General features: G+C 27.7%; 2 protein-coding genes across 3 annotated transcripts; one reads left to right on the forward strand and one right to left on the reverse strand.

Moving 5' to 3' along the window:
* Positions 1-1148: 1148 nt before the first annotated feature.
* On the reverse strand, positions 1149-5605 carry LOC122269505 (uncharacterized). Its single transcript, XM_071180892.1, has 4 exons — positions 5471-5605; positions 3817-4028; positions 2892-3037; positions 1149-1355 (listed from the first exon to the last, which is right to left on the reverse strand). The coding sequence occupies exons 1-4, from the start codon at positions 5512-5514 to the stop codon at positions 1254-1256; spliced, it is 504 nt and encodes a 167-aa protein (XP_071036993.1). The 5' UTR covers positions 5515-5605; the 3' UTR covers positions 1149-1253.
* A 4245-nt stretch (positions 5606-9850) lies between these two features.
* On the forward strand, positions 9851-60227 carry LOC107450823 (RRM_XMAS2 and SAC3_GANP domain-containing protein xmas). Of its 2 annotated transcripts, XM_043043217.2 has the most exons (29): positions 9851-10082; positions 10445-10564; positions 13603-13716; positions 19143-19232; positions 20695-20889; positions 21812-21904; positions 22363-22502; positions 23990-24208; positions 25603-25871; positions 27706-27931; positions 29751-29951; positions 33269-33401; positions 35039-36141; positions 38897-39015; positions 39356-39412; positions 40323-40502; positions 42686-42849; positions 44976-45217; positions 46132-46287; positions 47628-47852; positions 51073-51228; positions 51323-51449; positions 53314-53479; positions 53575-53674; positions 55916-56024; positions 56103-56237; positions 58351-58488; positions 58569-58733; positions 59330-60227. In XM_043043217.2, the coding sequence occupies exons 1-29, from the start codon at positions 10064-10066 to the stop codon at positions 59482-59484; spliced, it is 5316 nt and encodes a 1771-aa protein (XP_042899151.1). In that variant the 5' UTR covers positions 9851-10063; the 3' UTR covers positions 59485-60227. The 2 variants fall into 2 exon arrangements, with proteins under 2 accessions (XP_042899151.1, XP_042899155.1); XM_043043221.2 differs by lacking the exon at positions 58569-58733 and having other exon boundaries at positions 59330-60221.
* Positions 60228-72089: the final 11862 nt, after the last annotated feature.

A 72089-nucleotide genomic window follows, 5' to 3' on the forward strand; every position in this document is an offset into this window, starting at 1 on the left:
GTGAAATAAAACGCAAAGTATAAAGTAAAAAAGAGAAAAATATAACTTAAAGTATGGCGTAAATTATGAAAAATGTAAAGGCTGAAGTATAAAGCAAAGTAAACCTTAAAGTATGAAATAAAAGTTAAGTGTAAAAAAAGTAGAATATAAAGCAAAGCGTACAATTTAAAGCAGCTCTGTCAGCTTTTATTTCCGAGGAAGTATTTTCCAAGTAGTAATGAAGACTGATTGAAATGCAATTTCAAAAAAAGTTGACTTTTCCCAATTGCTATGACTCATTTCCGTTTCTATAACTGGCCCTTACAAATAAGATTAATTTATTTGAATTTAGTGGTGGACAAAATCGTATTAAATTAAATGTATAAATTCAAGATTTAAAAAGAAATTTATAAGATTCTAATAAAAAATATAAAAATGAAATACTAGGCACAATCCGTAACTGTTGGCAGCTATGTGCAGAGTATAAAGTAAATTGTAAAGTATAAAATAAAGTGTAGACTATAAAGAAAAAAAATTAATGTAAAGTTTAAAATAAAGTATAAAAGTAAAGCAAAATGTAAAGTAAATAAATAAATACTTTTTCTATCCGAAGAGAGAGAAAGAAATATTTGTTCAATTCAAAGAAAAATTGATATATTTGTTTAATTCAATCCAAGAAATTTTATTTTTCTCATTTCATCCCAGCAGAAAAAGAAATTTATGTCTTTTGTTCTCCTTGTGATTCTTGCTAAAAACGAGTAAAGAGCCAAAATTTATTATCTATAATGATAAAATGAAGTGTGTGCGTCTCATAACTCAAGAACCGTTTCTACTCACGTCTTGAAATTTGGACAGTGGGGGAAAGTGACAATTTTAGCCCCCGATCTTAAAAATTGTTCAAAAATTTCAATTAGATCGCCCGAGAAGGGAACTTGAAAAAATGAATTTTCTCATTGTCTTCGGACTCAAGATAAATATAAATTAAAGTGCAGCTGATTTGGTTTTTATCAAATATTTTAAAGATAACATCAGCGATGTTTGCTGACTTATAGCTTAAATTGATAATTGACATTCGAATAATAATTCGCATTGTTTTGAAATAATATATGACTAGCTTCAGCTAGATGCAATAACGATCAAAAGTTGACACAATGAAAATAAAAAGCAACTTAACGAAAACGATTAGTGTTTTTATTTTCAAATTCTTTTAAAACAATATTTAAATTTTCAGCACACGAGTAATTGTTGAAATATTTGTGCATTTATCAGCAGACTTAAGGATAAATTTCAAGAAATCGAGGGGAATCTTCTCTAGCGTAATTACTTTCGTGGATCATTTTCATAAGGGACTTTCTTCCATAATCTGCATTGTAAGTCTGCAAAATAAAGCTAAATTTTAATTTGTTTTAATTTTACTTGTTTTATGCATTTCTCATAAGCTTATTAAAGAATCCGACTCCTATTAAATACCACTGCTACATTGCAGTGCACTAATAAAACATTTTCTTGTACTTTCCAATTATCCTAAGATTTGTGGGCTTGCTGCATATTCTTGCATATCTAGAATTAGGTCTACTGGAAAAATTTCCCCGTGAAAGAAAACGCCTCATTGTATAAGAAGGCAAAAAGGTGCCTTTACATATAAAAAAATGGTACCTTTAAATGTATATATCAGATGTACCGCTTAGTTCTGTCGGATGCTTTCGTAACAAGTTCTGAACATGTATGCACATGCTCTTTTGCGCCATATATGCTATGTCTCTTTTAAGCATTACAATTGGGTGAATAGCCTACAATTTTCTTTTATAAAAGAAACTTTTGCATTACTGTAAAAGGAGACGTGTACTTTCGCGGGTAAGACTTTCCGGTAGACCTAATGTATATGATATATATCTAATATATATGAAATATATATTAGGCTTATCATATGTAAGCCTGCATGAATTGAGGCAAATTACAAATTAGAGAATGTGCTGTATTTTTGAAGTCTAAGTATTTATTATATTATGAAACATATTGTCCTAAATCTGGATGAAATGAGGTTTTTAAATATTCTAATTAATATAAAAGTATATTAGGTCATATCAACCAGTTTTAGAAAGAGGCAGGCAAATTAAAAAAATGGTGGAGTGTTTTCAGGTTAGCCTGGTGCCATGCAAGAAGACAGCGATATTTTGCAAGGATATACATTATTTCAATTAGCTTTCGAAATATGTCATTTTCAAAATTGAATGTAAAAACAAATTATTTCTTTTTAATAAATCAAGATTCTTAAGTAAAACTTATGGGATTTGATAAAAAATTTAAAGTCGTTACACTTTTCCAAAATGCAACAAATCGCAAAATTAGGTCTAAAGACAACATGAACTCTGAAAACAAGGCTGATGGCAGACCTTGCGAGTTTAAAATCAAAAAACATAGAATTTTATAAAAATTTAACGAACTTTAGGAGTTGATTTCTACATATACTTTGAACTAATTCTAAATGCTTACCAATAAAGCTTACTAATAATTTTTTAGAACGTATTTAACATTTTAATTATCTAATAGATCCGTTAAAGACAACTTAAGAGATAAAAAAACAAAAACGCAATATGACGTTTTGGGAGGATGGGTTTCCTTTTTGTATAAATGTGAGACAGTGATATGACCCAACATTGAAAAATTTTAATAAAAAAACTAGTTATAAATCTGTCAATAAATGTAAAGGAAAGTTACTGTTTTTAATTATTGCCTAATCACATCAAGATAATGCTAAATCGGGATTATATTTATTTAAATTTTGGGACATTACTTTATCTGAAAACAATGAGGTTTGATTCGTAAACTCATTGAGTGATGATACGTAACTTGAATTATGGAACGAAAAATCATTGAAAAAAAAAACACAATAAACACCTGTATTCACTCACCGTTTCGTACCTAGCCAAATTAGAAGATTCATCATGTTCACCATCTCTTGTAGAGTAATTAAAACGTAGCAATGGAGGTGGGATGTGATCACATTTTTCACATTTGCCACTGTTGTCTGTTTTGCTTTCTCTATGATCTTTTAAAACTGCAATTAAAATATATAATTCTTGCAAAGTCTTCTATGACCACTACTACTTATTAATAGTTCAAACGTTTTACTTATGGATTTCCGCTTATATTTTCCAAATACGTTTCTAAAATATTTTATACAGTATTTGTTTTTTTTACGCGAATAAAAACTGCCGACTCCAATCTCGCAATAGTAAATTTTATGGTGGTTAAGGAAATTTCTTTCCAGACAAATCTGTTGCTGAGCATCAATGCAGAGTTTCTATCGTCGACGAAAATCTCAAACAAAAATCTCGCTTAGCAGTTTTGTTAATTACCAATTAAATTATTATTACTATTCCATAATTTTGGTTTTTAATGATGAATTGTTATAATAAAAAGCAGTTTTGTCAAATTTTCTAGAAAGTCGCCGGAGGTCACAAATTTCCCTGATCGGTAGACACTCTGCAATGAGAGAAAATATGGTATTGACTGAAGAAATAAGAATTTTAAGAAGCTTATTTCACTTCCTAGCATTTGAAAGAATTCGATATTAAGTTTTATTCGATATTAAGATTATTTTACAATATTTTCCTCAAACATTTCAGGATTTTCCCTTGTGAGTTTAAAGTATATTCAAGTTTTTTTTTCACTCAGAAAAAGTGTCCCCTCCATGTAATTCAACAAAGGAACTATGTACTTAATAGAATTTTCTTTTGTTTTCTTTCTTTCTTTTATTAAAAACTGATATAAGTAAAATGAATTTAAAAATATTTTACATCTAATCTATTAAATTATAACGAAAGTGATGCTCACCATTTGAGCAACAAATATCTTCACAGCTTTCACTTTCAGAAAGATGAGCTCTAAGTTTCGGAGCTGAAGCATTAGAGCAACAAATGTCTGCATACCCACATTTAACATCTCGATTTAAAGGAATGCAAAGTTTAGGAGCGGGAACATTAAGGCAAAAAGCATGATCTGCCTCCAATAAGTTGTTATTGCATTCTTGATATTGTTTACAGCATCTAGGAAGTTAAAAATATTAAAATAAGTAAACATAAAACTATAATACTACGATAACCATTAATTATTATTTAATTTTTTTAAAATTTCAAACATTGATTTTGTACGTCAAAAAGCTACATAATAGAATTTTTTGGTAAGTAATCCTTACCATTTAATTACAGATATGTTTTCCCCAAAATGAATGTCTAGGCCATTATTCACAATAAAACAATACATACTGCAAGCATGCTTCTATTGTAGGACACAAAATCTTTGGTAGGTGATGGTACGTGGGTTTAAAAATAGTGATTAATTTAAAGCGTATATCTTTAAAAAGAGATTGAAATCAGCAACTCTTTAAATATATCTCTTTCAATTACTCTCTTTAATAACTCTCTAAATAATCTCAATATATCTCTTTAAATTTCTCTATCTTAATAAGAAAAATAAATACTAAAAAGAATTTCATTTTGAGGATACGTCATTCATATTGTAAAATATTGTGGCTGGAATGTATAGTTAATGTGTTAGGAATGTATAGTTAAATTGAGAAATAGTATATTTAAATAAATATTTGTTAAGCAATGGACAAAACAAGTTTTCTTTACATTGACGAGGCCAATAATCAAATATAAAAAACTTAATGAAACTAATCGGAAGAAAATTTATGCTCGAAGAAGATTAAGTTGGTATCTTTGTAAAATAACTGTTTTTTTAAAGTCGCTTCCAAGACTGTAATATAATTATGGCAAGAAGAATTTGCGTCAGCTCTTAAATGAATGTTAACGTGACTTGTGTCTCTAGTTATACATATATGTAAACTTTGTGGTATCAAGAATATTTCTTACGTTAAGAGCTAAATGTTTTAGCATTAATTTTGTTATTTTTAATAATTGGGAAAAAACTTCTTATTTCGGGAGAAATAATTGGTAAGATTTCCCTTTTAATCATCATTACTTTTTAATACGCTTGCATCGCAGGAGAATCTTTTCATTTATTGAAAAGCCGTTCTTTTTTCTTCTTTCAAAAAAATGACATTTTTACGTCGATCTTTACCTTCGATTGGTTTCCAGATGTTTTCATAAAAAAATATTTCTTTAACAAGTTGAAAGCGTGACTTTTGTATACTGCCCTAAATTCGGAGAGTACTTTTTCGTACTAAGCTCCAAACTTCTCATTAAGTCACTAAAATTCTTCACGCACTGTTTTTTTTATAAGTATAAGTTACTGTACAATGTATTAATCTAAATATTCGATACATTTTGCAAAATTAAAAGGGTACTAATCCGTTTCGGGGAGCCATAGAAAAATCGTCAAAATGACGCTGGTAATGCTTAAATAGTTGTGGTAATAGATACCTAATGTATCGTTATAGGTACTGCAACCATAGATATTTTATGGCCCCTAAAACTAATAAGTACAAAGAGTTTAAAGTCTCTGTTCAAAAATGAAGATGCATTACTTAGATGGTTGAGTGCAACATTTACACGAATCAGCTTTATGCATATCTGCCAATCTGGGAATTCATCAATAAAATTTTGGTCAATGGTTGAGTATATATATAACTATGATTCATCTAATTTTTCTTCATAAATAATAAATTCGTTACTTTAAACTTAAATAAAATAACGAACTTATTACTCACTTAACTCACCATGCTCGTAAGTTCAGGTTTCTAACGTCAGTGTTTGCGGGACGGGTCTCGAATGTGCAAAGCTCACTTGTTCTGACACCAAGTTTCTGCTACGGTATGGCAACAAGATTGCTACTGATCCAGTTAATTCCTTTTAACGGTTTTATTATTTGGCACTTTAAAGCTTATAAAATTAAATCACCAATTTCAAAATGTTTTTTTGTTGTTGCTAACATTGATATGGGTATCAGCTAACATGGGTTACTGTTTCATAAAGACAATTTATTTTTATTTGACTTTATTTATTTGAAGATAACTATCATTCATTTTTCAAAGTACGTTTAATTATTTTCTGACTTAGCAATTTCACTTATTGTTTTGATAATTTATATGATGAGGATAATTTAAAGTTTCAACTGTAGGAAACTGCAGCAATACAATGCAACAGAAGTATTATCTTTAAAATTTATAAATATCATTAGTAAATTCCACTGCAACAAGGTAATATAATAGAGATTTAAAAAAAAAAACAGATATCACAAAGTCTCTCAGAATTACTAATACAATTACATCAAAAAAAATATTTGTATTAAAAATAAATTTTTTTAATTGACCACAAGATTGTTTAATTTTATGTTATTTATGTATACTATAATAGGTTAAATAATACATTCTCAATTATTTATTAAGGAAGTTATGTTTATGCTTTATTATTTGATAAAATTTCTTACAAATTTCATTTTTGAGTTATAACAGAGTTGTTTAAAATTTTAATTAACAATTTCAATAATTTTAATAAGTTAGTTAATATTAGCGAAGAACAAAAATTGGGAATTAAAAATCAAATTCAATTTACCTCATAAGTCAATTTCTTGTTTTAAATATTACAAACATACACAAACTAATTAATAGTTTGATTTTAAGCAAATGTATGCTTACCTCTAAAAAATATATTTGTTTGAAGTATTCTTAATGTCCGATACGATATAACGTTCTATCTAAAGAAAGATAAATTAATAAAATTATAAAATTTAAATAAATACTATTGCAACTAAATTGCAAAACGAATGAGAGAAAAAAAGTAATATTTTTAGTTCAAACACTTCTTTAATTAAATAAAAATATATTCTTTTCAAATATTATAAAATATTTTTAAATTATTTTATTTTAAAAAAAGAATAAAATAAGAAATTTATACTAAATTAAAATTTGGCACTAAAAGAAAAGGATTAGATGTTTTGTTGAAGAACTTTAAAAAAAAGTAGTAATAAGTTTGTCGTTTGTCATTAGTCATTAAAGAAGAAGAAAGCGCTTTTATAATGTCTAACTAAGAGGAAATTTCGAAACAAAATGACCTGACCGAAAAAAAATGTTAAGAGTTTCATGTCCCCTATACGTTTAATACATATTACATTAAATTACGAGAGTGTAATAGAAGAAAAGAATATATTTTTTTATTACACAATTTGGAAATTACCCGTTATTTGATAAGTCGATCACCAGATGAAAAATATTCAGAATAATTCCTTTTTTAAATAATTATTTTACTATTTATACTATGATGAGCTTCTTACTTTTATACACAAAATGAAGAAAAAAAAAGAGAAGCGTTTTTAATAGCATTTTGCAAATTTTTAATAACCGATCTAATTTTCTCATTTCGAGTTGTTCTACGCCTGCAAGACAATTTTAAAAAAATAACATACAGTATTTTAATATTTTAAAAATATATGAGAGAAAGCTGAAGTCTTCATTTTCGCTCTTATATTGAATGCAAAAACGGTGCTATATTATGTATTTCTATCAATGATTTTTCTCTGCCACTCAAGCTTTTTTAATGAATAACAAATTAAGTAAAATATGCATCTTCATTGTTATAATTTTATTAGAAATTGTCATACTTATCGTAGTCATTTGTATTGGGCTCTTTATATATACTTTTTTGCGGGAATTTTATTTCATTGATTCAAAATACTTATATTCCGAAGCTTGCAAATTTTTACTGTTTTCTTTGTTAAAAAAATTATTGTTTTTCTAATATAGATTCCTTTTGTTTCAATTTTTAATGCGACACATCAATTTCTAAATTGTGCACAAACTCAAAGCAATATTTTCCCAACTATATAATGTTTGTGAAATTTTAAAATTTGATTGTTCTTTGTTAAATTAGTTCACTTTACTTTTGTTTTGTCTGAAATAAACATATTAGTATCTGATAAAAGTATATTTTGCAATTCATATTTCTAATTGATGGAGGTTTTGAATTCGCATAAACGCAATATTATTACAGTTATAGTTTTCTGATAATCTATAGTTTTTAAAAAAATCTGTTTTAATATAATTAAAATATAATCTTTTAGAGAACAGCTAAGATGATTACATATCTGAAATAATGCAATAATTTTATTTTTGTTAAGGACATATTGTTTTGGCTCGAAATGAAATGTAAAAGAAGTTTGATTTGGCACTAAATTTAAAAAAAACTGTTGAAAATTAAAGTGGACAATCATCATTAGTGAGTGGATACAACATAAAATAATGCAGTGTTTTAACCCCTGAATCTTTCCTTTACTTCCGTCTCTGTGACAGTGATGATCTGGAAAATTTGATCTCATCGTCATAAAGGAGCTTTGTCAAATCGTTGTCTAAATAATTATTGAAACAGTTTATTTTTCTAACAAATGCTTTGCATAATTTACGTTATAAAAAATGAACTACTCTATATTTTTTTCTACCAGGTTTTTTAATATTTTTCTAAGTGATGTAAAAGACAAGAAGAACATTTAAATAAAAATAAATAGTTTTAAAAAAAAAAGCTTCTTATTTCCATTACAAGAGAAATCTAAAAGTTTTCTAATTTTTTTAAATAGTTTTAAACTTCTTCAATTTGTGAAAATTGAAAATCTTTAAATTCTTAGGAAGAGGGGTGTGACCCCTCATGTGACCAAGTATTCCTGTCAATGTTTGATGCAAATTAATATGTTCTATATTTTGTGAATGGATGGTGTTTTCAATAGAAATGTAAACAATAACAATCTCGAGCTCGGGACCTACTCTAATTCCGGTTAAAAAGTTTGTAGCTGCTTACTACATGTTATTCTGATAGGCGATGCTTTCAAACTAATAATTTTGTTTTCAATAAAAGAAATAAATTAAATAATTTCAGAGCTCAAATCTGCCGTATTTCATAAGATTTTAATGTTATTATGTAATTCTGGGGAGTTTGGAGTGAAAATTTGTTTTAGTTATTTGTTATTAAAAAAGGTGACATGGTTGCTAGATTTTGAATAACTCGCTTTTTTGGCAATCTTGCTTTGGCCTCTTTCCATTTGTTTATTACTGTTTGTTTGTGTTGCAAGCTGTGCACCATCTTACGTTAGTGTTGTTAGCATTGTAAACATAAGTAATAAGTAATCAAATACATTGTTTGCAAGAATCTCAAAACACAATGATGCCAAATGCAGGCCCGGCTTATGCATGTCGCGGCCCCTAGGCAATGCTCGTCTCACCCCCCCCCCTACAGTCTTCTAACTTCGTCATATATTTTTTCGCTAACACAACACTTTATTCATAATTACGCTGTTTTTTACTACATAGGTATATTATCACATTATTCAATAAAAATATTGAATCAAACGAAAAGAATATGAGTAATTAATATATGCATTTAAAAAAAATCATACAATAAGCTTAAATATTAACTCTTCTAACTTTTTTTGTTACAAAATCGTTCAAGACATCCTGAAAGTTAACCTTTTCCATACATCATTTTCAATTGTTGTTGTTTTTAACGGTTTTGAGACATACTTGAACGAAACCAGTTTTTGATTAATTTCAATTTGGAAAAGTTTCGTTCACCAGTGGCGTTTGTAATCATTAGACTTCTATATATTTGCAAAGCTGTCATTACATTCGGGAAAGTTGTTGAATTTTTTTCTCTGTAACACAGGGCCCCTGAACGTGGCGGGGCCCCTAGGCAGTTGCCTACAGTGCCTAATGGATAAAACGGCCCTGGCCAAATGGCTTTAAAATACAATGGAAACAGTAACCCGGAAATTTAGGCAGTCCTGATCTTGCAGCGTTCCCTAGTGTAGAAAACACCATCCTATGGACAATGTTTTTTTTAAGTAAAACGCTACTATCTCTGTTAGCGACATCTAGGAATGAATAAACTGAATTTTTGAGCAAAGAGTAAACTTTTATTCAAGCAGAAATAGACAGGCGGATGCGTAAGATTTCATATATTCAAAATAAATAAATGAGAACGTTTTTCGTCGCAATTCTTCGTCTATTAAAGTGTTCTTGATTTTCTCATACTATTAAGTGTGGTATAATTATAGGTTTGTTAGTGAAGTAAAAATAATTTCAGGTTTAATAAAATATAAAAATTTTAACATCAAATTTCAAATAAGTTTTGTTATTATGGAGACTTCAAGTGCAGGTAAAATAAAACCAACTTTGAAGAACTAGTAATTCTTAATGTCACAACGAAATAAATTTTGTATTTTTTCTATTGTTTCTGGTGTAATAGTATTTAGTTTCAAGTCGTGTTTTTAATTTCTAACAATTTGCTTCAGTTCAAAACTTAAATTGAATTAATTTTGGAATCTTAGGTTGTAATTTTTATTTTTGTTACCAGAGTTTTTTTTTATGTGTTTATACCTATGGTATTTGTTCAGTGTTCGACAAACTGTGGCTCATAAGAACTGTGACAAACTGTGGCTCAAAATTTTATAGCAGAGTTTGCTGCTGTATAACTGGAGTATATTAATTTCGTACAATTAATACTTTCTCTTTATCTAGATGCTGAGGTAAAAGATACATTAATAGAATCTGCTGATTATAATGTTCTGTCTAGGCCTCCAGAGTTAGTTGAGTCACAAAAGTCATCCAGTAGTAAAAAGAAATTTGGTGAAGTATTTTGTAAGTTATATTTTTAGTCTAGATTATTAAAGGGATCCCAATAATATTTTTTTAGATTATTTGTTGAAGAGCATGTAAGTGTATGAGATAAACATACATGGTGTTTCATTGATTAACAATGTGGTAACTCCAGACTGCTTGATACTTGCAAGTGCAGTGCTTTCATATTTTTTTCTTTTCTCGCATTAAAAAATGATTAACGTGAGAAGTTCGCGCACTCTATTAATCAATTTTAATATGCGCGAATCACTCGAATTTTGGAAAAAATTTCGTCTTCCGCAAATTTGAATAAAATCCGCCATTTTGAAAAAGACATGAAAACAGCTACGACAAGTGTTGAGAAAAAAAAAGAGTCCTTTATAATAATTTGTTTAAAGTTAGCTCCATTTTTAGCTGTAAATGAATTACCGAACTCCCTCACCCACAATTTACAGCAATTTGTAAAAATTGAAGTCTGTGAAAACAATGCTGGAAGACCTAACAAGAAGTATGAACATGGAAATAGCTTCAACGAACTATACTATAACAGAAATAATTGAAAAGCCTATACTGGCAGATGTAGAGGATAGGAAAGTGTGTGCACAATGCTACAAATTTAGTTAGTGATTCCGAATAGTTCAGCATCTGTCATTTAGCACCCAAAACCGAATTAAAACAAAATATTGTAACAGATTTGACTGATGAGCATTTGAGCAACCTAATGAGAATAGCTGATGAAAAAGTAGATATAGAACATTTTCCATATGATGATGCAATAAAAATATTCAATGGTTTAGAAATTAGAAGATGTTAAAAATGTATTATAATTAAAGAAATATTTTTTTCCCAAGTCTATTCGTGTTTTTTTAATTTTTAGAAATCTCACTTAACTTTTTGAAATCTCACCCTGTTTTTGAGAATGAGCGAGAAATTCTCTCTCATTTTTTTTCTGTAATGAAAACACTGAATTGTATGGTTGAATTTCTGAAGAAATTTTTTTTTGAAACAAATTTTATCCGGCCGTTGATTAAATGTATTATGTTTCTTTGTTTTTTTCTCTAGGTGTTAATTTGTCATGTAAACTAACTAACTCAGTGGCGCGACAGCCCATTAAGAGGGCCAAGGCCGACTGTGCCCATCTCAGTTTTCTTGACCTTGGGCTCTGGGGTGCAGGAGCATATGTTCCGGTCAGGTGGTCAGCCGAACGCGGAGCCCCCAGTGTTAGTTCCCAAGCATGCTTGGTACTCATTTTATCGACCCACTGAAGGGATGAAAGGCTGAGTCGGCCTTGCCCGGCCCAAGGATCGAACCAAGGACCTGTGGCACGGCAGCGCGAAGCGCTACCACTCAGCCACCGGGCGTCTAATTTGTCATGTAATTAAGATGTATTAAGCTCTCTTTTCTTTATCTGTGTGTGTTGACAATTTACTCTATAAATTAATATGCAACATTATTTGTTCGCATATTATTTTTATTCAAATTGCTAAAATATTGTTTGCTTATGTAACTTAAATTTGGTCGAAAGGTACAACTATAAATAGTTTATTCTTTTCTTTTTTTCTCTTCTATATATTATATCTATGTATTTGTGTATTAAAAAAGCGATATTAAAAATATAAAGAGGGAAAATTGACTGTTTGACAAGTCAAAGTAATTTTTATTTAGTGGGATATTTTGTTTTTTTATAAGTTTTCTTTCATTTTTAAGTAGATCTCCAATTATGTTACTGCTTTTTAGGGATATAAATGCATTCTGAAAATTATCTTACGATAGTTGTTTTTTTGTTCAAAAAGTGTTTCAGAGATAGCATTCATCAAAAGCTAAGTTTTTCAATTTTATGTTTTTATTTTTGCTTTTAAGTATGTTATTTACATACACACATTTTCTTTGAACACATTTCTTTGGACTTGTTTAAATGCAACATAGCCACCAAGACAGCTTATTAAATAATGCTGATCAGTATTATCAAAAATAAAAGTTGATTCATAAAAATTATTAAGGAATGCTTTGTGAGGGTGCTAAATTATCTTTTTTGGAAAATGTCAACATTTTTTATGTTTTTATAAAACTTTCATAAAATTTCTGTTTTTTTTTTCCCATTCTTTTCCTACCTTCTACTGATATAACTTTGCATTTTTCCATTTCGAAAGATGTGTGCAACTAAAAATAAAGTAGCGAATTTTAAGTCTGATTTAGAATCATTTGATCAAGAACAAGCACACAGGGACAAATAAGCAATCTGAGGTAGAATCTATTCAATGGTTTGCATAACAACAGCTTCTTTACATCTTCGATCTGATCACTCATAATTTTTTGTTCCGTATTGCCGTATATCTTAACTGTTTGTGTGAGTCATGAAAAGACAAGAAATTGAGAAGACGAAAGAGACCATATATTGTTGCTCTTTGTTTCTGAGCAAAATGAATTTTTTTGAATAGTTTGAATAAAATAGGGTTTTGTCCCTTTCATAAGGACTGAAATTTGCAGAACAATCACAATATTTCTTTTTACTGTTATTTTCAATGAAATAATTTTCAAGAAATTCATGAAAAAATTATTATGAAATCAAAGTTGTGCTTTTAACAACAGATTTTTATAGTGTTTAATTTTTTTTTTCAAAATTAAGCTTCAAATTTTTTTTTAAAATTTCCTTGTTGTACCTGGTTTCTCTTTTAATAAGAGTTTAGAATGAAATAGTTAGGCAAAATACATACTTTTATGTAATTTGTAAGAATATCAAATTTTGCAGAATTACCTGCCATATTTAGAGTCTGAATTTCAGATATTTTGCTTTTATTTTCTTTTTAAAATAAAATTTAACAGCATTGTCAATAAATTTATCTTTATTATGTACCTTAAAAAACTGTAAAACACGAATTAAAGGGTCTAATAATTTTATTAATTTCCTTATATATATATATATATATATAAATNTTAGTTTACTTAAAATAAAGATTTATTTGCGTGATAAAGTCTTTCTTAAATAAAGCAAAAATTTAGAATATATATATACATATATATTTATTTATTTATTTATTTATTTGTTATAAATTTTTTAGGTGCTGAGGGAAACTTATCAGCAGAATACTATCCAATACAGAGATCTCAAATAATTGCTGCACCCCATTTTAGATCTTCGAGAACTAAAAGTAAAAGTGGCCATGAAAAAACTAGTGAGTAAAATGTTTTATTTATTTATTATTTTTTTTACTTCTATCTATTGGTTGGATATCAGATGAAGCTTGGCAAAATTTGCTAAGCTTCAATTTATCAGTTAGTAAACTAATTGACATTGGAGGACTTTTATTTTAATTACGTTTAGTTCTCACAAATAAGATAAAGTAGATAGAAAAATAATGTAAAAAAAATCAACTGAGATTATACACATGAAATCGTAAGTTTCTTTAAAAATTGCTGAACGGCTTCAAAATTGTGACTATTCTTCTTTTTAATACTTTAAAATAAGACTATTACCTTTATATAAAGAAAAGTGATAATATGTAAATGAAGACCATTGGTGTTCTCCCTAAGCAGTTTTAGAAGCAGTTTAACACTGTACAAACCATTATAAAGCCTGATTGCTCAACAACCTTAATCTAAACAAATATCACCAGGTATCATCTAACAAGATTATTTTAAAGGAAAGTTTTGCATTAATAGAATTTTTTTTAAAGCTGCAGCTGGCCAGGGTCTGACGTTGTTGACTTAAATCACTTGATTTAAATCATAATTTGAACACCAATTTTTTTTATTAAAAGAATCATTGATCACTGAAAATAAAAAGTTTTTTAAAAGACATCAATTTAAACAAGTTGAATTTTTTAAAAAAAATTTTTAAGTACGAATTTTTGTTGTTGTTGTATAATATAGTTAATAAATACATTTTTTAGAGTGTAATTTTTATTAAGTCTGATGTTGGTGAAATTTTACTAAGAATGGTGCTTATTTTTACTATTTTTAATAATACTTACTTTTTCTAAGTTTTTTTTTACCAAGAATGGAACATACATGTAATGAGTGGAATATACATGTAAATGATGTTACTCTGCGCTTTCCTTTCATTATTTAATTAAAAAAAGCTTTGATTTAAATAAACTTTTCTTTTTAAAATTCAACTAATTAAAATGTAACTGTTTTTTTTTTAAAATTATTTGTTTGAGTATAATTTTTTTTAAAATTTAATATAATTGTACGTTATATAAAAAGTAATTTTTTTTGAAGTCTTATTTCATAATAAAGATTTCTTACCAAGGAATAATAGAAGCGATAAACATGTAAATTATTATATTTTAAAATGGTCCAAAAATACAATACATATATATATTTATAAGATATAATATTTATAAGATAGAATAATCTCTCTATATGAGGAAATATCTTTTTCTTTCAGTCGAAAGATTTTTTAGCTTTATGAAACTTTTGTTAGAAATGCTTTTTTTAAATGATTTGTCTTTAGTATGCTTAATGTTTGTTTTGCAAGGTTTAGAAACAGTGTAGTTCAGGAATCGAGTTGCGTGATTACAAATAATTATATACAGGGTATCCGCGCACCTGGAGAGTCATGAAAAATCATGGAAAGTCATGAATTTCAGTATTGAACAAAATTTGTCATGAAATGTCATGATTTTTGCTATTTTTTAAAAAAAATCATGGAAAGTAATGAATTAAGGTCTCCCAGTGTTGCAAGTGCTGTGCCAATTGCGCCGATCCGTGCCAATTGTGGAAACCTGCGCCTACAGGATCCAAATTGAAGTAGTAGGCTTAAATTGCTCCGATCTGCGCCAAGAGGGATATTTTCCCCTGGGTATCGCCAAGTCACAATTTTGCGGCAACCCAGCTACTGCCATGTGGGGGGTTGCTCTGGATTCAGTGGGAAGGATTCTAGCACTCTCATGTGCAACTCTGCTTCATTTTGCAAGATATTCTCAATTTCAGATTTCATTTTTCACTCTCTGAAATGGAACCGAAACTGCCCGGGAATTTTTGGGGGACCAACTAAACATTGCCAAATTTTAATAGCAAAAGAAAATTTTATTTCTCTTGTTAATTTCATCGTTATTGAAGTGCCATCGTCTTCGTCAATGGCAAGCTAATGGCCTTCTTGTTCTATTCTATTTATAGAATAGTACCCATGATCTTGGAATTAACTTGGGGACCATTCACTAAGTACATGTTTTCATGTTGATCCTCAGAGCAGTCAAGAATCACAAAGCTTCAAAACCTCAAATTTCCATCTCCCTGTTATTCATTTAATTTAATAAAATTATAATTATTTGAGTTTCTTACACGTAAATTTTAATCTGAGGGACCATCCACTAATTGCATATTATTTTTAAAGATTTATTTTACTTTATTACTTTTTTTTTACTAATACTTTTTTTTACTTGTTGCATTTTATTATTGTGTTATTACTTTCAAAATTTTCAGTGCTCTTATTTTGTTTTAGGAAAAAACTTAATAATATTTAGAGGCAAGATTTTAAATAAATATGAAGAGAGGGGCTTTCAGAATTTTTAAAGCTGCAAAAAAATCTTATGTTTTTCAGATTTGTCATTCAAAAATACTTTAATTCATCTTTTAATGATTTGATTTAAAATAATTGATATAAAATTTTTTAATTATTACAGATTTGTTAAATATTATGAGTGTAGGGACAATATAGTAATTTACTTCTGACAAAAAATTTTTAGCTTCAATATTCATTGTATTTGCATTTAAAAATTTAGGGGCCATTCACTAATTAACATTTGTAATATAAATTTATTAAAGTTTGCTTAATTCTTTACATATTTTTATAAATTCGGTATATATATCAATATTAATCTTGTTAATATTATGTTGAATATTCTACTATAAATAACATTTATTTAAATTTTAAGAAAAATATACTTAATAACCTTTAATAGTTAAATTAATTCGAGTTTTAAATTACCTTTTACAGAATTAAATAAAGTAATTATTAAATTAAAAAATAGTATGAGCCACTCAATATGTTGTTACATATGGCTTTATTGGAAATATTAATCCATATACAATGTTCAACTTTAAGTGGACATAAACAAGGAGTAAAAAGGAACAAAATTACAATAACAAACAAAGAAAACAAATGGCAAACACATATTAATACAAAAAGAACACATAGAAAAAATTAAAGTAAGAAAAAGAATATATATATATACAATGAAGAATGAGGAGTAGACTTTACAGAGAGTTCATGTGATCTCTGGCATCCCAGTAAAGTTTACACAGATCACTCCGCACGAGCCACTCAATATTGAATTTATTTAAATTGCTTTTTCCGAAAGCTCATTTTTAAGAAATATTTCTGCTATATTGGATAAATTTTTAGGTCTTTTCCAAACTGAGATACCATTGATTTACTTGCTGTATGATGAAATGGTGTCTCTAGTTTAAGCATTGTTAGGGCATTTTTTGAAGAGTTCTGCTTTTCTTAGTTTGATAGGAAGGGACTTAAAATCTTTCGATGTAGAAAATGCAGAAATTTAGCAAAATTCAAATTTAATAGATGTTGGACTAGATACCACAAATGCGATGACATCCTTATCTTCTTCAGAAAAAAATTCTATGTCCTAATAATTCTATTCCTTTTATCTGAGGCTAAGTCGAGAATATTTAACAGCATTGGAAGATACCAAAAAGAAACTTAATTTGTTTATGCTAGGACCTTGAAAAAAGTGTAAAAAATAAGATATGTTATTAATGAACAAAAAACTCTTGTTATTAAATTCTTGTTTTATTTTTTTTTATTAAATATGCTCCAAATCTTTGTTTTGCTGCTCCAAAATTGCTTTTTCTCTGCTCCAAAACCATGTTTATGCAAAGTGTTCCTGTCCTTCCGNGACCTTCAAAAAAGTGTAAAAAATAAGATATGTTATTAATGAACAAAAAACTCTTGTTATTAAATTCTTGTTTTATTTTTTTTTATTAAATATGCTCCAAATCTTTGTTTTGCTGCTCCAAAATTGCTTTTTCTCTGCTCCAAAACCATGTTTTGCCACTTGCACCATTTCCAAAAAATCTAATTTTTAAAATGGAATCCCCCCCCTAATTTCATCCTGTTCCAAGTAATTGAATTCCTAACAAAATCACCACTCAGGCATATTTTATTACAATATAAAATTATTTTATCATGTTCTTTAAAAAATATGTTGTTCTTTCAAAAAAATGAAAGGAAAAACATCATTTCTAGAGGGAATTATCTTTTAAACTCTTCTGTGAAATAAGAATTTTTAATTTTTTTTATTACTGTACAGAACCCGTTATCCGGAAATCGGAAAACCAAAAAACCGGAGCGAAATTCGATAAATTTTCCCACCATTATGAAAAAAAAATTTTTTTTCCTTATAAAATTTTAGGATTTTTCGTTCTTTTTTGAAAGATGTTTACCTTACCATCATTTTGGAAATAATCATTAGTGTATTGCTCCATCGTTTTTTCTTTTTAAGATTATTTCCAAAAAAAAATTTTTTTTAGTTGTGTTTATCAATAAAGAAACGGCTTTTTGTAGCGATTCAGAAAACCGGAAAAATCAGTTATCCGGAATAGCGATGGTCCCGATCGTTCCGGATAATCGGTTCCCTACTGTATTTATTTTTTTAAAAATTTTATCAATTTAAAATTCTATTTGAAGCAAACCAGTCATTGGCGAATTTTTTTTATTCCGAAATGAGAACAGAAAAATTAGGAGTATTTCTTTCCTTTCAGATGAGCAAGAAAAGTTTCTTTATAATATAATTCTACAGAAAAAAAATTATTTGCTTTTTGTATTTTTTTCAGCTATTTTATTGTTTCAACTCTTTCTTTACTCTGTTTTTTAAATTTAAAATCTATAAATATGAAGATGCAGAGTTTAGCAGTTTTAGTTATACGTATAATTTCAATTAATGTTATTATAATGCTTTTTTAAATTTATTGTTGCGTTTTTGACCGAGAAAATAGTAACTTCGTTAAGTCATGAAAAAATCTTGGAATTAGTCATGGAAAATCATGAAAAGTCATGAATTTGAAAATCTAAAATGTAGCAGATACCCTGTATATATTATTGTAGTATGTTATAGTTACAGTTATAAAAGAGTATTAATATTTTATTATTCAAAAAAAAAAAAGAAAAAAGGTCATCAACAGTGTTTTATCTCTTCAATTGTTGAGCTATTGTCTTATCTCTTCAATTATTGAGAAAATTTCCTTGCAGCACACTATTTTCTTATTCGAGAAACCACTTTTTGGATGCAGGAAAGCTACCAGTTTAAAGTTTGGAACAAATGCTCATTGGGTTTATCGAGAAATATATTTTTCTTCTAATCTAAAACATCAAGCTAATTAAATTTTCCGGCTTTAACCAATTTTGAAAATATTTTTAGACGACGCTAGATTTGTTTTAAAAATAGTTTTGAGAATTATTTCTGAACATTAAAAAAAAAAAAATAAAAAATAGTACAAGACTTTTTGAAATTAAAATGGAATTGAGATTTTAATGAAACGTTCAGGAACAATATTTAAAAGACAAAATCTGTGCTGTTTTTCATCTTAGGTTGATGTTATATGATTGATTTATATAAATATAATTTTGGATTTGTAGCTTCTAGTGATGGCAAAAAGAAACCAGTTAGAAAATCTACTGAAAAGCTATCAAAGGAAAAGTTTCTTAGAAATAAACTTGTCAAAAAAGGTGAGTTTAGTTTTATTTTAATAAGAACTTTATTGTTTTCTTTCTGTAGGAGAGAAGGGTGTTATTATGTTAATAAAACTTTTTTTTAATGCAAAAAGCTTGCCATATATCTCAAAAAAAAAGGAAAAAAAAAGAAGCAAAAAATATCTTAGTATGAAATCTTGTTACCAATTTAAAAAAGTTTAGTGATTCTAGGTATCAGACACACTAGGAATAGAAATTTGAACTTAAAAAATTTGTTTCCGCTAACTATTACAAATACTAACTACAAATTATTAAATAAAAATTTTGTTTAACAAAAAATAATATTAATAATTCTAATTAATAATAAGAAAAAATAATATTGATAACTATTATTCTGTGTTACATCAAATATGCAACATTTTTATTAAAAATGTACCAAGAATTATACTATTTAATGTTTCAAGTATATTATCAACTATAGAACTTTGTTTTTATAAAATTTAGCATATATATATATATATATTGCTAAATGTATCAAATTATGGTGTGCAAAATGTAATTCATAATAATTTAATGTCTCATTTTTATAAATTTTTTTACCTGATATATTTATTTAAATATATGAACATTCAATTTGTTTGTAAGTGTCTTATTGATTTATAACTATGTCAGCTCCTAAAATTAACTATATAATTTTGGATAAACTGAAAATAATGTTTGTGACAGGTCTAAAATTCTGATCATTGTTACTATTTAAAAATAATAATAAAATTTTTTTGCCTAATATCTTTCTAAATGAAAGTTCTTTATGTAAAAAAGTTTTCAAACATTCCTATAATAATTGTTGCTCATTTGTACAAATGTTTACGCTGGGATGTACTAGTAGAAAATATTTGCCTTTAAATGTTTTAATGTCCAAAGTTTGCTAGAAATAATTATTTTACTGTATGTTAAGCTGATGAATAGTAAGAATTATTTATTTATTTATTTTTTCAAACTTTAATCCTCCTTTTATTTTCTACTGTCATATAGAAAAAAATAGCTTTCCTCTAAAAATGTTTGAAATATTTATATTTTAATGACCCAATGGCAGTATGTTTAACAATCCTCAGATTTAATGAAAACATTTGAACACACTGAAATAGTAATTTTGTATTTTCAACTTATAGTGTATTGAAATTTTTGATGGCATTCCTTTTATCTGTAATTCAATTTTTAATCGGTTCTTTAAATCAGAAATTAAATTTTTTGTGTAGTTGAACTGCTTTTCTAATGTTTATATTTCTTCTAAAGTGCAAATTTTTGCATTATTTTAAACATTTTTAACATATTTGTATACTTTCACTTAAATTAAAAGAATTATCTTTAATATTATTTTTAATTTGCTTCACTCTATATCTTATTGAAATTTTCTCTTTTCCTTCATTATTGTTACAACTTTTTTCTCTTTATTTTGAAAGTTTTTTGAGTGCTGTTATTTATTTGATTTTTTTTCCAGCATTAAATTCTCTAAAATCAAATACTGCAGATGATGTGGTATCAATGAAGGAATTAAAAGCTGAAAGGTCTAAAATGTTGAATGAGAACTTTGATTCATATTTAAAGAAGGCACAAAAATCTGTAAAAACATCTGGGTATTCATATTCTCCTAAATCTGACGGAGGAGCTAAAGACAATTTGGAATCAAGTAACAGTGAGTATTTTTCAATTTGATGAGAGTTTTTATGTCTGGAAATAATTTTTAATGATGAAGTCACCATGAAAATACAATTTTCATACATATAATTTTTTTATTTAAGAATAATTTTTATTAAGGAGATATCAATGGTGGCATTTTTAAAAACTTTTAAAGTTGCACACTTTATTAAGCTTAGGAATATATTTTAGCTTATTGATCCAGCAAACATGCATATGCTGTTAAAAAAAATGTGAAAGCTATGAAAAACACTTTTAACTTTTAGTTTTGCTTTTTAACTTTTATGTATCTAAACTTTTTCAGTTGAAGATTATTTAGAATGTTTAACTTCCTTAATCATTAGTAAAATAAACTTTTCTAGAATGCATTAATTCAAAGCTTTTTTTTAAGAAAAAGAAGTTTTCTTTAATTGCTAATACTTATTTGAAATAGTTTCTTTGAAGCCTTGCTAAATCAAATGACATTGAAAGAACACTGTGTTCTAATGGACTTTAAAATGACATTGCCTCTTTAGAATGGCAAACAGGACTTTATCTGTGGGTGGCAGGTCATGGTAATTGTGTTTATACAAAAGTATGCAGTATCTGGTCATTATTTATTTAAAAGTATAAAACAAATAAAGTAAAACGAAAATATAAATAACAGATCAAGTGCAATAATACTTCACAAACCAGTCAACAAAATGGCGACTGTTTAACATGTGATTGGCGTCAACCAATCAAAATCAACAGCAGCACAAAGCCCAGCAGACCAGAGCACAAAGACTACTACCAGCCCTGTCAGAAGCATTTTAGTTATTTAGAATGAGCTTTTTTCAAAATTTTCTAAGATTGTTTTGTTATCCAGAAGTTTTAATAGTTTTTTGGTTTATTATTTTACTGCATTGTTCATAAGCAAATTTTTTTTTTTTTCATTACAGAAGAACAGTATGAAAACTCACTTTTAAAACCAGCATTTACTGCTCAAGAGCGTTATGATATTTTGAATGCCAGAGACAAATTGATACGCTTAAGTAAGACTGAATTTTCATTTAAATTTTGTTTTAAATTAGTTTGCCAAAATATTATATCAGTTACAGGATGAAAAAAAAAATTTTTTTTGTCTGCTTTATTTTTTATGCCACACATTATTTTATTATCAGTTGCTTTTAGTTGGAATTGTGTGCAGTTTGACAAATAAATATTTTTATTTTAGTGTTTGTTGTATTTAAGCTTTATAATATATATATATATATATATATTTCTGTTATATTNTATTTGAATAATTCCTACTATTAAAATTAATTAAATTTTTTTTGTTATTCTTTATCAATATTATAATTAGTTTTATTACAATATTTGTGATATTTTGATTTCAATGCTGTTTTAAAATTCCTAATATTAATAAAATTGACTGTCTATTTAAAATCATATAGTACATGAGTTATTGATTAATAATCCTAAATAATAAGTCTATATGTTTCTGTTGTAGATGATACTAACAAAGGGGACTCAGAAGTAAAAAAGATTTCTGGTACATGTCCTGATATGTGCCCTGAAAAAGAAAGATATAGTCGTATTGCAAAGAACTGTTTGTCCATATTAGAGACAGAAAAAGCATTAAATTCATCAGTGAGTTCTGTACTTTGATTTACCAATTTTAAATAACTTTGCTATAAACTATAGTAATTATTAACTTAAAGATAGTCCTCTTGTATCTAAATAGTTAGATAAATTTTGCTACTTTTTAGAGTTTGGTGGCCAGATATATGTCTTTACTCTATTATCTTTTGATGCTTCATATTTATTACATTATAATATTAATGATTCAGAATATTTTATTTTGGTGCATAATATGTTGTTTAAAACTTAATGTTGTTTTTTGAATATTGTTAAATTGTTTTTTTTCCTTCATATTTTGGTTCCTGCAAGTAAAAAATGATACAGTCTAACTCGTTTATAACGAGAACCCGGATTTACCGACGGAAACCAGAATATTTGGTTGGATCAATGTTTAGTCTGTGGAATAGAAGTCGCTTTCAACGAGCAAGACCCGGTTTTAGCGAGCAATATTTTTCTGCCTTGCAATCTTTTTTCTCATCTTTCTAGTCTTTCTGTCTTATCTTTTTTTCAAAATGATAAGAAATGTGCACAAAATAAAAAAACTTTTGAACTGAAACTTAATTGCCCTTATTGCTCCATCTAATCTAAAGCTTTATCGGTTGATGAAAAAGTAAAAATTTTACGGGAGTTGGATGACGGTGTTGAAAATGTCGAAATCTGCAAAAGGTATGGATTGTCTTCATCTACTGTTTCCACACTGCTAAAAAAAGAAGGCAAGTTAATGGATGCATACGACCAAAATAAAACAGACTGTAAACAACTAAAGAAGTGTTCAAAAGAGGATTTGGACGAAGCGTTATTGAAATGGATGAAGGTGCAACGTAGTGCTGATTTACCTGTGACTGGACCTATTCTAAAAGTGCAAGCAGAAAAATTTGCTGAACAATTTGGATATTCTGAGTTCGTTGGGGGTCTAGTCTGTTCGTGTCATTAAGTTAAGAAAAGTATAATTAAATTAATTAATTAAATTTTAAGCAAACTTAATCATTTGACCTCCCAAACCCCCCTCTTCTGGTTGCACGCCTGCCTTAAGGACCCGTTTATTACTCGGATTTAGCGAGTTCATGTTACGGTCTCTTTGTGCTCCTTATGAACGAGTTTGACTGTAGTGTGTCTGAACTAAATAAAGCCACTTTAATTTTTTTCCATAACTGGATGCAATGAAAACCTAAGAAAATCTATTAAGAAAATCTATAGCTAAACACTTATTTGCAAGGGGTAACTTACTTCTTGCTTCACCTGGACAGGAAAAAAACATCAAATAAGAAAATAAGTTAATCCTTGTTAATCTGTGTTTTAATATAGAGTTTTTTTAATACATATGTTTGGTTCTTATTATTTTTCTTTGCTCCCAATATTGGCAAAAAGATCGAGATGGTTTTATTTAGTTAGGACAGACTGTAATTCTTTTGTAACCTATGCATATTATTTTATTCACAATATACCATGAATTTAATGGACTATTCTTATTCAGTATATACTATTTTTTGTTGCAGTCTACTTCAAAGGAAGTTAATCATCAGTATATGGTGAAAGAATATAGTCGATCATCTGCTGATCAACAGGAACCATTGCCCAATGAATTGAGACCAGTTTCAGTTCTCAAATTTACCATGGACTATTTAATATGTAATATTATAGATAAACCAGCAGCACACCTTTCTAAAGCTGATTGGTTTGATTTTATCTGGAATCGAACTCGTTCAATCAGGAAGGTAATGTTTAAATTGGTTTGTTGGAAAATTAATGACATATAACTAAAATATATGCTTTAGATCTTCTGTTTTACAAAGTTGAGTTTTCCATAGACTAATCTAAAATTGACAATTGCAACTGTGGTAAAAACTTGGCTATCTGGAGGGTAAATAACATATAGACAAAATGTCTAAATACTTGAGCTCTTATAAATCTAGGTTTTTCATCAATCAGAATCAGAAATAAGAAATGTTTCTGATTTTTTACTCTTGCTCACTACTGTGAGTTTCAATTCTTTAAGCAACACATAGCATTCATGCAATGCAGTTTTATATATTGTTTAGATTCATTCCACTACACTTAATTTCATTATGCATAGTGGAATCAATTCAATTCCATTCATTATACGGAAACCCTAGTGTAAATCTAATATTCGTTACTCCTGTTATTGTTTTGTATTTTTGCAAGGCATTGATGATTGCAAGATGGCATATTTCTTTTATTGGATCCATAAAGATACTCTAATAAAAATACCAATATACACATTCCCCTGAAACCTCCTTATATAAATATTTATTTCTAAGTTTTTATGTAAATGTTAGATTTTAATTTAATTAAAGGTAAAATTTTGTTTTACAAAATGGTGTTTTTTTTAAAGAGTTTATATAGCAAACGCATGCTTTTAGTTTCTCAACCATATCACATAATTTTTTTCCAAATACCAAAATTTAGATAAAATGTTGTGGGCACATTGGTCTCGCTGGTTGCCACTACCTATTAGCTTGTTAAATCAATTTATTAACCCATTTTACATTTCAATTTAAAATTAATTATGTATTTATTTTGTTAATGAATCTTAAAAGTTGATTTTATTTTTGCGCAGAGATATTTTCTTTTTTTACTTTTCCAAGAAAAATTATAACAAAAGAATCTCCAGAAATTATATATATATATACATATAAAATTTGTCTTTAAGTTCCATTTTTTTAAAAAAATAGGTATACATATAGCTATTAAACATATTTGTATTGCTTGGTGCAAGATTATTTTTTAAGTTAAGGCTCAATGTTCAGGCTTGCTATTTTGTTAAATTTAGCAATTTTAAAATACTTGGTTGTAGATTTTTAAAAATTTTTTTTTCTAATATAAATACATTTGTAATGTAAATATTTTTTTGTATAAAATTTCCCATATGATATTACTCGGCATTAGCTGTGTGACCCTGATAATATCAAAATTAATGAGAAACATAAATGCAAACACACACGTAATACTTTTCTTAAAAGCGTTAAATAATGTCATGAATTTCTTGATTTTTTTTTGTATGTATTATTTTTCATGATATCAAAGTTTTATAGAATATTGTTTCTATGATTCTTCTTTAAATGTATTATAAGTATAAAATATTTAATAGGACATCACTCAGCAGCAGCTGTGCGACCCTGATAGTGTTGAAATTATTGAGAAGTGTGTTAGGTTTCACATCTATTGTGCTGAAGCATTGTCAGAAGAAGATACAGCTACATTTGATCCTAAAATTAATAATGAAAACCTCACAAAATCTCTCCAAACTCTGAAGCATATGTACTATGACCTGCAAACCAGAGGAATAAAGTGCCCCAATGAAGCTGAATTCCGTGCTTATGATATTTTATTGAGTCTTACTGAAGGAGAAACTTTGAGGTGCTTTTACAAAATTTTTCTTTCATTATTCAATTTAAAAACTTATCATTTACTTCCTAACGTCCAAGTGACAAGTTTTCAATAATATGAGTTAAATGTCATAAAATAGATGTATGTCATGAACTATAAGTAGTGTAGATAATGGCTTGATTTACCTTTTTTCAATAATTATCTAGTTTTGAAATAATTTTTTGACTCACCATATATTTGTCTCTCTTCTCATTGAAAAATAATTTTTTACAACAAAGGTGTAAAAGATCCTGGAAATATTTTAAAGATATAAAATATTTATTTTACACAAATTCTTGAAATCTTCCTTAATACACATTGTATTTTTTTATTGGTATAATTCATCATAGCATTTCAAAATAATATAATTCTTCAATAATTGTTTTTTTATAATGATTATGCAGTTTTTTATTTTAAGATTAAGAATTTACAAAATCATATGGAAGAAAGGTCGACATGATTGAAAATAGCTTAAGTTAATTTCTTTATCTTTATTTCACTAAATGGTAACTGACTATTCACTTTTGTTTTTTAAAAATGCTAAAAGTATATAAAATTTATAAAATTGAAATTAGAAAGCTGATGTGGGTATTTATATCAATATTAGTTAAATAGCTTTTATTTTTTGACTGTATATTTTAAAATTAGTACAAAAAAAAATTTATTTAACTAAAAAATTAGCTTGTTATACATTTTTGTTGCGGTATACATATGGCTACGTAATTTGATAGAAATTATATAGTTTTAAAAATCATATAAACATGCATGGATCATGACAATTTTGAGGGAGACAAAATTAAAATACAAAGCCACAATAATTCTGAGAATTTTATGCAATAAAAAAATATTCTTATACCTGTTAACCCACTGACAGTTCTGCACGTAAAAAATCGTATTTTAATCTGCAGTTTTCTCTGCACAGCACAACCGGTTTTCCCACGTTATTAGATAGAAAAGTGATGTATTGGGGAGAAACATTTTCCCACTTTTGCCTATTTGCTAAACCGCCAATGGGTTAAATAAGTGCAAGAAAATTTAATAATAAAATTTTTTTTTCATGTTTTTGCATGTCATTTTTTTCATATTTTTCTTGTTCAAATCAATGTTTATTCACAGAAATTTTCTTTATTTGTCTGAAATATTGAAGGAAACTTTAAGAGATTTCTAATTATTGAGGTTGACATATACACTCACCCTATCCCAGGATGCCTATGTGCATGGATGTGCAGGACTAGAAATTAAGAAAACATCACGGGTCTGAAGGACCTGTAACTAAAAGATATTACTAGTCTGCACACATTGTCTGTTTATATATCTCTATTAGATTTTTTTAAAAAGTTAGTAAAGTTAATTTAAATAAAAGCAAAATATAATATAGAGAATGTGTAATGTCACTATTATGATGTGATGTGTTATTTTTTGACTGAAACATAGACTAAAGTATGAAACCAAAAATAAAAAAACCAAAACAGCAATATCATTCCATTACATTGAATGCTGGTTCGGGGGACGACTAATAATTATTATATGGTGATCTGAGTCAAATTTAGGGTTTCGGACTACTGAACTATTGTTAATTTTGAGCCCTGGATGCATATAATTGCAAGGCAGTTGGTTGCATTCTCTACTTCTCTCTATTTTGGTTTTGTTTCTTTATTAGAGAAGTATTTTTTTTAATAGTTGAACTATTTTAATGTCTTTTTTTAAAAAAAATTGAATTACTACCTATAGTGATCTCAATGGATAAATATTCATTTGAAATTGGTAAAATTAATAATTTGTTCAATCATCAGAATTTGCTATTTGATTTATTCTTTGTTTTCAGACTTGTGAAAGACATTCATAAAGACATTGTGAAGTCACCTGACTTAAAATTTGCATTTAACGCTGCATTAGCATTTGAGAGTAATAACTATGTCAAGTTTTTTAAGCTCTTTGAGAAAGCATCATTTTTAAATAGCTGCATCTTGCATCGATATATCAATGAAGCTCGAATCCGTGCTATACAAAGTATCATACGAGCATATTCAACTGCAAACTATTCTATTTTGGTATGTATTTTGTATATAAAAATTATATTCTATATTAATTTAAATACTAATAAATTTGTATATATTCACGAAACTGAGGAAATTTTTCTTCCCACATTGGCAATGGAAAGCTGAAACAAACCAAAATCTAAGTTGTACAGAATTGAAATATTTGAAGAGAACTGTTCATATAAATAAATAATCTATTTTCCATTTTTATTTCAATTATGTTGAATTTGCTACTGAAGTAGGCTGATTTACTCAGGTTACATGATAATTGAAGAAAAACAAATAACTGGTTTACATTCTGCCAAAAAGATCTATTAGATTTTTTAATTTTCAGTTGACAGCTTTGGTTTTCTTATAAAGGAAATTTGTAAAAATTTTGGAAATAATGTTTTAATTTCCATGAAAAATTTTCATTTTCAAAAATCTCCAGTTAGAAATGGTGATACACTTTGTTTAATCAATGATTTCCTGGCACTTTTGAGTCGCATGTTCCTTTGCAATTATTCCATTCATACCTCATTGTATCTAGCCTATTGACCTATAGCTAACCTATATACTAATGTTTTACATCGTGAAAATTTAATGATTTCATACGTTTGATATAATACTCAGCCCCATATAGCTTCATTATGAAATCAACCTTGTGTAGAGTGCTAATTATAATTCATGATGTTATTATATATAGTGCTTTTTATTCGTAGTCTGACCGATTTCAACTAATGATAAATGATTGATAATATTATCTTTTATATTTAAAAATGTAGGTTTTAAGTTTATTTACTTATAAATATTATAAAAACCTTAATTTTTTAAAATTAATATTTATAATTTAACATAGTTTAGTGTACAGTGTACCAAAAAAAAGGACCACTCTGAATAACTTGATCTAATGACCGGATCTTCACATTCTGGGATTTAATCCTAATGGTTCGAGGGGTGACCTCAAATATGCTAATTAATTAGTGCAGACGATATTTTAAGTTACAAAATCCAACACAAAAATGTATTTTCTCTGAATAAACCTAGCTTTTTTCCGACTGATTCAGACTTTCTTCGTTGAATTGTAAGGCACATAATTTTTTTGCATCATTTTGAAGTATATAAATTTACATGGCAAAAAGCAAAATTTGTGCAAAATTAGTCTATAGTTCCTGAGAAATCAAATTTTAAAGAAGTTGTTTATTTGAAATTTGATATCTCAGGAACTATTCCACCGATTTCGCTCAAATTTTGTGTTTTGCCATGTAAAATTGCGTACTTTTATATGTTGTAAAGAAATACATACCTTACTATTCATTTCTTCCTACTGTTATTAAATAAAATAATTAAAAATAAATATTTGCTAACATTTATTTTTTGCTTGGCAGTATCTTTGAATGAACAAGTTGTGTAATTGTATGCAAAAATTTTTTGATTCGCTTAAAGAAATCTCTAGATATTTCGAAATACGCTAAAAGTAAAATTAACATTATGAGGTCCAAACTTTGGGTGCTCTTCTGACCAAACTATGGAGACCATTTGCGGCTACTGGCTACCCCTCAATCTATTGGTGTTCAGAAATCTGTATCTGTCAACAAATAGGTATATTTATTCAGAGAAAGTAAGTTTTTGTGTATGATTTCATAGCTTAAAATTTGTGCACTAATTAATTAGCATATTTGAGGTCACACATTAAAACCATTAAGATTGAGTCCTAGAATGTGACAATCCGATCATTAAACCAAAAGTTATTCAGGGTGGTCCCTTTTTTTTGGTGCACTATTTTCTTATTTTAATTAACAGAAGTTAATTGTTTTAGTTAGTTGTTTAACTTAAATTATTTTTTCTCCAGTACCCATTAGCCAATTTAGTGAGAGACTTAAAATTTGAGAATGATTTGGAAGCTGCCAACTTTTGCCACTGGCATGGACTTACAACTGATGATTTATTTGTTACAATTGAAAGACAAACCTTTTCTAGACCTTCTTCTGCTTTTCCAGTTACAAGATCTCCTACTCTTGTCAATAATAAACTTAAATCAGGTCTTGGAGAGGTAATTTGATTTGATATTTATTTTATTTATATTTATGAATTCAAATTTATTTAAAAATTTTTGTATTGGGTTTGTTTGTTAACAGAATTTGCAGTTCTGATTTTTTTTCGGTAAAGAAATATTTGGTTCTTATTTATTCTGAATTTCCTGATTATATTTTATGTGTTCAGGACATTATTTTTTCTGAGAATTAGTTTTTATTAATATTTATTATTTTCATCAAATGCAGTAACAAATTATGTGTAATGGAATTTTGTAGTTTAACTATTATTAATTGGTCTCTTTCATTGGATTTTAAAAATGATGGATTTCAATCAATATTACTGTGATTTTTTTCAATGAATTTTTAAGTGGTAAATTGTAGGATTATCTGCTAAATTACTTTTGTACAAATGTTTTATTGAGTTTTAGTTTCGAGATAATTTAAAAGATAATTAAATTTACTATGCAATTTAATTCGAGATAATTAAACTTGGAAGTGAAGATAATTGTGTATTTTTTTTCATAATTAGTTTATATAAACCAGAATAGTTATTAATTATTTTGTTTGAAAAACAGAAATTAAATTCATTTTTAAATAACAGTTAATTTTTTTTGCGTATTTAACATTTTCATACATATTTGCATTTTATTGCCTTCAAAAATATTTAATTGGAACTTTCTTTAAAAAAAAAATCAAGTTAAGCTCTCAGAGCAGTAAAAATATGTTTATCTTCTGGCATAAAAATAATATTTATAACAATTCTAAAATCTAAAAATTCTAAATTCTTATCTTCTGGCTAAACAATTACTAAAAATTAATGCTCATAAAACTGCTGTAATTAAAAATATCTTAGCTAAAGATATGTGCAAGTTTTATAAGAATACATTAGTTTTTGGAGCTTTTATCATAATATTTAAAAGTTATGTTAACTCCATAGTTAAAGCGTGAAAATATTTTTGAGGTCTTGTTGTCTGAGAAAATGAATTTTCTCTACATCCAACATAATGATAATGAAGAAGTTAAATGAGAAGTCAAATGAATAATTTAAAATCATTGTGTGATGTTGAAATTTGTAATTATGAGATTTATCTTTAGGCTTTTTTATCTTTAAGGAAACAATAAAATTGAAATGTATAATGAATTGAATATATATGTAAGAAAAATACAACAACCCCTGTTGAGGTGAAATCATTGAAAACAAATTTCAATTCAATATTTTTCCTTTGGATCACTGTAGAACATAATATGCGAGTAATGCATAGATTTTATAATGCATATTTCTATGATTTATAATCATTATGGTTTTATTAAATTTAAATAAATACTAATGTCATTTCTTTTTTCAAATTATCCATTTATTCAACTATCACATTAATTTAGTAAAAATAGTTCATGGAGTTAGATTTCTCAATTGAGATATATCTCCTTTTAAATGGACTCTTCTTATGAGCAAACAATTTTCTCAGTCATTAGGTTGTACACTTTATTGAGGTTTCATTGAACTAGAAAAAAAAAAAGACTGTGAGATAGTTAAGTTAAGAAAATGTTAAATCTTGATTTATCGAAGAATTTGTAAGTTGCTGGAAGGTAAGTTGGATAAAATTTAACACTTGGGAAACTGGAAAATTACTACATACCTAAAAAGTCTAAAGGGGCGAGTCTGTCCCTTCCCAGATTGCTTGTGTTTAGATCTGTTAGAATTCTGCAATCTTAATATACATTCTATAACAAAAAAATCGACGCACCAAGAAGCAATCATCCGATTGCTTTGAAATTTCGTATGCACAAATGTTTTGAACAGATATGGCTGGAATGATGCCGACTGGGGACGTATAGTCTTTAGTGACAAATTCCGCTTCCAACTGTGTCCTGACGATCATCGAAGACGTGTTTGGAGACGCACAGGGCAAAGGGGGGATCCTGCCTTCACTATTGCACGCCACACCGGCCCTCAACAAGGCATTATAGTCTGGTGTGCCATTTCCTTTGACAGCCGGACCCCTTTGGTCGTTATTAGAGGTACACTTACAGCATAGCGGTACGTCAACGATATCCTAAGACCTGTTTTGCTACCGTTCCTTTTGCAGCGCCCTGGGCTGGTTTTTCAGCAGGACAATGCCAGACCGCATACGGCACATGTTGCTATGAACTGTCTGCAAGCTTGTCAAACTCTTCCTTGGCCTGCCAGATCACCAGATCTCTCTCCCATCGAGCATTCTGGGATATGATGGGAAGAGGATTGCATCTGGCATGAAATGTTGATGACCTCGTTTGACAATTGGATCGAATTTGGCGGGAAATACCGCAAGAGACCATCCGGGAGCTTTATCGGTCTATGCCATGCCGTGTGGCAGCTTGTATCCAGGCTAGAGGCGGGTCAACACCTTATTGAACTTGTTACTATAACTCTGCAATAAATTATTCAATTATTCTGAAATTTTAATCATTTACTNCCACTTTTTTTTGTCAAATTTTTGTTTATATATATATTCTTGGATTTCCTCTTTTTTACTTTCTGACTACTCTAATCCCTGGTTATAGAGTGTATAATCAGAATTCATTTAATAAGAACATATTAGAGAAAAAGTCATCAAAATTCTGGGGTATTTTGTTCGATTTGATTAAGGAAATTATTTGATTAAGTAGAACATTGACTTTTCATTTATACTAATCCATTAGTTTAGATAATTGAGTTTCTTTTTCTCTATAAATAATAATGGAAGATATGTTGAAATACTCTTATTGCCCCCCCCCCATGAAACTGCGATACTGTATATCTACTAAAGTATCTGTTAACCTTTGCACGTTAACATAACTTTTTCAAAATTTTTAACTGCAAGGTTTCATGCATTAAAATACCAGTTTCTTCCATGTTATTAAATGGAAGAGTAGTAGAGAAATTTCCACACAATTTTACCCAGCTCAACACTTGGCAGGTTAAAATTAAAACCTAGATGGGATTATGGAGTACTTACCAAAATACCTTAGAGGCTCATCCGTCATTCTAGGTATAATATTCTATGTACATATATATGTTCCTATTAGGCTAACACGTGAATGGTTATATTGGCACTTAAATTGGATCAAATTATGAAAAATCAAAAGGACTTAATACTTTCAGTAAGTTATTTTTATAATTCCAGAGCAATAAAAAAATGAGAAATACCAAAATGGCCCTAAACGTATTTTTGTGTTAATCATCGCATACTGTAAGAATGTTACATTGTTTCCCCTTATACTCTAGATAAGTTCAGCCTGTATTTCATAAATAGGTTGAAATGTATTATATTTAAAGATATATAAACCATGTTTAGTTATGCTTTTGAAATTTCAGGCCATAAACAAAGGACCTTTGAATCAAAACCCATTGATATGGTATAAGCCCCTTAACAGTTTCAATCATGAAGGATTATTGCAAGATGAAGGGTTATTGCAAGATGATTCTTTTTCATTTGAATCAAATCAAAGTAAGCACCTTGTTAACAATTTAAAGCTTTAAAATGACATTTATTATTTGCTTATTTTTGTTATTAATTAGTTAAATTGTTACTGAAATTAAACTAAGTTACTAAATAGACCAACTAAGTGTATAGCAATTTATTCATGCTGTTGTTATATATTCATCTATAGTTTATCTTTAAATTTATATATTCTTTATTTTTAATTATGATTTGTTTTGTTTGCTTGTTAAAATTCATTTTCAGCGTTTTTTTATTTTTAACTCTTTGAAAACTGCATATTTGTTTCAAATTATATTGATTGATCGTTTGTTTTTAAATTAGTATATTAAATGAGCATTGAAGTAGAAAAAAATAAAATGCATGATTACAAACATACAAAGTTAAAAAAAAAAAAAAAAAGAGTTCAATTTCACTGACCTGCTCAAAGCAGTGACAATTTTGCATCTCAGTTGCAGTGCAACTCAGAAACAAAAGCACACACACTTTAACAAGAATTATAATGAAAGTAGTTAAAATATGATATACCACACCAAAATATGCTTCTTCAGTTAAAATTTGTGAAATTGATATTGAACCAAATCAATTGAATTGATTGATTTGAATTGATTTTAATAGCACTACACTTTTGACATGTAGTTTAGCAGTGCTTTTAGAGTATATTTTCTGCTATTATTTATTGTATGGAATTTTAATTAAATTATTTAGTGTTTGGAAAAACTGACGTTTTAACATTCTTTGCTTGATCAGAGAGATGGTTATTCGATTTTCTCTAACTGCGCTAGCTTGTAATTTCACAGACAATTGTTTTAAAAAAAATTTTTGTGGGGAAAGAAAAAGCAATAATTAACTACAGATGATTTATTGGAATGAATGATTGATTCAGTTTCTATAATAGGATTTTTTTATTTGCTACTGTTTTAAATGTATTCAATATATTACTATCAATATATTCAATATATTACTATCAAAAATTATGAATTTCAAGATATAATTTGCATAATAAAAATATCTTACGTTAATATTTAATATTATTAATCCATCATAATATTAATCTTAAAAGGAAAATATTGTAGTCAAAAAATTTTTTGTAGTTAATAAAATATAGTTTTTTTTGACAATAAAAATCCTTAAAATTTATCGTAAACATAAAATAAATTCAATGCTAATCAATGTGTAATCCTTTTAATACTGTTAATCTATCATAATGTTAATTAGATATAGAACATTGCAGTCAGCTAAAATTTATAGTTAATACAATATAATGTTTGAGTTTTTTTGACAGTAAAAATCTTTTAAACTCATCATGTCTGAAAATATTATCGGTGTTACCGAATAGTCATCATTACATTTGTATTGCTTTGTTAAGTCTGAGTCTTTTTCTTTTTATGTTGGCTGCTATGAAACTTGTGTTTTATGACACAGAACAAACATATTTGTGGAGCAATCATGGTAGTTAAAAATAAAACGATCATGAAATAGTAAAGAAAAAAAATGCTACATTTAAATATTTAATTTTGTACTACATGATTAGTTTTTTTTCTTTGAAAGTTTTAATCTGTTCTAACATAACAGTATTTTTTTTGTTGATATTTAACTTTGTTGCTTCCCTCATGCTTTTTTTCCCCTTCGTTTTTTGTATTTAGGTATAGATGAAGATTTTGTAGAAGAAATGGATCAGGACATAGAAGAAGTGAAAGATACCAGTGAATCAATCTGGCCTGTTAAAGCTACTGTGAATGAAAATACTGTAAAAGATAATAGAGAAGCATTTTTTCCAGTCAAAACTTCTGTGGATAAAAATAACTTGAAAGATGTTAAAAAAACATTCGTTCCTTCAAAAATTTCTGTTAATGAGGAAAAAACTTCTTTGTTGAATTCTCATAAGGAAAAAGATGTTGAACAAAGCCAAACTTTCTCATTCAAAACTAATACTCAAGACAGCACTTGGTCATCAAAGAGTTTTATGAGCTTACAAAAGCAACCACATACGACAAATTCAGGAATACACAAATCTACCATCTCAAAAGCTCCTGTGGTATCAGTTGCTTCTGTTGAAGATTTTACAGCACCACAGCCATTAAGGAGTTCTTCAAGTCATGTGGTTTCTAGTACTTTTTCATTTAAAGATTTTTCTGCACCTAAAAAATCTGTCGAATCAACTTCACAAAAGATGTTTACCCAAAAGAAATCAGTAACAGAAAAATCTTTTTTTGCTCCTGCAAACGAATTGAGACCATCATTGCCAATATCCCAATTTTTATCAAGTTCCTTTAACCGGACAGATCCAAACAGAGATAGACGCAGAGCTGTTGGCGAGGTTCCTCATGAAAAATCTGTCACACTCACATTAGACCAATCAAAGCCAAACATGAATAAGACACTGCCAAGATCTCCAGTCTCACAGCTTATAACTAGGCCTATTCAGCCATTGCAGCAAATTAGTACTATAAAGCCATTGCAGCAAATTAGTACTATAAAGCCATTACAGCAAATTAGTACTATAAAGCCATTGCAGCAAATTAGTACTGTAAAGTCATTGCAGCAAACTAATTCTTTTAAGCAATTACAGCAAACTAGTTCTGTTCAACCATTGGTGCAAGGAAGTTCAGCTAAAACATTGCAGCAAATCAGTTCTGTTGTACCACCTCTACAAACCCTTAATTCCATTAGTAAAATGCAGAAAACTAATTCCAAAAGTTTAGAGACGAAAATTAGTTCTGTTCTTCCATTTTCAAAGGTCATTAAGGTAATTATGTTTTTTAAATGAATATTACTTCTGATAATGCATTGAATATTGAATTGAAGTCTTATTTACAGCTACACAATCTAGTAGTAAAAAATTTAAATAAACAAAATTATTTGGTCTAAATTATTATCATAAAAATGATAATGTTATAGTTTTAATAATTTCATTATTAGAAAAGACAGAAAGATATAAATTTGTACTTTTTGACATTTTGACTTTAAACGGAATGCCACGTCTTTAATTAAGTGTCTGAATTTTCATTATATTTTATCAGAAGTTTAAAAGTATACATCTTTATCAATCAATTATCAGGGATGAGATTTTTCCGCTTTTTAATGGATTTCCGCTTTTTTCACTTTTATCTCTTGAATTTCAGTTTTTTTTTATCAAAAATTCAGATTTTTCTAAAAATTTCACTTTTTTTTATCAATATTCCGCTTTTTCAGAAAATTCACCGATTTTCAAAGAGAAACAGAAAATTCAAACTACATAGCTAGCAATCCTTTCTCATTTTTACTTATTATAGCTATTTTCACCCCTTTTACTCGCAGCAGATAAGATTTTCCGAATTTTTTACCCGCCCTCCAGATAGATCCGATTTTTGTAGTTCAAACGACGCTGCTNTGTTATAGTTTTAATAATTTCATTATTAGAAAAGACAGAAAGATATAAATTTGTACTTTTTGACATTTTGACTTTAAACGGAATGCCACGTCTTTAATTAAGTGTCTGAATTTTCATTATATTTTATCAGAACTTTAAAAGTATACATCTTTATCAATCAATTATGAAAATTATTAATTATTGTGATTTGATAGAAATATGAAATGTTTTTCTTTGAACTCTGTGTCTTTAATCAGTTTTATTAAAAAATAACACTAAATTCCTTTTAACTAGTGGGCTGCGCCCCCTACTCGCTAACGCTCGCCAACCCCCGAAAATTGCTACGCAATCTTATATGGTTTGCTTCACAAACCAAGCTCGCTTTGCTCGCTACTAACTTAGGTGCATTGCAAATGCACAAAATTTTAAGAATTCAAAACAATCATTCAAATCCATATAAAACCTTTTTTTTAAAAAAAAANCAAGAATCACTCTAATTAAAATAAATTTGAATTCAAATAAATGACATGTAATTCGTTAAACCTATTAGAAATGTGCTATAGTATAATTTGTGATCTAAATAAAAAATCATCAAATAAATTTGTAATATGCAAATTCGTGAAAAAAAAGCACTTTCGACAAAATACTAAAATAGAGATCTATTGACAAAGACTACTCACTTCTGCCTAGCTTAATAGTATGAGAATGCCGAAGCTGATGCTCTCTTGTTATTTCAGTTTCGGTTTTTAAAAGCGCTATATGTTGAGCCACCTCAGCTAGATTTGGCATGTGAAATTTTTAGAGGCAATCATTAGTCGATTCGCCGTGTAAGAGAAATAATAACGTAAACAAAACAGAGCAAACGTTGCCACCGGCGGAAAAGAAATACAGCCAAAATTTGGGAGCCACATAAGAGAATTATATATATTAGATTAGCCTTTTAATTGACGATCCTTAACAATACTAAATTTGTAGTCTTCAATCCGTTTGCTTTCCCTCTGAGGTAACTATCTTACACTTATATTATTCATTGGAGATACTGCACTACACTGGAAAATTTCTGTCTACGTAGCTTATTAGTTAAAGAAGGGGACATTATAGTCCAGTGGTTAGGGACTCGGACTTCTGTTTGGATAGGCTGGAATTTTATCCTCAATTCCACTAAAACTCGCCAAATGCTTGTAATCTATGTGCTCATAAAATCTGTTTAATCGAAAGTCTTATGGTCGTTGACTGATCAGTAACACGGCTGCAGATATCAGGAGAAGTTTTTCTTCCCCTTCAGACCTATATCTAAATTGAGGAGATGGTCTTACAGATGAGTGGTGCTGCCATCTATTCACGAGGTTCTCAGCTAAGACATACTTTCAGCCTTGCAGTGCTCTTGTCAAAATGAGAGACTCACTTTCCTTACTTAATTTGCAAAAAACCAATTGATCACAAGCTTTGCTTGTCCAAGAGTTATTAGAAACAACAGCAGTTAAAGCTTGTTATCTCATTTCTGTTTATATTGCTATTAGCAAACAGCCTAAAAATTAAAACTCAAAACTAGCTGAAATTTTTAAAACTTGACATTGTCTGTTTTTTATAAGCATTTTGATCATTACCTTATCAATATTCCTTGAAAGTATAAATTAGCAAAATGCCCAGTAACCATAAATAAAATTAATGTGCAATATACGTTCTTTTTTTAGGATGAAATTTTGACAAATTTTGTAACCAATCAATATTTATGTAAACTTAAAAGCTATTGGTTTTCTGGCTTTTTACATATTATTAATACAATAATATAAAATTTAATATATACAGTAATATAAAGTTTATGAAGACTCCTCCCTATTTCATTTATAAAATTAATTAATTAGGCAAAATTGGAAGATTTAACAAATTATTTTCTTTTTTTTAGCTATGGTATTACTAAAATAAATAAATTTATTTTGTTCTGAATTAAAATTAAAACTTTTAACTCTTTAATATGAATTGACTCAACTAAGCTTGATCAGACAATGTTTAAAACAATTTTTTTTTATGCCATTTCCTGTACTTAGTATAGGATTTATAATAATTAAAAAAAAAATTTTGTGCCTACATAAATAACTATTCTTAATTTTTAGTAATTAGTTAAATGTATTTTTTCTTTCTTAAAATTCAGGATAAAACAGAGGGAATAATTAATGATAAAGAAGTTGCGGATGGTGTTTCAATTGCTTTTAGTTTAGGTAAAAATGAAACAGATGATCAGAAAATGGCTGAGCTTGATTTTACTGAAAAGTAAGAAACTTTTTTAACTTTCATTAAAATTAAGTAAAAAAATTTTTTTTTCTCTGTTAGTGCTCATGTATTCTCTTTTATATCAGTTACACTGAACAATGCTTCGTAATTAATTGTAAATGTTTACTTTGTTTTCATAGTTCTGATAGTTATGGCATTTCANATGATCAGAAAATTGCTGAGCTTGATTTTACTGAAAAGTAAGACACTTTTTTAACTTTCATTAAAATTAAGTAAAAAAATTTTTTTTTCTCTGTTAGTGCTCATGTATTCTCTTTTATATCAGTTACACTGAACAATGCTTCATAATTAATTGTAAATGTTTACTTTGTTTTCATAGCTCTGATAGTTATGGCATTTCATCAGGTGAAGATGAAGAGGTATTATTGAAATTAAAGTAAGTGAAATTATTCATTATTTGCTACAATTGTTTGATTAAAAATCTGGTCTTTGTTTTTGTCATATGGGTAAACTCAAATTTTAGACCTTATCCAATTAAATTGGAATTTCATATATAATTTGTTTTTATCTGCTGGCTAAAATGATTGTTCAAAATTGTCACTCATTATAAATTAATCTATGCAAACTCTTGCTCTGATGAATGCAGGCCAAGCTCACCAGCCATTGACCTTTTTTGATTTGAGTCGAAAAGCTGTGCCTTTTGTATTACAAGAGCACCACAAGGGTGAAAGTAAGTCTTAACTCAGAACTCCACCATATATATTTCAGTGCCACTCATTTGTAAGGTCACTTCCTCAATGGGGCAGGAATTTTTTCCAGATCCCTGCACCTATTATACTGCTCAGCGACCAACCACAGGACTTCTGATTTCTTAGATTTTATGAGCACATATGTCACATGTACTTGGTGCGTCTTAGCGGAATCGAGAATTGAACCCTCCAGATCGGAGTCCGGTTCTCCAACTAACCATTGGGTCACCAGAGCTCCTGATGAATGCTTCATTGCATGGTGTAACCCTTTTTTATTTAACTAATTTAATCAAGGAGAATTTGCAGTTTCCATCTATCCCTTTTTTAAATAGACTTTGAGGCCTTATCATCAAAATTTGAAAACTGAAATTTCATTCTGGTTCATAAAAAAGTTATTTTAATAATTGTTGATACAGTTGTATGTGCTGATTTTTTTTTTTTAGAATCTTAAAAATTTATAAGTTTGATATTCAGGGATGAGATTCTTCCGCGGATTCGCGGATTTCCGCTTTTTTTCAGATTTTTCCATTTTTCCCGCTAATTTCCGCTGAAATTTTTTTTTGCCCAAGNTTATTGCAATTTTTTCCCCATACATAGAGCTGAAACTGAAGCTGCATTAATTGCTGATGTGAGTGATGAAGTCTATACTCAGTGCATTGAAGAAATTTCTTCTAAAATTTGTGAAGAAATTATTGCTGAAGAGTGGAGTTACAAAAGAAAGCGTGATGAAGAATTGGCTAGGAAGCAAAAACAGATTGTCATGGGAACTGTTTATAAGTAATGTTTTTCTGGATCAATTTTTACTCATACATTTTGACAAAAATCATTTTAATCCTGATTCTATAATCTGTTCTTTCTATTATTTATTCTTCTTTTATCCATTCTTACTCCGTTTCACATTAAAGAATAAAAATTTAGTTTTTGAAAATTTATTGATTACAAATAAAAATATATTTTGTGGTGATATTTTTTAATTATGTGTTCTATGATACTATTTTTCCTGTTATTTTACTTCTCTGTTATATACCATATTTCTTAGCTTTTTAATTTAATTTTCTTCTGAAATCTTTTTTTCCTAATAAATAAAGCATTAAATTAATTTTTAATTAATACAATTCACTCAATGAGTGGATGAGTCTTCCTTTTCATAGCAGCTTACCTTTTATTTCAAAACAAGTGTGCAACCAGTTATTATTCAATACATATTATGCGAGCAAATTTCAAAAATCTATTTTTAATTGTTCTTTCTTCTACCACTTTAATGTTAGCATAGTATATATTGAATTCTCGAACATATATTTTTTCTTTGAGTTTCTTTTGCTGAGTTTTTTAAAATATGAACAACAATTAATTATGGCTAAATTCACTTTTCATGTTATATCAATCAATATTGGATCTATCCTTATGTTTTAAGGTGTTTGTTAATATTTTTAATTAATTGTACTTTTAATTACTATAAGGTGAATGCAAGGCTTGGGGTGTTTGGCTTATCTTGTCCCTGAGTCAGAATGTTAAGGAATTATTGAAAAAAAAAGAGAGATACATTGAAGTTGCATGCTTGATTTTCTTTTGATAATGAACTAATAATTAGACATAGCTGCTAAAGAAACTGTTATCATTCATTGAGATAAGGCCTTGTTTCTTGAATCCCACTCGCTTTAATTAGATGAAAATTATTTAATAAAAAATTCTACAAATCTTTTGTTCGCTTGTGAGAAGATTTCGTCTGAACTCCACTTTTAAATATTCACCCATATCTAGGATTTTCTATCATAAAATCTAAAGATTCTTTTAACTTTTCTTAGCAAAATATAAATTAATGCTTTACTTAGCTTTGTTTTGTAATTTTGTGCTGGCAGGAAATGTTCTGTAGGGAATAGGTCTTGCAGCTGCACTTTCTGGGCCTTATTTCAGTGTTTACTATTTTAAGTTCATTTTTTTAAAAAAAAATAATTATAAATATGTTCATTAAAATGAATAATCATTTCATTTCAACTGAATGATTTGAATACATTTGTATTTGTTTAATTTCATTATTTTGAAAACAAAATGTGGACAATTTTGATTTCTTTCTTCTTAAATGATTACAAAAACTCATCAATAATTAATTATCAATGATTACAAAAACTCAAAAGTCTTCAAATGCTATTTCTTGTAAACAACCAATTCTTTGATAAATATATCTTTTAATCCACACCAATTTCCTTAATAATATGTGGCTTTCAATAAAATCCTGTCACCACTGCATCCAGTATTTGGTAGGCTTGCTTTCCAAGATAATTTATTCACATTATTCATAATATTTAATTTGCTTATTGTAATAGTACAAGACGAATAAAAAAAATGAGTTGGTTCTTGATAGGTTAGACTTTTAATTTGGCAGAAAACAAATTGCATAACTTATTGTGGAAAGTTATGAAAATTAATTATCATATTCATGTACTTGATTTGTTTTTCCATTCTTCTGATGTTATTATCAATGTTTTGTTCACACTGGTTTGCAATTTTTTTTATTAGATTACCATAGTTTTTACTGTTACTTTTAATCATGTGAACTAGAAATATCTCAAAAGAAATGTATTTCAGTTACAAAATTTTAATCATGTTTGTCTCATTTCCAAATCATTTTTTATTTATTCAGATTATTAAATTCAATTATTGTTACTATTGAACAAGCTCTTCTAGTATGCATCCTGTTCTAAAATTTAAGCAAATTATGTTGAATAAATTTATTACAGAGTTTATAGGGAATTTTTACTAATGTGATTGAAAAATATTACTGCAAATTCAAAAAAATTAACAAATGAGATTTTTTTTTTTAAATATGCATAGATGTGAAAAAGGGCCTGTTGATAAATATTATAATAACAGCTTACTTTTATCGAAATGACATTTTGCCTTAAAGTAATTATCATTAAAATTCTGAAAATAGTTCAATTAAGAGTAATTTTAATGTTTAGATGGAAACTATACTGCCAACGGAAAAAGCAGAGAAAAATTATTGAAGATTTTGAACCCTCATCATCTTGGGTGCCTATGCTAATGAACTCAGAATATGTTTCATCAGGTGCTACCAGTCCTTTTACTGCTTATAAGACTCACTGTTCTGTTTCTCGCTTGGCAGGTATTTATATGAATGATGCATTTGTCTAAAATTATTTTGCTCTAAATAAAGAATTAAAAAGAATTAATATTTAAGTATAACTGGAAAGCGGTTTAAGGAATTTACTTTTTAAAATTTAAACAGAAACATTTTAATGTTCACTAAATATTTTTGTTTTTCTTTATATAATTTATATATAAAAAAATCAATGTATTTCTACATTTTAATTATTTTATAATTATAACATTTCTAATTTATTTTGTTTCATTGATTGATTTCTATAGCAAATAACTGCCAAACTGGGGAAATCTTGCAAATAAGGGAAATGTTTATTCCACACAAATTGTTCAATAATTAAATATCAAGTTCAGCAGCAGAACTCTAGTGGATAATTCTGAAATTAAAAATGAATAATAAAAATGCCATAGCTAAAAATAATTACAATGAAAAGGCCTTAGTGCTTGCGGAAGGAATTTAAAATACAATTCTGAGCATTTCCTATTCAAAATTATTTTTTTTAATAATTTTTATGCAAAGGTGTTTTTTTCGTTTGACTTCTTCATTGCCTTAATTTTTCAGAGATGGGATATTCATCAAATCTGCAAAATTTGGCTGAAACCAAAAATTATTTCATCGGAAATTCTGCACTAGAAGAACAATCATAAACTCAACTATGAAATAATGATATATTATTATGTTGCAAATGAAATAAGTAATTCAGCAGTAAATCATTGAAATAATAATTATAAATTCTATAAATGAATCTATGTAATTCTACTTTAAATCCAAAATAATGGATTTCAATTGCTTTCAAAATCAAGCTTTTCAAAAATATGTAAAATTTTATGATATACATTATTGTATAATTCAAACGGAAAACAATCACATGCATCAAATCATTAAATGCTAATTAAAAATAACATAATTACATGTAAATGAAGTGATTAAGGAGCTTAAAAGTTTCAAGGAAGTTATTAAAATTTAATAACAGGGTGGCCACCCACCTGGAAAACCTTGAAAACCTGGAATTATCAGGGAACTTTTTTTATACTGGAAAAAACCTGGAAATATCAGGGAAATTTGGATAAAAACCTGGAAAAATCAGGGAATTTTAAAGAAAAGCTGGAAATTTTTTCTTCGATAATTTTTTTAATTTAACTATTTTAAATTATATACTAATTTTCTTAATTTAAATTATTTCATCCATTATACCCACTTTTTTTTAATGGAAATGTATCGCCAAACAGTTGAAATATCATCAACTCAGCAATACTTTGCTCGCATCAAAATTTGCTCCATTACAGCTCTGTTAAGCTAGAATGCTACATAAAATTCTCTCACGATTGCTAAATGAATGTAGAAACCTTTGACCGCTGTGGGACTGTGCAATTTAGGAAAGATTTTGGTGGAGGTGGANTGAAAAAGAATACAGTATATAACATTGGATCCAAGAGGGTAAACAGGTAAGTGAAAGATTGTAAACATTAAAAACATTGAATCAAAAGGTAAATTAGACAAGCAAAAGCAATTTAAACGTAAGAAATTGAACCAACAGGCTTCCAGAATATAAAATATAAAATATCATTGAACCAAAAGGGTTCCAAAGTTAAAAACAAATAAATAGCAATGAAGTGAAGTGAGTAGAATTAAAAGAAAGCATTAAGAGCAATTAGCTGTTTGTGGCAGGGCAGGTGGTCGCTATGCAACCCCGAGAGATGTTAATTAGGTGCAAAGATCTAAATTTGATTCATATGAAGAGGGTCCATGAGATCGTCTGGTGTCATTATATCTACCAGGGTACGTTTAATAATCTCAGTGATAGCATATTTTTGTGCTTTAGATCGGAACCAAAGAGTCAAGTCGTTCATATTACGAAAGAGATTTCCTCGGAGTGTCCGGAATTTGTCACATTCGGCGATTAGGTGTTTAAGAGATTGATATTTTCCACAGTATTTACAGCTGAATTTTATTATTTCAAAGGAATAAACTTTTTTTTTACCATAATAATGAAATAAAGGAATTTATTCTCAGTTTAAGGAGTTCTAATTTTAAAAAAAAAAATAAATTAAGTGGTATTTTAGATTTACTGTTTCTATGTCTATAGCATTAACACATTGATCTTTTAGTAATATAATATTTTATTGTAGATTCAAAAATTGAACAGCGAAAGCAAAAAGTTGGCTGGGAGCCACTAGATGACAAGAGTTTTTCAAGTGTATCAAAGCTTGCTGACTTCCCTCCTGCATATCTTAAAAATACTGGAATCACTCAATACTTTAAACTTGGCATTTTATTCATAAATTATGGTGAAGATAAATTATCTACTTTGCTTGAATGGTTGTCGGCAAAATTAAAGCTTACTCCTATACCAAACTCATCTGGGAGAAATGTAAGTTTTTATTTTAAATGCTTGGGTAATGTATATTAAAATGTTATATCTGTTTGATAGCGATAAATATATGCAAATTAAGGACGTTAAGAAATGTTATTTACTGTGCGAGTTTGGATTAGAAATTTCATGTTTACTTTAAGATTCAAAAGATTATTCAGTAGCCTGTAATTAAATTGATAAAATCTTCTTTTTTGGTCAGTTTAATATTGTAATTAAAAGTTAGTTAGAAATATCTTTTACTTTCCTTAAGAATTGTATATTTTGAAAATAAGTTCTAATGTTCGCTAGAAGTAAACTGAATGTACTTTGACACTCAATTTCTTTTCATATGCAAAGTGTCCCATAATTGGTGCAAATTTCCAGGAGAGTTAGAAATTTTTTTTTCTTTTCATTAAAAGAATGAGGAATTACATAGCAACAAATATCCTAAAATTAAAAAAAACAAGTATTCAAAAATGTCCTAAAAGGAAAAGAACTGTTCCAAAAATTAAACTAAAATTTTAAATTAAATGTAAATGTCATCAAAGTTCAGACTTTAGTAATAAGTCACATTTCTACATTATAGGCTAAAATTTTTGTGATCAAAGCTTAAGAAAATAAGTTTTATATAAGCACATGAAACTTATACCTTTCTTGTGATTTTATTTGGTTTTCAAATAATATTTGAATTATTTAAATCTTATTTGCATTAATTTTTATTGAGACATATCATAGAGGTCCTAAAACAATTTTATATGTTACAAATAAGTCTATTTTTGTTTTAAAATAAATCTTTTTTTATGAAATGTGGTGACGCAAAAATCGTCCAATTTCTGGAAACTCCCATATCTATACATCTATTTTATTGAATTAACCCCAGATGTAAACCTTATGTTTTCTCAATACTATACACTTTTTTGTTGTTGTTGCAGAATCTCTTAAGTTTCTATGTTCTGAATGTGGGAACAACACTTGTAAGTATTGAGTGTGCAGTGTTTGATTCTTCGTCAACATCTGGACTTGAAGACTTTCTTCTTGGTGTGTCTGGAATTATTCTGTTTTGTCCTGCTAAGTTTCCTCATCAAGTGGTAGAGTATTCTTCATCTTTTCATTAAATGATATTGAAAAAGTATGGTTGAATTAAGTAACAAGTTTAATCAATGGTATATAAGTCTTTCATTGACGTGATTTTGTCTGAATGCTTGAGTTAAAAGTATCCTTGTCTTCAATGTTGGGTTCAGGATAGCCCAAAATCCAATGTTGATTAGCTGTTTCAAACTAGCAATAAAATAAAATCAGTTGTGTAGCTAGTGGTGATGATACAAGGGTTATAATTCATCTATAAAGTTAAAAATTGTTGGAAATCTTAACAAGTAATTTTTGTTAAAAAATGTTGTTATGAATTATTATTTAATATATATTTCTGCATTGCTAAGAAATTAGCAGTTTTTTAAATATTGATAAAAGTGTAATAAATTATGTTTGTACGCTACTTCGAGTATACTGACTCTTACAATTGCTACATTTGTATAGATATTTAAGTTTTTATAAGGTTAATTTTTAAAAGTGTATACTACAAGTCTAGAAATTTTTCTAAATTTTAAAAACCCAACACTTTAAGAATATCAACGCAAATTAATATTTTTCTAATGAATCAAAAATTTATTTCTGATTAAATGTTTGAAGCTGCTTAGATTTTTTTTAAAGCTTGTTTGAAAATTGGAAATATTGCTAGAAACTTTTTATCATTTTTTAATACACAAATTTTTTTGATGACTTGTTTTTGTATTAGTACTTATATTTTTGAATATAAGCTTATTTGCTTGTGAGCTGAAGAGTATGTTTTTTCTTTGAAAATTTACCCAAAATACAGAATTGTTGGTAAGCCAAAGTAAAAAAAATAGGGTGTGATACGCTTGGAAATACAAATTTACCCCCTCTCATGTAGTAACAGTAGATTTAGTGACAGTTGCAGAGTGGGTAAAAGAAGCATGGACCTTCCGAATTCGTAGTTAGAAAATTTAAAAATACTAGTATGGCTTTCATATTGTCTATTTGTCTTTTTGATGTGTTTTTTCAATTTTTGTATTTAAGCATGCCATTTAGAACTATTATTTTATGTATTTATTTTTATGTTTTGTATGTACATTTTAGAATATTTACTGATATTTTCTAATGCATGACAAAGGCGATAAGTCTTTTGGTGATGTCCTAATGGAACTTTTCAAAGTTGGTTTATGCCATTATAAGCCGACCCCCAACTTTAGCTTAGAAAATTTTCTTCAAATTCTCAGTTTATATTCACAAATATACCATATTTATTTTATATTTTATTAATTCCAAACTTTGTATACCTATGTTAAAAATATTTTACTCTTTTATTGTTTGTTTGCCCTAAACTTACACTGTCTTAATAATTTTGTTTCAGCATTTTAATGCAGCGTTGCGCTGGCTGCACACTGTGTTTGATGATAAAAACCTGCCACATCCTTTTCCATTATTCACATATATTTTGGATTCTTCTGAAAAATGCCATATTGTTAATCAGCTAGTATCCTTCTTAGACGGTCGATTGCACCTCGGTCAAAATTTCTCAACTGTGAAAATAGGAGAAATGCCTGTGGGACAAAATTATACTCAATACACCATTCAAGTAAGTATTAATTTATGTAAAATTATGCTTTGTTGTTTTATACATTTTGAGATGGAAGGTAGTTGTTGAAATGCAGAATAAATTTTAAAACAGCTACATTATCAAAAAATCATTTGTTTGATGAAAATTATTATGATTCAAACAAATGAAATTTTAAATATTGGTGTTTTCATTATAAATAATGTCATTAAGTGTGAAAGGCTGCAGTGGTTGTATCACTTAGTAAAAATGAATACGAATTGAGGTTTAAAATAGGTCTTTTTGGCACTTGAGGAAAAATAAAAGGAAAGAGTAGTATTGGGAGACCCAGAATACAGTGGTTTCAGGAAATTGAGTGAGACGTAAAAATCATTAAAATTAAAAATAGTAAGAAGAAAGCTGATGATTTAAAAGTTTGAAGATGTGTGGTGAGGTAGGGCAAGATTCTTCATGGGCTGTAGTGCCTAGAAGTAAGTGAGTGAGTGGCATTTTTCATTAATATCTAATTATTACCTATTTTCAATTTTATCTATTGAAAGCTTAATTGCTTGATATATTTCATAAGCATTTTGGTGCTCTTTTTGCTAATTACATTTTATATGAGCTACATAGCTCTTATCACAGATTATATATCTGCTTTGTCTGTACATTATTTAAAGTTTTGTGGTAAATAAAAATGCATGGTATTCTTTTTCTACCTTTTTTGGCCCATCTTTTTTTTTTGGTGATTATTCTTTTTTGTATTAGTAAGAGTAACTACTAATTAATGCAGAGTTCTCTTTAGGAATAAAAAAAAGCAATGTGCTTCCTCGTGAAAATGGGCACTCACTTATTACTGTTAAAATTTATTAAAATATGTAATACCATGAAAAAACTGAATTCGATCCTCAATTTTTAAATTATCCTCTTATACTATTTTATGTGTATATTTCACAAAGTAATTCTCACTCATTATCAAAATAGCAGAAAAACTTGATGCTTTTGAAAAATAATTAAAGGCAAGCTAAGAGACAATCTCTGTGTATAAATTTTCTTTAAATAAATAAATAAACTAAAAAAAAGGATTGATTGATATGCAACTTTAAAGTTTTTTTCTATATTTTGAATTGAAACTTATGAGAAAATAAACATCTGAAGGTACATTTTTTAAATAATAGGTATTCATTTAAAAAAAAAATATTGGTGTAATTTAAAATTATTAAAGGAATCAGTAATATACTTCCCTTCTTAATAAAAGATGTGAATATCTCTGGGGCTGAGTATCATGCGAACTTTAACTAAATAACTAGACAGTATAAGAAAATTTTCAATAAAAAGGAATGAAATTAAAAATTTAAGTTAAATAATTATTGTTAACTAAAAAATCACAAACCACCTTCATTGAAGCAGGTGATAAAGAAAACCTTTTCCTGAAGGAAATAATAATAAGGTAGCATTTTTAAGGGTTGATAGCCTATTTTTAGAAAGGGGGCAAAAAGGACTCATTTATGAGGATTAAAGGGATCCAGGCCAGGCCGCCCTTAAAAAAAAATGCTTAGGGAGAACACTGATTAGAGTTTGTAGAAAAGAATTTTTTCTGTTTTTGTAAATATAAAACAGAAAAAGAAGTTGGTGCAATGCTCTAGAAGTTATGAAATATTTTTCAAATACAGTAGAGTCTCGAAAATCCGAGGTAATTGGGGCTGACACTAACTACCTCGGATTGCTGAAAACTCGGATTTTCCGAAAAAGTAGAAAATTTTTAATAACTACGAATGAAATTAAATAAAATGATCATATTACCTTAAAATCCTTTATACTGTAGTATAATGACGTAAAAGATTCTTTACAATTTAAAAAAATTGTCAATTTTTTGTTGCTTTAGTATATTACTTCTCTTTGTTGATGCGATAGTCAGCCAACGCTTCAAAAGCAAAACATCTGCAGGGGTGGCTACAGTTTGCTGTTCTACATGTTTTAAGGGATGAGATGGAGCGTTATCTAAAAACAAAATTGCTTTGCAAGGCAAATTTTTTTTTCTCAATGCCTTCCGTGTTTCTGGAACAAAATGTTCTGAAAACCATTGTTTGAACATTTCTCGATTCATCCATGCACTTTTCTGATTTGGGTAATGTACTGGTAAGGCTTCTTTAGTGATGTTTTTTAAGGCTCTAGGTTTGGCAGATTTCCCAATCACAGTCAGTTTCATTTCATGATTTCCAGATGCATTGGCGCATGCTAAAATGGTTAATCGTTCCTTCCGTTTTTTGTGACCTGGAGCTGAATTTTCCTCTTTTGAAGCAAGGGATTTTGAGGGCAACATCTTAAAGTTCAAACCTGTTTCGTCACAGTTATATAACTGGTCAGGTGTGAGCTTTTCCGTCAATATAATGTCTTCAATCCGTTTTTGAAATGCCTGCACAGCTGACGTATCTGCCGAGAGTATTTCACTGCAAATATTTAGTTGACGTACACCATATTGTTTTTTCCAACGGTCTAACCAACCAACGCTTGCTGCGAAATCTTCTTCTCCTTCTTTGAACTGATTTCTGAAAAACACAGCTTTTTCCTGAAGAATAGGGCTACTTATAGGAGTACCTTTGCTACGCTTTTGGTTGCTAGGGGGAAAATTTGGCACCTCGAATTAAGCGGAACCTCGGACTTCTGAGACTCGAACTTACGAGACTCTACTGTAGTATTGTTTCTGAATATAAGTTATTTCCCCCCTCCCAAAAAAAGCAAAGCAGAACAATGTTTTTTTGTAAAAGATGAGAAGGGTATAGAATTCTTTGATAATTTTTGAAAATTTATAAGATGGAAAAACTCTATCACTGTTTCATTATTTTAAAAATTGCTTGTAAAAAACATTAGTTTAATATGTTATCATCTGAAAATAACCAATATACAGAATTCTGTTTAACATGTTAAGTTTATTGAAATTATGGATATTAATAATTTGTTGCTTGAATTTTCAGTTGGAGGACAATTTTTTGTTGAAAAGAAGAATTTTTATTATATTTTTATTTTGTCAAAATTTTTATAATTGAAAATTGATAACTGAATAAAATTTTGATACTTTATCTCACTTAGTGTGTGTGTTTCTATGTCTGGAGAAAATAGTGCTTGTTTTTCTTAAAATTTAAGAGTGTTTAAGCTTAGGAATTAAAAAGTTATGTATTATGTTTCCTTTTGTTTTGTATGTAAGTGAAATTTTTAACGACCAGAGTTGAAGAATATATATGTTTTTGTTGCATTATTTCAGCTAGAAAATGCCATTAAATGGGTAATTGAAAATGTGGAACAGCCTCCTAAAATAAATAGTTGCAGTTTTAGAGATTATTTGGAAGATTCTTTTGCCTCAGCCTTTGATACTTTATTTTGGAAGTTGACCCTTGCTGATTTCAAGCTTTTAATGCAAGTATGTATTCTGGTCTAGTTATTTTAATTAAACATTTTTAAACTTAATTAATTTTTGTCTAAGTAGCTGCAAGAACCTAAACATATTCTTCTAGGTTCCCCAAGAGATGATAACATTTTATAATGATGTAATGAAAACTAGAGGAACATTATTGACATCTAATTTTTTGGCTCAAGTCTTAGAATTTTGGCCTCCCAAAGAACTATTTATGCTTCAACCTGGTAAGTGGTTTTTTTTAATTTTTATTTTACCATTGTAACATTCTTAATATACTGTGTAGTAAAATGAAAATCTGAACCTCTATAAATTTCGTTCATTCTATTTCTGACATTTGAAAGCTTCAAAACAGCAAAGATTCCAATAAACAAAATATTGTAGTGATGTGTTTCTCTAATTTCCTTCAGATGAATCAGTCTCCTCTAAAACACATTTTTTCCCCTTCACGATATCATTCCATATCAGTCCTAGTTCATTAATATTGCTTTATGATAGTTTTAAATGCATTATCTTTATTTTCTGAAATAAGTTTTTTTAGAATCTATTGTTAATAACATATGTTACAAAATGCTTTTATTTTAAAACATTGTTTAGGATAAAAGCCTTTTCATTTTTGACAGTGTGTTTGTTATATATATTTAATATAATTGAAAATCAGCTTCATGCAATTACTGTGGAGTGAGACAGAACATTGAACATCTAATTAAGCACTGTCCAAGATTCCGGGCACTTCGTGGAACCCACATGAATAACTACGAAGAGGAACATCAATTCTTTGCTATATTGACCTGCAGGAAAATTGTGACTCAAATTATTAAACAAACCCTCGAGGACATTCTAGCCCCAGATCAACTGGCCCCAGTCATGAACCAACAATAGAGCATGTCATCGTTAATTTTTACTAATCAACTTTTAGCCTTACATTTTGAAATTTTATCTACTTTTGATTTTAGACTTCATCGGCTTCTAGTCAGACTTTTACTTTTAGACATATACACTTAGGACTATTAGCTTTCATTGATTTTAGTTTTGATATTTTTTATCTCTTGTTTCCTTATTATTATAATAATTTAATTCTTGACATTTACACCGATGCTATTGGATTTCATTGCCTTTAAAACATGTTTTTAATTGTCAAGTGTTATAGTTCATCCACTTTTGACTGATCACCACCACTGTCATTTGGCAAAATTTTACTGTAATTTTAGTTTTTAGAGAATTGTTTATTGTAAAAATTTTACTTTTATCTCCGTATACCTTCCTGGGGTGGGTCGGAGTTCAACCTATCTTGTATTTAATATAATTTCTTTTTGACATTGATTATCTTTCAAACTGAAAGCTAAGGTTAAAGTGTGAGTTTGCTATTTTTATTCGGCTTGTTATTAAGAGTTTTCTTAAAGAATCTAATGTTGTATTAAATTTTTATTTCAAATTTATTATATAGTTAAAGCTTTTTAGCTTGCAACAAAAATTAACTATGTTATGCATATTATAATAGCCCATTGTGCAGCTCTAAAGTGATATAAATAAAGTACCTATAAAGTACCATATAAAAATAATAGGTAATTTTCATTTTCATGCTGAAATATGCCCTTTTGTGCAATTTTGATTTAAAATGAATTAAATTTGTTTTGGAATTATAATTATATACCCTTTTATCCTAAGAAGAAAATTTAAATTAAATTTTCTAATAATCCTCTGTAAATCAGTCCATTCATTTAATATCACTATGATATTAATTAGTTATAAATTTAAACAAAGATATTATTTAATGGTCACTATATTTAGGATTTAATAATTATGATTGCATGTAAGTTCTATTTTCAAAGTTGATTTAAAGAATATAAATTATTATAATGGTGAGTCTCTCTCGACTTTGTTAAAGTGTTGCTGATATGAAGTAGGTCCCCCAGTTCTGATTATATGAGATAATTGAGATTTTGTTGTATTTACATAATTCTTATGTAATAAAAGGACGGTGTTTTCCTATTCTCTTAGCATTATAAAATAATAGCTTTAATTATATTTCGTGTTGCCTTAATTGTTTTAATTTGTGAAAATGTCTTTTACATGTCATTTATGTTTCAGATTTTAAGTTCATTGACATTGACTTCCAAAAAAAGTGTGAAGCATTCATAAATGATTTGTGTTTACCTTTGTATACTGGGGATCCTATGAATACTGCAGATATTTGGATGTATTTAAATGATATAACAGATCCTTTGGACAAAAATAAGGAATTATTGCTTTTAAGGTAAATTTATTGAATTTTAAGTTAAAGGTTAATGAATTTTAACTAGTTTTTTGAAAAAAAAATATTTTAAAATGTTACTTTTTTTTTAATTACAGCATAAGAAACTTACTTGAAAAAGACAGCAGCAACAGTTGGCCACATATTATTAGCAAGTGTGCATATTATTTAATATGCAATAAGTTTTCTACTTTTGATGTAAGTAAATGATTAAATGTTGTGTATAAATGTGTTTGATAAGTTATTTCTGTTTTTTTTTATTACATGTTTTCTGTTTTTTTTATTACATGTTTTCTGTTTTTGATAAGTATTTTCTGATTGATCTGCTGTTTAAGTCAACCCACTATTTTTACATTCACAATGGTGGAATTTGCTTGGACAAAACCTTAATTGACACTTATCCACCTTTTATTATATGGTATAATTTATACATCATATGAAATATTTTGAATGGGAGTCAGTTTTTGCTCTTTCACTCCAAATTAATGATTTTCCATCTTCTCATGTTCCCATTCTGATGAATTCTTGGCATATTATCTGTTTGTAAAATCTAACTAAGGTTAATTTTTTATTGCCAATAGTCAAATTTTGGCGAAAGAATTTCATTGCCCAATTGTATTACTTTTGAGTATAAGTCAAACACCAAAATTTTATTGCTATTTAGGGATTTGAAAAGCTGACTTATAGGCCAGAAAATATTGTAATCATTTTCTGAAGTGTTATATTTTCATTGCATTTTGATAATTTTGTACTTGATAATGGCTACTTTAAAATGATCTTGATTTTGAAATGCACTGAGTGAAAAATGCATCCCACTTACATGATTTGTTTAATATTGTGTAGTTATCTTATAGCTTAATTTAATATAATTAATGAATTTAAGCTTTGATGTTTTTAATTATTTCTGTGTAATAAACATTCTTACGAATCAGTTAAATTGTTTACTTGATTTTATACTTGAAATATTTTATAACATATATAATTATATGCATAAAAACCTCCTAACGTTCTTAAACTAAAATATCCAAAACTTAACTATTGCTTTTATCATACTAATGCTGTGTCAGAATACTTACTGTGGTTTTTTTTATAAGAGTTTCAAATAGTCAAATATCCAACAATTTTAACCCTTTGAAATTGGTTATTCATATAATAAGCTATCAAATTATTTATAAGTCTTGTTTTAAATAAAAAAATATTATATAATAATTGTTTCAAAATCTTTATTATAATAACTTTTTAAAGAAATTCAAAAGCTTGATAATAACATTTTAAGAAAACTAAAATGCTTAATTCTTTTCATTAAGCCTTTTATTTTCCCGTGTAAATACATTTTTGTCTTGAAAATAAATGAAACCTCTAGTGTAAAAAGTAGAGTTTTCTTAACACTTGAAAAGCATCAAGCAAAGTAAGAAATTGAAAAGCATCTTTCTGGAGAGCATTTCCCCCAGCGTTTCAGTTAAAAAGGAAATCAAATTTTCCTTCCATATTAAATGCTGAAGGACAAATGCAAATGACTTAAATTAATGGGAAGTTAAAATCACGGTGCAGTGTCAATTTTTTATTATATGTGATGTTGAAAAAATTACGCTTATTTAAACTTTTCAGTTTCTGTATATTTTTGTATATCAAGTACTTTTCAATAAATATTGATTTGTGGCATTTACGTGTGGAATGTGGCATTTTTAGAATGTGGCATTTATGTAAAGTTATTTATTATGTCTCTTTGTACGTTTTGTATGACACTAGGAGGAAGTTCTTTAAAGATCTTTTAAACAAGAAATTTGGAAGGAAAAAAAAAAGAGTCTAAAAATTGCTCCAACTAAAGTCATTATAATTGAAACAAATTGAATAATTAACATCTTGCATATTTAGGTTTGATAAAATTTATTTTAAATGCATATTAATAAAATCAAATAACATAGAGGAGTGTGTAACTGTTATGAATTTTAGTTATGATAAATAAAATAATTGCAACAAAATGGTGCTGAAATCGAAATTTGAAATGTTTATAAAAATTTATTTTGCATGAACTATAAGGGTGAGTGAAAAGTTAATCTTGCATTAAGAGTATGTTAAGATGTCCCACCTTGAAGAAATTTAAATAGTCACATGCAAATTTCAATGTCTTAGGAATCACAATTTAAAATTGCTCTTTAAACCCTATAGTAAGTTATGAGGAATGCTAGAAAAAAGATTTGATTTATTCCTAGATTTTTTTCCAGATTATAATTAATCATGTCATTATATATATTAAATAATTTTTTTTTTGCTGTCTGTAAGTAATAGCGACGTTGTATTTATTTTACTGATTGTAAGTAATGATACCATTATATTTGTTTTGGTGACTGTAACAGTGCCATTATGTTGAACATTTTTGCAGTTTGTATCCTTATTTTTGCACTTTGAATTTTGAAAAGATTGATTTTAAATTTTCAGGAATTCTTAGATAAAGAAGTGTATTTTATGCAAAATGACCTCGAAGCTGTAAATTTTGACAGGTATTGGCAACTTTTATCCATCTCTCTGGAGAAGAAAAGACAAATTAGTAAGTAAAAACTTTAAAAAATATTGAATTATTTTATTCAAATGTATTTCTTTATTCATCAAAAATATGTTTTTTTAGTTATGAAGCGAAAACGTTTTCAAAAGTCTTACAGAAGAGTTTCAAAATTTTTAAAAAGTAGTTCAACTTCTTTTGATTTCCAAACCCCTGAATCCATGAAAAGATCCAAGACTGATATTTTTTCTAATTCTACTGGTATGAATTTTTTCTTTTTCTTTCAGTGACTAATTTAATTTATATGTTATTTCTTTCAATTATCTATTAGCAGTTTTTTTTCTTTGTAAGCCTATGCATGCCTTGTTATAAATTTCTAGTCATCTTTAAAAAACATAAAAGACATATTACTTTTGAATATTTCTTGATATAGTATTTGTTTTCTAGTTAGAAGATTGTTAAATTCTAAAGGAATAATTCAAAACAGTCCTCTAACATTTAAATGCTGAAAAAAAAGAAAAAAACTGATAGCTTTAAAAGTAATCTCAACTATGTTGTGTAGAATTTCAGCAATAGTTTAAGATAAGTACTTTAAAATCATAACAATCTTTTGTCATATAATTATATTTAATGATATATGACTTTCATGGCATAACTAAGGGTAAAGATGCTTTTTCACATATTTGCTTAAAAATAAATAAAATTATGCCATCAAGATCATTATTTCATAAAAAATTTTTTTTTTTCATATGTAGAATTTTTTGCAAGGGCTTAATTTATATTACAAGTAGAAATGGACAGTTACAGTAAATTTTTTTTGTAATTAAATTCAACTGTAATTAAATATGTTAAAAAAAGATAGAAGATGTTTTTCAGATGTACAATAAGTTATGCCCTAATGTACCTTAATTAAAATGTGGGCTTAATATAACATACTATTTTTCTAGTATCATTGAATTTCAATAATACCCACTGAAATCTAGTTCATAGTTGACGGAATAATCTAGCTCTGAATATTTCAGATCTTTAGTTCAGTTCAGTAAATAAGGTGTAAGAATGAAGTTATGGATACTTAATATTATTTGTTCAAATAAAATCATCTGAAGCATTGTTCGCGAATTGATATGACTTGTGCTCATCTGCCGTTTGCTTACAATCACTGTGCATTGCCAGTAATGCATTTTGTGAACTCCGTAATTAAATTCAACAGTTTGAGTCTGTAATTAAATATGTCAGTACCAAGATAAGAAGTTATGCCCCAATGTAACTTAATGAAAATGTGGGTTTAATGGAACATATTTATATAATATCATTAAATTTCAATGGTATCCACTGAAACATAGTTAATAGCCGACGAAACCTTCTATCATTGAATGAAGATTTTTAAGTTCAGTAGAAAAAAATGTAAGACTTAGTTATGGATACCTGATATTACTTATTCTTATGATGCTTTATAAATACAATGAGGTTTTATTTTATGTTATTCAATTTCGGTTTAAGTGAAAGAAATGTTGAATACATTTTTATTTAGAATAGTTTTTGATTTTAAAAATGTAGAGAAACAAAAGTTTTTTATTTTTTTCAACTTGAATTTACTTTATGGAATTAATTTCAGCAAAAGAGTAGACTTTTTAAAAAAGTTGGGATTTCAGAAAACTTTGATTAATTTAAAAAAAAAAAAAAAGAAGATATTCGTTACAAAAATAAAATACTGATTTTATTGATAATGTCAAATCATATTCAACACTATAAAGCCGATAATTACCATCAACATTCTAAAGAAAGTTGCAGAAAATATTTTATTGTTATTGAATATTGTTTTAAGTTAAAAAAGTGTAGAAATTAATATATTCCAGTAAAAATCATTAACTTTGCTTTAATTGCATTAATTATATCTAAGCAAGTTGAAATAAGGCATACCCTTTAATTACCCCTATATTTTACGTAAGCAGGAATTAAATTTTGTAAATTTTTTTGCCATTTAAAAACTCTTCATTTTTCAAAGAATAGAAATGATAAGAATATATATCAAACATTACTGTCTTGTAATTATTTAATAAGTAATAGTAAAAGCACATTAGGTATTATTTAAGTTTTTTTTTCAGCTTTAGTGAAACAAAACCGTATAGCATAATAATTTCCTGAAATTATGTGGTTGAATTAAATTTCAATAAGTGAAGTTTTGAGCAGAAAGCTGTATTTTTAAAATTGTATTTCTCAGCAACCATTTGACCAATTTTGCTGACATTTTGTATTTTGTCACGTAAAATTACATTCTTTAAAATGATGTAAATAATTGTATTTATTTTTGTGCACTGTTTATTTAGAATGCATTATATTGGGATTTTTAATTATTATGTAATACTTTCAATAGCTATTGCTGATTCTGCTACATGTAAAGTGAGTAACATGTTGCAGTCGTTACAAAAAGCTATGAAAGAGCAAAGTTTAGAGTCAGAAAAGTTTTCACAAATGCTCAATGAATCTACAGGTTGTGATACTCCAAGCAGAGGTAATCTGTTATTATTTTTGAAATGATCTCCTTATTAAATTTTTCAAAATTTTCTTTTTAAGCCGTTTTCTTTTTTGAAGGCAATCAAAGCGATCATACGATAATTGAAAACAACAGCAGCACACCTTTATTCTCTAGTCATTCAAGTTCTTATCCTGCTACTAGTGTGTCCAGTATTCCATGTGAGGAATTTAATGTCACTTTTCACTCTGAGACAAATTCAAAGGAAAATACAATTTATAATGGTAGGCAAGTTTTCATTTTAATCAAATAAATTACAAAATTCAAATTAGTAATTGACATTATAGAATTGAGGGAAAACCTTTTTACTATATGCCATATGTAGGGCTGCCCAGATGCTCATAAATAGTTAATTTTCGGTATTAATTCAATAGTTAATTTTTTTAATCCATAAATAATTAATTTACTTCTGACTAAAGATTAGAAAAAAAATCATAAATTGTAAAAGAAATCCTATAAGTGTTTTTAAAACTAAATTGAATTTATTTAATTTCCAAAATGTAATTTTAATGCAGTATTTCAATGTGTCAAAAGATTTAAATGATTTAATATTTTTTTTTGTTGACCAAAACAAATGTAGGGAAAAATATATTTTATGCATTAATCTTAAATTCTTTGTTTAGTTCTTAACTTGTTTAATTAAAATATGCTTCCTTATGCGTTTTATTTTAATAATTTTTACTTTGTATTTAGTAAATAAATAATAACTTGTTTAAAATCTTTTACGTTATATAAATTTTGTCAGAAATGTAATTGTTTAAAATCTTTTTTTTTCTTCTGAAATAATAAGTATATATGTATTTTTTCCCATTTATTTAAGTGTCTTGTGATTGGCGAACTTTAGTGGGCCAACCTGCATCTTCATTTGAGTATACTTCACCTTCCAGTATATCTGAAAAATTAGCTGATTTAAAATACAATATTCAAAGAAATAAATTGTTAGAAGACAATCTCTCTCAATTGCTAAATAGTTAGTTAATTATTTTGTTGTTCTATTATTTGTACTTGGCATGCATTTTTTTATATACTGTTTACTGATAACCTGTAATCTTTTTTTCTAGTTTTTTAAATTTCTGTTGTCAAGATTTTTTTTAATGCCGAATTTTTTGAATTTCATGTACTATTACTTGTAACACAATTTTAAAAGGCTCTCTTATCTGAAAAGATTTTAGTTTTTTCTTATTTGAAAAGAGAAAGTTATACAGAGTCTTCTTCTTTATTCATTTTTTTTTGTCTTCTTCAACTTAGCTTATTGAGTGTAAAAGGTAACAAAAAATATTTAGTTATTGTCCATATTGTTTAACATTTGTCCCTGTATAAAAATTATCTTTGTTTAATGTAACACTACAATAAACATCAGCAATTCATCTTTCTTTTGGCTCTGTTTGCTATTAAAATGTTGTAACCTTCAAGTGTTTGTTAAAACAAATTATTGCCTTTTTCTTTTTACTCAAATAGTTTTTCATACTCATGAAGGTTTTTATCTTTGGCTCTTTGGTTGAAGTTTGCATTTTTGGGCTAAAAGTTATGAACTATATATTTTTTATTTAAATTTCCAATTAACTACTAGTTTTAAATGTTTAAAATTTTCCCATTAGCTTTATTTTTAAATATGTATAATTTTATGTGACTACAACAAGCTTCTAAGGGATAATTTATATTTTTGATAAAAATAAATCTAATGCTTGATATCAAAAAGAGTAAAAAAAAGGAAAAAATTAGATAATAAACAGAATTATCATAAGATATGACTGTTTTATCTGTGATATTATTTTTTCTATGTATATAATGTCATTTTATATTTCATCTATTTGTAACTTGTGTATGATTAGTTTAATTTTTTACATTGTTTGTTTATCACTATTTCATCATACTGTGTTTGTGTATATTTTATCATCATCCTTGTTGTATTTATACCAATATGTGCCTTTTTTCATATTTTCTAATTCTTTTTTTAACTTAATCCTCTGTCTTTGGATCTGAGCGATGTACATTGGAAAAAATCATCTTATCTTTTGTTTCTAAGTATTAAATCTGAGCAGAAGAAATATTTTAGAAGTTTTGTGTCAATAGATTATTAAAAATTATTCATAGTATTTTAATAATAGTTTTACAGTGTCAAATAACTACTTAACTTCAGTATTTGTATGAAAGTAGCAAAATGTTTCGTGTGATTAGACACTTTTTTTTGTGGAAATGTTTGTCCCAAAGTTTTTAACAACATGTTATCAGTAATCAACTAGGAATCATAATATTATAATCAGACTTAGATAAAAGGAAAAACTTTCTATGAATCTGAATTAACCAACTAGCAAATTTAACAAATAGGCAAAATTTAGCATAATGTCACCAATTCCCCAATACACTGATTTCCTATCTCATAGCATGGAAAAACTAATTTTGCTTTGTGTAAAAGACTGCAGGTTAAGTTATGATTTTTTACATGCACAAACGTCAAGTAGGTTGAAAAAACTTATCTAAACTTTCTTAATTGCTGTGGAAATTTCAATGTTGCTAGAAATGATTATCAGAAGCAACTGTACGCTCCTTCTGGCAGTCAAACAGGTTTTGATGCTTTTAATTCTCTCCTCCTAAATACAAATTATCAGATTTGTATAATGTTTTTTGCATTTCCTTTGTTTAAATGTATAATATTGATTTCATTTTTGTGGATGTATTAAAAGTATACATGTAGTTTAATAATTACAGAACATCCTATGTATGTGTAATGGAACTGAACACTTCTCCTAATTTATACTCAGCATTGCAATTCGATCTAGTGTTACTTGTCAGCACTTCTTTTTAATAATGTGCATTATATCACTATACGTTCATCAAAGTAATTTTATTCTTTTTTTCAGTGTTAATGCTACAAATATACATTATTGCTCTTTAGTAGTTTTTATAATTTTTCACTTTTCTTAAATTTGTCTATTCATTTTTTAATGAATTGAAATTTTCATTTAATTTATGAGCTGCTTTTATTTTTAAATTGAACCCATTAGTTCAGTTTGCTTTCCTTTCTTTCTTTTGAAATGGAGAAAAAAGTACTTTTTCCAAATCATAGCTGTTATTTCAAATTAATTTCACGCTCTTTTTCAATGTTAATGAAATTAAAATACATTAATGGATAATAACTTTTCAATATACTAATACAATTTCCAATATACTAATTAATAATACATAACTTATCAATGAGTTAAGATACTTAAATTTAATTTTTCATAATAAATGAATTGAATCTTCTTTGCAAGCTACAATTATTTTTAATTTGAAACTGATTGTTCAATTTGTTTTCTTTTCCATGATATCAAAATGGAAAAAAAATTTTCTCCTAATCTTTACCTGTATTTTCAACAATAAAGTTTCATCTCCTAAATCATTGAATTATTTAAAAAATTGATTTCTAAATGCATTTTTCTGTATTTATGGACAAACTAGATTACTTGTTTTGAAATGTAGTATCTGTATAAAAACGAAAAGTAGCAATGAAAGTTTTTTCTTCTTTTATAATTGGTCTGATTTTTAGGGAACCATGGTGTATTCACATTAGTGAGAATCAAGAATTTCATTATATTATGAGGCATCATAGTTAGAAACAAAATTTCTTCTAAGCATTATCTGAAATTTAGAATAAAAGCTAAAATAAGAAAAATAGCTCTATTATTACATTCTTAAAATACCTTTACTATTGCTTTCTTGATTTTTTTCTCTCCAGAAAATCACAATCTTAGAATGAGTTTAATAGAAGATTCTATAAACCTGAAAATTTAAATTGTTAGTGGCCAGTTGCTGGTAGACTCATAACTTAGTAGCCACTTTTTCTTCAAACCTAATGAGTTGATGACTGATATCGTTTTGGTCCTTTTCATTTAATGGCCACTTTTTGCAAAAAAAAATTATTTTGCTTGTATTTTTTGAAGAAAATCATATTAGAAACATTACATAATTTATAGCTATGGAAAGTTAATCCAACAATTAAAATAATATAAATATATGAAAAAATTTAGTTAAACATACTGAATTTGAAGAACTTTATTTAAAAATATTTGGGGAGAACATTGATGTACTTTTATGACTTAACAATATTTTTTTTTATTAAAAAAAAAGATAGGAAAAAGTGACTGTTTATTTAATTTAAGTTGCCACTTTCTTTTGTTGACTCGCCATTTGGTGAGCGGTTATTTTCATGTCTAATTTCTGTGTGTCATCTTATTGTTTTTTTTTTTGTTTTTTTTAAATTTAATACTTCTTATTAAAGAATGCGGTTTTGTGTAGTCTCTGAAAATACGATTTCTTACATTTTTTAGATGACTAATATATGCTTTTATACATAATTTAATTTAGTCAAAATAAATAAAACCTGAAGCTTTCAGATGTTTCTCCAACTCACCTTATTTATTAATTAACCTCTATTAATACATTAATTACTAATTAATTAATCTATCAATACAGTAGAAGATCTTTATAATGGGAACTTTGAAACCAAGGCCTTTGTTTTTTATGGAATTTTGTGTTATATAGTTACATTTGTACACGTGTGTTACACTTATCTTCAAATTTATCTACGAAATATGACAATTTTAATCTGGAACAGATCAATTTTAAAATACTGTAAAATAATATTTAGATACAAATACTTAAAAGCACAAAATATGCAACTAAATATTTATTACTTAGCAGAAAAAAAATTAATTCATATGCAGCATTAGTAACAAACAAATTAATCTATTTCGGTTTGCTTAGCATTCAAAATTTCAACCTCTTAGCACAAATAATTAAGCAAATAATGTAAAAAGTTAATAGTTATTGCTTAGTTATTGAAATTTCTTAACTTTAAATTTCTTTGTTTACACCCATGAAGTTAATGTGGCTTATGTCAAATTACAGTTCATAGAATTATGTTATATAGATTTTCTACTGTATTAAATATTAAGTTATTTTCCAGAATAGTATTTTTGCACAAATTGATTTGAGATACTTCTTATAATGCTATTTTTTGGTAGCATGTATTAGGTATCTAGGAAACCAGATTTTGCCAACAATTTTCTATCTAGTTACAAAGTAACTAGTTACAGAGTTAGCCAACAGTTTATGCTGCAGACTGGAAGATAATAAAAAACGTTTTTTGCTGGGATATTCCTTTTGAAAAAATTATACAGACGTTTGTTAATTTTGTTTTCAGATTTGCTCCTCATTATAGCTGCAAATGGTGGTTATTTTGATTTTTTTTCCTTCTTTTTTGTTTTTCTTTAGAATATATTCTTTTTCTTTTTAGAAAATTGTTGATTTTTTAAATCATTGATTATATTAGACATGGATTCCCAGTAGTTTATTGTGGAGTTAATGCTTTAAATGTTTTTTTTTTTCATTAATTAGTAAAAATTAAAAACAATGTTTTTTTTGTTTTGTTCAAACGGCGAGCACTGAGTTGGATAAGCATATAAAGTATACTAGATATGAAAAATGAGATTTTTTTAATCTTTTTCTGTGTATCATGTACTTAATGTTTTGAAAAAAAGGAAATTTGTATTTTTATAAATAAATGTTTTGTTTGAATAAAGTAAAGTTTCAAAAGTAGTTTTTTATTTAGAAATAGTTGCAAAGGTTTTTTTCTCCAAGAAACAACAGTTGGAAGTTTTTTTTACAAATGTTTTTCCTAAACATTTGAAGGTAAAAAAAAAGTTTCAAATGCTTAAAATGTTTTTTCTTTTTGCTAGCTTAAGTTCCCATCATTTTATCATATCACTAACGAAATTTCATGAAACTGTCTTACACAGACGGCCCACGAATGCCAGTTTTAATTTTTAACTCTATGTCTATAAAATTTCAAAAAGAATGATTGGAGATATCATAAACAATCCTCTTCAGGGCACTACGTTTTTGCTTCGAAGAGTATGTTTGTATATTATTATTTATTCGGAATAAAGTCGAATCATATTTCTATATTTTTAGTAACTTGCTTACGTGTCTGTGACGGAAAGAGTCCCAAAATTTCTACTGGAGCTTCTTGTCTGTTGACAATGCAAGTTTCTATCGTTTCCTGAACCATAAAAACAAAATTTGTATTGCCGCTGGCAATGGGAATTTATTGCTAATCAAAATAGTGACTACTTTAACACTAGTTTAAGTACTGAAGTTGTATTTGGAGGTTTGTGTTAGATGTCAATACAAAATCCTTCCCGCTATAAGCAAGATTCATCGTGATATTTTTTGCCAAGAAAGAATCTACTTTCAAATTCGACCAGTAAGTTCGTTCCTCGACGTTGATTCTTGATTACGGTCTTCTTCTTTTTCTTAAGACTACTTAAAACTCAAAATTTTAGCTGATCTGCATCGGGTGATATCACAATCTTTTTCTGACCTTCCCAATCAGAATTTATCATTATGTTATTGCCGGAAAAAAATAATTGTCTGTATTCGAGTTAGCTTAAGTCAGTGTTTCCCAAAATGTGGTACGCGTACCCCCAGGGGTACGGGAACAGTTTAGTGGGGGTACGCTTTCTAAAGCGAAATATCTTGCAACAAACGAAAATTTCAAAAAATTTAATTTAAAAACAAAGCTAGCCATGAAAATTTACGATTACGTATTTTTATATTGGCTATTTTTGCAGAGTTAACAGTTAATAATTAGTGGTGTCAAGAGCCAGTTGTGATTTTTAACTTTTGTGCAATTTTTTTATAGTAAAAAATACATTCATTTTTTTATTAGTGGTACGCAGCGTTACGAAAAATTTAGAAAGGGTACACAAAAGTCATAAGTTTGGGAAACACTGGCTTAAGTGATTAATTTTCAACTGGAATTCTGTGAATAGGAATTTTGTCCACTGTGCGACAATATAGAGGGTTAAAATTGTAACTGNCAACGCCCGATAGAAACGTTTGAAAGAAAGATTCTTAGAACTATCTTTGGTGCTATACCAGAGGGGGGATGTTGGCGAACACGGTACGATTTTGAACTTTATGGGCCCTATAAACATCCTCAAATTATGCAGATAATCCGAAGCAACCGACTAAGATGGCTTGGCCATATATGGAGAGGCTCTGAAGATAGCCCTGTAAAAATTGCCACCTTCATGAACCCTCAGGGGTCCCGCTCTAGAGGTAGACCACCTACTCGGTGGCTCAACGACACCGAAAACGACCTCAAAGTCCTAAAACTTAAGAACTGGAGGGGAGTTGCCATGGACAGAGGGAGCTGGAGAAGGCGTGCTGTTGAGGCAGCCAAGGCCTGCAAAGGGCTGTTGCGCTCCTGAAGAAGAAGAAGAATCTTTTTTCTGACCATCTCAATCAGAATTTTTCATCATGTTATTGCCAGAAAAAAATAATTGTCGATATTCGAGTTAGCTTAAGTGATTAATTTTCAACTGGAATTCTGTGAATAGGAATTTTGTCCTCTGTGCGACAATATAGAGGGTTAAAATTGTAACTGAACTTACGGCAGGATTCAATTGTTTTTTGACTGCCATAAGCAGTGTTTATAGTCGTATCATCTACAAAGATAACTTATCATCAACTAAAATATTTACCACTTTCCGGCTAGTGCTCATATTAAAAAAGTTTTGAGTTAGATGACAACCGAAGATTCAATTGTTTCTTAACAACTTCTATCTTATTTTTTTCGTTTTATTATCGCCGTCTCGATCACTTTCTGATTAACTTAAACTATTAACTATACTATTAACTGAAGTTAAATGACAATAAACAATGTTAAATGACAACCCTTGTTTATTGGTTTCTTTGCCTTTTATCATTTTTTTAATTCACCATTTTATTACTAAATCGAAATTTTTAATTGAAATTTCGAGTATTTTTCTGACTAGCCAGAGTAATCAAATTTTATCTTTGGCCCAGTGTTGGATGATAGTATAAGTTTCGACGGTTTCCTGAGCTCACTATTAGTAATCGACGTGTTATCGCAAAATAAAAATTGTCTGTTGATGCTTCGTACACTTTAAGATTAGCTGAAATTATTTAAAAAAGTTATTGGAATTCAGTTTAACTAATTCAGAGCAACAGTTTTAATTCAAGTAGGCAACTTTATATTGAGGTCTGTGCCTAATGTTAATTAAAGCCCTAGATTACCTAGTGTCCTAAAATCTACGTATCTAGGGCTTTATTGTCAATATATGTTGCAATTATTTCATAAATTGTGTCCGCGTGCGAGTAAACTTCATCGCCAAGCCAGACTTCAACTTTTTCTAAAGTTACAATCTAAAAAGAACAAAATAGTTTGAATACTCTACATTTTGAAGTGTATAAAGAGAAAATTGTTATGTTTTTATCAGACTCAAGAACAAAAAACGTAGAGGGCTGTCAAATGACTTCTTTGCAAACTTCTTGAAATAAACTTATGCCACCAAAATTTTGTTCCTTGGCTTCGAAAATTTTACGCCAAACGTTTTTTGTTCTCGGTCCATTTAAAGTTGTTCTGAATTTTTTTCTTTTTTTAATCTTATTATTTTTGTGAAAGATACCTACACCACAATATTATTTATTCTAAATGAATTCCTATGTATACAATTTTGCTTGCTTTATAATGTTTAAAATAACCTTTTGTGGGTAAAATAATGAGTTTTATTAGCTTAAGAACATAAAAAGTTTGAAGAAAAGGGCTTTTTTTAAAAATTAAATAATGGAATTTGTCGACAGAAATTTCTTAATTTATCTTTGAAGATAATATTTTATTGAATATTTAGTATCCTTTTTCTGTTCTAGTTAATGAATGTTAGCTTTTTTTTTATTGAGGTTCAAAATATTTATTAATTTTTTCCACCTGGATTATTTAATTGTAATTAGCCGTTCTTTTTTTGAAGAATATATTTTTTTATCTTCTTATTGAAGGTAATATTAAAATATTTGATAAACGTACCCTTTATTAAATGTGCTAATTTTTCTAATTAACGTTTTTTTACTTTGGAATTGTATGCAACTTTTTATGTTTTTTCATATATTTTTTTCTTTTTTAATTAATTAGCTTCTCCTTCAACTATCCAGTGAAAATGTTATTGTTATTTGCTAATCAATATCGTTTTTGTGTAGGTAGCTTAATGAGGTTTGAAATCAAACATTGTCTCTAAATCCACAAAGTAAAATTTGCTTTTTTTTTTAACGTTTCATTGTTTAACAATGCTGCTTTTTATTTGTTCTCTTTCAATTTTCAAAAGTAAAGCAAATTCATTTCAAATATTCTCTTTTAAAAAATAAATATAATTAAAAAATTGTATTCAAGGTGTAGCTAAAACAAACATAAGTAAATCTCTAAGTACATGATATGGAAAAGTTTCTGAAATACAACAGTTCCAGTATATTCGTATTTTTGAGAAGACTCTATGAAATCTTTTAATGCTTTCTTCCACATATTTCTTTATTTAAATAACTAGTTTTTCTTGCATTAAATCATGTAAAAATTATTCGTATTTGTTAACCAATACCGTTTTTGTGTAAATGGTTTAATGATATTTGAAATGAAATAGTATTTTTACTTCCACGATGGAATGAAGTGTTTTTCGTTTTCAAAGATATTACGTGCTTTATTTGATCTTAAAGTCTTTTTTACTCTAATTTTTTTTTCAAAAGATGATGAAAACTTAATTTTTTATAGTTAATATAATTTAAAAGATAAGTGGAAGTAAGTTTTATATGGCATGTTGGAAAATATTTAGATTTAGCGGAGGAATAGTCTATTTTAAGCTATTTTGAATTATAGAAAAATAATATATTATCTCAGTGGATGAATGTTTTAAGAAGTGTTGGTGTTTTCTGAGTGGGAGAAGATTCTAAAAAGTGTTATTGATTTCTGAGTGGGAGAAAATTCTAAAAAGTGTTAGTGTTTTCTGAGTGGGAGAAGATTCTGAAAAGTGTCAGTGTTTTCTGAGAGGGAGAAGATTCTGAAAAGTGTCAGTGTTTTCTGAGTGGGAGAAGATTCTAAAAAGCGAAAGAGTTTTTTTTGAGTGGAAAAAAGGTCTTTAAGTTCGTCTTCTAGAAAAAATGCAACTAATTAATTATTATAAATGAAGTGGGTGCCTCGTATCGTGTATAATGTGCTATGCAGTTTATAAAAATATTAAAAATTGATTCGAGTTGTCAGATATATATTCATTTATTTAGTTGTATCATGAGTGCATTTAACTTTCATTTCATATTTTATTCGCTCCTTTTATTCAATGTAATTTTTTCCCTCTCTTTTGTATGTACTTAACACTTAAAAATCATATGATAAAATAATATTTGCAATGCTACCACTTTATATATTCAAGAAAAATCCATAAAATCGAATGAAGTTGATATTTATGTGTATATTAAGCTTTATCATTGATTAAAATAAACCATATTAAGATTATTTTCTCCAAACAGTATTTATAGACTAAAGTTAATTCTATTTAGATTTTGTTTGATTTTCTTATAAGTAATAACAGTTAAAATAAATAGTTTTATGACTTGCCTACGTGACATGTCCACAGTAGTCACTTAATATAGGGTTATAGGGTGAACAGAAACAACCATTTTTTGAAGTATGAATGCAAATTACTTTAAGTGTTATTCAAAATAAAGACGATTTCAATTTGTAATAAAAAGTGCTAGACATTTTCAAAATAATAATTTTAAGGTTTTTGGCAATTTTATAAAAATTGCCCACTCCTGATCTTGTTTCCTTCCTTATACGTACGATAAATATTTTTAATTTAAAACTTATTGAACTGCGTGTTTTCATACTACGATTTATAAGTAGTATATTATTACAATGCGTTTTGAATTTCATAGTATTTTTAAAAGTGTTATTTTTAGTTCAAAGCTATTAATGTATCAAACGACAAAGAACTTTTAAAAAGGTCTAAACAATTTTCAAAAAAATATTTATCGATAGTACGAGGGAAAAAAAAATTGTGAAAAAATGGAATTACTGTGATTTTATGACTTTAACCCTTTCGGTCGCACAGGGACATATAAATTTCGCAGAAGAAAACTCCACTGGGAAATAGGTATCCTGTCTTAAAAAACCCGGTGGGATGCATATGATGGTTTGAGATGGAATCATGTGATCGTGATTATGAAGGTTCATCAAAGGAAAACCTTCAAAAATTCGAACTTTGGATATAAGAGGTTTCAAAAGGTTTGGGGAATATTTGGTTTGACAAAAATATAATTATTATCTCCTTTTTAGTTCACTTGACAAACGTAGTCCTTCATTTTTTTCCCCCTTTTTGCTTATTATTTTCTTTCTTTTTAATTCGCGCAATTTAGTTTATGTTGAAAAAAGGTCAACATTTTCGAATGGTGATAAATTCTGCAGGTGACGGTTAGGGCCGATTGAACATGTATTGATATTAGGCTTAAGCTGTGGAAATATGAACTCTCCTGCTATTCAGAAAATTGTTTGAATTTCGGTTGGAGATTCATTATAATTGGCTATTAAATGAAGATAAATCCTGCTTGTAGCGATCAGAAAACGATTGATTCTTGTATTGTCGCTAGACACAGAGATGAAATTAAAACTTGAGTTCTCGAAGTGGTCGGAATTTTGATTGGTTATAAAATTCTTTGTTGGCATTAGATTTAGACTGTAGTGATCAGGAGATGGATATTCTTTTGTATTGTTACTAGGCATTTAGTTCCAGGGGAAATTTGAGCAATTTGAAAAGTTTGAAAGTTGTTAAAATTTCGATTGCGGTATACCATCGACGTGAATTCAAAAGCGAGATAATAAAAATGTTGTAAAAAAATTAAAGTTTGTTTAAAAGTATTATTTCTATCTAGTTTACTCGGACATAAAAATATAAAAAATCCAGTTAAATACGAGAATGCTCGTAAGAAATGACATCAAAATGATTTTCAGGAATTTAAGACAAAACTCTTTGGTATTTTGATGAGATGAAATTAGAAAATTGATTACTTGGATTTGCTTGGATAACCATAAAATAAATTTTTTTATCTTCTGAACAACAGAAACTCAATATAATTAAAAATCAAAGCTGTTTCGAGTTTTACTTTCTTTTTTTATTGTTTATTATAATAATAACAAATAAATGAGTAATAATAATAAAAAAAAAAGTTCATGCAGTAAACAAGAGAGTTTGCAAAGATAGTATGTCATAACGGAGAAAATTCGAATTCGTCTCGAAATAGTTTAAAGAAATACAGCAAATTATTTGTTAGCCACAAAATATGACGTCGACACAAGATTTTATGCAAATAAACGAAATCCAAGTTAATGTTATATGCAATCTCACTATCTTGATCCAATTGGTGAGTTTCTAAGCAATAAGTTTTAGAAGTATTTGAAAAGCATAAACAAGCATTTCAGTTGCAATTCTGAAGAGGAAAATTGATCTTTTTTAAAGGCAATTATGGTAATCCCATAAGAGAGAGAAAAAAAAGGAGGGGGGAGGGTAGGAAGGGATATCAACACTCATGTAAAACTCAGCATTGCATATGAGGTTCCTTTAAAAAGGTTCCGCTAAAAATATTCTTGTGTGTGAATGTTGAAGTATATATCACAAACTCAATTTTAACATTTTAAATGCTTTTTTTTATATCATATAACAACTTGAGTCTTTTAATTCATTTCATAAGTTTTGAGCCTATTGTAAGTGTAACAATGAAAAAGGAAGACGCCATCTTGAAGAAAATCCATTCTTTCATTTGTGGTACCCGCAACGGATTTGGAAAATTAAATGGTTACATCTCTGATAAATCTAATTTTTTTATGTATAGAAAATTTTAATTTTTCTATTACACTATTTGTACTAAAATAAAATTTATAAGCGTTATTAATTTTTTTTTACGAAATCAAGATTGGGTTTGAAGTAATTTGTATTGATGATTATAAAAATTTCATTATGGTGCCGAATAAATAATAGTTCCCTAACATACAACACGTCTAATTTTGTAGAAGATGGTAGATTAAAGCATGGAAAGCATTAGAAGATTGCGTGAATGCGTACAGTTTGGAAACAGAAGCCTTTTACTGGCTGTAATGCATGGTGTTTTAAAGAAAAAAAAATTCTTTTTTTAGGTTCTTTCTAAGTTCGTCATGTCAAATATGTGAGTTAAAACTTCGTTTTAAATGTTATTTTTGTCATAAAGAAGTATTTAAATTACTATAGTCCAAGATTATAGTAATTAGAGATTACGTGTTTATAATTTTTTTCGTACTATTTCATTCTCGGGACAATTTTTCTAGATTTTGCAGATTTGTTGACATTATTTTTATTATTTGAGACAACACTACGGCGGTTTTGAGTTTTTCAAATTTGGCAGAATTTTAATTTACACAGAGATTACATGTAAATTAGATACAATAAATTTGTATATCAAAATAATTATTATGCTTTAAATATTAGCTTTGAAAGGAATAACTCTTATTAAAAACATTTCCCCTATAAACAATTGAATCGGTAATAAAATGATCTAAGTATCTTAAATTACAGGCTAATTGTATATGTTAATTGTTCAGTTGTTGTTTGTAAAGTAAGCTTTGCTAAATGTATACTATATGTTTAAATAGTTTAATAAATGCATTCCTATCAAAATAATTTGAGTAGATTTATTTCAAATTTATCAATTGGAGTAGATATAAA

Source organism: Parasteatoda tepidariorum, chromosome 5 (genome assembly GCF_043381705.1).
Source record: "Parasteatoda tepidariorum isolate YZ-2023 chromosome 5, CAS_Ptep_4.0, whole genome shotgun sequence".
Lineage (NCBI taxonomy): Eukaryota > Metazoa > Arthropoda > Arachnida > Araneae > Theridiidae > Parasteatoda > Parasteatoda tepidariorum.

Excerpts from the sequence above, each read along its gene's own strand:
- LOC122269505 (XM_071180892.1), bottom strand. The coding sequence starts at position 5,514 with ATGCATAAAGCTGATTCGTGTAAATGTTGCACTCAACCATCTAA. Across the intron at positions 3,038-3,816 it reads AGATATTTGTTGCTCAAATG|TTTTAAAAGATCATAGAGAA; the intron begins GTGAGCATCACT and ends TTTTAATTGCAG. Across the intron at positions 1,356-2,891 it reads ATTTGGCTAGGTACGAAACG|ACTTACAATGCAGATTATGG; the intron begins GTGAGTGAATAC and ends TTTATTTTGCAG.
- LOC107450823 (XM_043043217.2), top strand. Across the intron at positions 24,209-25,602 it reads GAACTCGTTCAATCAGGAAG|GACATCACTCAGCAGCAGCT; the intron begins GTAATGTTTAAA and ends AATATTTAATAG. Across the intron at positions 53,480-53,574 it reads AAGGAATTATTGCTTTTAAG|CATAAGAAACTTACTTGAAA; the intron begins GTAAATTTATTG and ends TTTTAATTACAG.